The sequence below is a fragment of the Somniosus microcephalus genome, chromosome 23 (assembly GCF_052327205.1).
Source record: "Somniosus microcephalus isolate GS21.2 chromosome 23, FLI_Smic_1.0, whole genome shotgun sequence".
Lineage (NCBI taxonomy): Eukaryota > Metazoa > Chordata > Chondrichthyes > Squaliformes > Somniosidae > Somniosus > Somniosus microcephalus.
The window spans coordinates 68,213,985-68,286,073 of NC_141009.1; the positions used below are offsets into that span (position 1 = coordinate 68,213,985).

Below are 72,089 nucleotides of genomic sequence, written 5' to 3' on the forward strand. Positions count from 1 at the left end.
TAATTAATCCCTTTGTCCTCCTTTGTTGAATCCTAAACTGCTCCCAATCCTCAGGATTATTGCTTTTTCTAGCCAATTTATATGTCCTCTCCTTGGATCTTATGCTATCCCTAATTTCCCTTGTTAGCCACGGTTGAGTCACCTTTTTTGTTTTATTTTTATGCCAAACTGGGATGAACAAATTCTGTAGCTCATCCTTTCGGTCTTTGAATGTTTGCCATTGCCTATCCACCGTCAACCCTTTGAGTGCCATTCCCCAATCAATCCTACCCAACTCGCTCCTCAGACCATCGTAGTTTCCTTTATTTAAATTGAGGACCCTTGTCTCTGAGTCAACTACTTCATTCTCCATCTTAATGAAGAATTCGATCATATTATGATCGCTCTGACCCAAGGGGCCTTGTACAACAAGATTGCTAATTAATCCTTTCTCGTTACATAATACCCAGTCTAAGATGGCCTGATCTCTGGTTGGTTCCTTGACATATTGGTCCAGGAAACCATCCCGTAAACACTCCAGGAATTCCTCCTCCACAGTATTGTTACTAATTTGGTTGGCCCAATCTATATGTAGATTAAAGTCACCCATGATGACTGCTGTGCCCTTATTGCACGCTTCTTTAATTTCCCTTTTAATGCCATCCCCAACCTCCGCATTACTGTTTGGAGGTCTATATACCACTCCCACTAATATTTTTTTCCCCTTAGTATTTCTCAATTCTACCCATACAGATTCCACATCATCAGAGCTAATATCCTTCATTACAATTGTATTAATCCCTTCTTTAACCAGTAATGCTACCCCACCTCCCTTTCCTTTTTGCCTATCTTTCCTGAATATCGAATACCCCTGGATGTTGAGTTCCCAGTCTTGGCCATCCTTGAGCCACGTTTCCGTAATCCCAACCAAATCATATTCATTTACCTCTATTTGCGCAGCCAATTCATCCACCTTATTACAAATGGTCCCCGCATTAAGACACAAAGCCTTCAGGCTTGTTTTTTTAATAGAATATGGAAAATAGCTGAGGCCCAAGCTCTGATCCTTGCAGTACCCCACTAGTTACAGCCTGCCAATCTGAAAATGACCTGTTTATTCCTACTCTCTGTTTTCTGTCCATTAACCAATCCTCAATCCCCTCAATAGTATATTACCCCCAATCCCATGACCCCTAATTTTGTTTAAAAACCTCTTGTGTGGCACCTTATCGAATGCCTTCTGAAAATCCGAATACACCACATCCACTTGTTCCCCCTTATCTATTCTGCTCGTTACAAACTCAAAAAATTCTAACAAATTCATCAAATCCGTGTTGACTCGGCCCAATCCTATTAGTATTTTCTAAGTGCCCTGTTACCACATCCTTAATAATAGATTCCAGCATTTTCCCCACTACTGATGTCAGGCTAACTGGTCTGTAGTTCCCCGTTTTCTCTCTCCCTCCTTTCTTAAATAGTGGGGTTACATTTGCCACCTTCCAATCTGCGGGAATCGTTCTAGAATCCATGGAATTTTGGAAGATGACAACCAATGCATTCACTATCTCTATAGCCACCTCTTTCAAAACCCTAGGATGCAGGCTATCAGGTCCAGGAGATTTATGGCTTTCAGTCCCATTAATTTCTCCAGCACTATTTTTTTACTAATACTAATTTCTTTCAGTTCCTCATTCTCGCTAGAGCCTTGGTTCTCCACTATTTCCGGGAAGTTTTTTGCGTCTTCTTCCACGAAGACAGACACAAAGTATTTGTTTAATTTCTCAGCCATTTCTCAGCCTGTTATAATTTCTCCTGTCTCAGCCTGTAAGGGACCCACATTTACTTTCACTAATCTTTTCCTTTTCACATGCAGGTAGACTATCCTTTATCCGAAAGCCTTGGGACCAGCTGTGTTTCGGTTTTCGGAATTTTTCGGATTTCAGAAGGTTTCCAATGGCAGGGGAGCACAGAACCAGGGGCCACAGTCTAAAAATAGCGGGCAAATCATTTAAAACAGAGATGAGGAAGAATTTCTTCACTCAAAGAGTGGTGAGCCTGTGGAATTCCCTGCCACAGAGGGCTGTGAAGGCTAATTCAATAAATATTTTCAAGAGAGAATTGGATATATTTCTGAAGGCTAAGGGGATTAAGGGTTACGGAGAAAAGGCGGGGACGGGGTACTGAACTGGTAAGATCAGCTAAGATCTCAGACGAAGATCAGCCATGATCTCATTGAATGGCGGAGCAGGCTCGAAGGGCCGAATGGCCTACTCCTGTTCCTATCTCTATGTTTTCTATGTTTCTATGTTTTCCTGACAACAAACCTGACAACAAACACTGTTGCTTAGCAACAGCTTGTAAACACTCGGGCCCTGCCTTGGAAGCGTCTCTGAAGCTGTTGCTAAGCTACAGAGACTCTTTCCACAACCTGATTGTTTAAAAAAATGCTAGGGGAAGAAAAAAAACCGAACAAAACGGCTGCTGATTTCTGCCGTTAGATCGAGGTTTCCGGCTCCCCCTGCTCCGTATCTGAATTCCTTGACTTAGCGGGGGTCTGGGGCTCGACTGCTGCCGCCAGTTATGGGAAAGCCGGATATCGGTTGACTCCTACGCTAAGCTGGTCCGCAAATCAGGTCGGGGGGGTGGGGGAGGGGGGAAGAAAAGACTATCGGACGGGCCGCTGCAGCTATCGGACGGGCCGCTGTATTGTTGGGTTCACTCTCCCGGTACCTCCTTCACACTGCCCGGCTCGGCCTGCAATCTCCTGCCCAGGAGGGAACTCTGTGACCCTCTGCCCTGCTCACAGGGAAAGGCAGAGCTCCCGGACCACTCCTGTCATGTTTGGCGCCACTCGGGTCATGTCGTGTGCACGACTTACGCTCCACGAAAAAACTTTCGGTTTTTAGAGGTTTTCGGTTTTCAGAAGTGCGGATAAAAGATAGTCTACCTGTACTTATAGAAGCCTTTACAGTCTTTTTATGTCTCTCGCTAGTTTACTCTCATACTCTATTTTCCCTTTCTTTATCAATTTCTTGGTTCTCCTTTGCTGAATTCTAAAATCCTCCCAATCCTCAGGCTTACTACTCTTTTTGGCAGCATTATAAGCCTCTTCCTTTGATCTAATACTATCTTTAACTTCTCTTGTTAGTCACGGTTAGACCACATTTCCTGTGGGGTTTTTGTGCCTTAAAGGAATGTATATTTGTTGTAAATTATGTTATAAATTCTTTAAATGTTAGCCATTGCTTCTCTATTGTCATACCTTTTAATGTAGTTTCCCAATCTGCCTTAGCCAACTCGCCCCTCACACCTATGTAAGGGGTTTCTCTTGCTCGTTCTGGTCTCCTGCCAGGCTTCGTGCAATAATTACCCTTGAGTGGTTCGACCCACCCCCCCTACGGTTCTAGACCTTGGACTTAGATGCAGAGAACAGTAGTGCAGAGAAAGGACTCAATAGACCAGGTTGAATAGCACGAAATGGATGCTTTTATTTTTAAACAGTTTGAAGCATTACAAAATACATGTCATAGGCACAGATTAAAGTAGCTACAATCATGCACAAATTTATGAACTTGACTCTATGGAAATGGGGAACACACGGCACATCGTAAAAGGGAAAACACATTACGATTACCCTTAACTCCCTCCCCTATACCTAAACTAAGTTTCGACCTGGGGAACTTGGGATCATGCTCACCACTCTCAAAATCGCGAAAAGGGGGTTCGCAGCCTTTTGGCACCGCTTTCCGTCATCACGTGGATTTGGAAACTTCTGGCGCAGTCGATATTCTCTCTCTCTCGAGGCGGTGGGGTAGACACAGCCTCGATGAGCGCTCGTCAAGGTTGAAGATCAGCTACAAGCAGTTGAAGAACTGCATACAAATGGGAGAATCTGAAGGTCTCTGGCCGAATGGTATGCCGAGGACCTTCCTCGCTCCCGCCTGGCTCGGTGGCTTTCCAGAGGGTTTCTTCTCCTTCGGCCTGGGTCGTCGATGATCTCCCGACCCCAGTACCCGGGCCACCCTCGTCGTCTTCTCGTTGTGGCCGAGCCTTGTCTGGCTGAACACCGACCACGTTGTCTTTTCACCGAAATTGTCCGTCCGAAGCGTCTTTAAAAAGACGAAACGTCTTCATCGATTCCGAGTCTACCGAGGTGGAAGAGGCGCCGATCCTGGCACCGTCCGTCCTTCGTTCGTCCGTTCGTTCCGTCGATCACTCCGATAACGTCGATCGTGTTTCCTCCGAATGTTCCTTGTAGAAGAAGCTGCTTTCCGACCGTCTCTGATGGACTTTCAATCCATAGTTATACTCTTTTGGGACAGTCTTATCTCCCGCCAAATCATAGTCCTGTCTTTGTATTAATTTTTGACGGGCAGAAATCTCTGCAGGGGCGCTTTGTCTTGTAACGGGAGCCGGTGATAACTTAACTGGCCTTCCTGGCTGATAATGTCTTTTACATTGTCATCGCGACTCGGTTCGCATATTGATCGGTCCGGAGATTTTCCTTGATGGCTGTTAAACAGTTTCTCCTTTGTATAATAAATGGGTATAAGTGTTTTTGCATTGTCCGCCCATATCTTGATGGGCCCCATCCTGTACTTAGAATCCATTGAATATGTATGCTGTTTCCCTGAGTTTCGGTTCCCAGATACTGGCTTTCGCGGGCTTACTGTCTTCAATCCACAAGCCTGTCTGGCTTGCAGTAACAGAAATAAAATGGTCCAGAAAACTGATCACGAGGCCCGGCGGCCATTTTGTATGCCCTTTTATCAAAGGTTTTTCTGTGCAAGCTTACTTTGGTCAATAAACAGTCTTATTTTATCCGGTTTTCTTGCGTGATTATTGCTGAAAATTTCGAATCTTACACCTACATAGTTTGCTTTGTTTAGATTTAAGACCCTAGTTTCGGATTTAACTAAATCACTTTCAAACTTAATATAAAATTCTATCATATTATGATCACTCTTCCCTAAAGGCCCCTTTACTACAAGGTTATTAACTAACTCTTTCTCATTGCACAATGCTTGATCTAAAATAACCTGTTCCCTAGTTGGTTCCTCAACATACTGATCTACCTTCCATATATTCCATGAATTCGTCCTCCACACTATTACTGCAAATTTGGTTTGCCCAGTCTGTATGTAGTTTAAAGTCCCTCATGATTACTATATTACCCTTGTTACATGCGCCTCTAATTTCCTGATTTATACTCTGCCCTACATTACAACTACTGTTTGGGGGCCGATAAACAACTCCCACCAATGTTTTCTGCCCCTTGCTGTTTCTTAGCTCCACATTTGATGGGTTTTCCTCATTGACACAGAAGTGGCAGGCAATGACTATCTCCAACAAGCGAGAATCTAACCACCTCCCCTTGACATTCAACGGCATTACTATCGCCGAATCCCCCACCATCAACATCCTGGGGGTCACCATTGACCAGAAACTTAACTGGGCCAGCCACATAAATATTGTGGCAACAAGAGCAGGCCAGAGGCTAGGTATTCTGTGGCAAGTGTCTCACCTCCTGACTCCCCAAACCTTTCCACCATCTACAAGGCTCAAGTAAGGAGTGTGATGGAATACTCTCCACTTGCCTGGATGAGTGCAGCTCCAACAACACTCAAGAAGCTCGACACCATCCAGAACAAAGCAGCCCGTTTGATTGGCACCCCATCCACCACCTTAAACATTCACTCCCTCCACCACCGGCGGACCGTGTCTGCAGTGTGTACCATCTACAAGATGCACTGCAGCAACTCGCCAAGGCTTCTTCGACAGCACCTCCCAAACCCGCAACCTCTTCCACCTAGAAGGACAAGGGCAGCAGGCACATGGGAACACCACCACCTCCAAGTTCCCCTCCAAGGCACACACCATCCTGGGTTAGAAGTATATCGCTGATCCTTCATCGTCGCTGAGTCAAAATCCTGGAACTCCCTCCCCAACAGCACTGCGGGAGCACCTTCACCACACGGACTGCAGCGGTTCAAGAAGGCAGCTCAACACAATCTTCTCAAGGGCAACTCGGGATGGGCAATAAATGCTGGCCTTGCCAGCGACACCCACATCCCATAAGCAAATTAAAAAAAACATGGACTGGTTTCCCTCAGCTTTCCCAAAAAGCTGTTGAGGCTGAAAATTTCAAAACTGACATTGCTAGTTTTTTATTGAGCAATGGTACTAAGAGTTACGGAACCGAAGCGGGTAGATGGAGTTAAGATACAGATCAAACATCATCTACTTGAACAGCGGAACAGGCTCAAGGGGCTGAATGGCCTCATCCTGTTCCAATGATCCTCAAGCCCGAGTAAATCTGCATCTCCACCAAGGCCAATATATCCTCCCTGAGGTGTCATGCTCAGATTGAACACTGTACTCCAGAGAGGGTCTGACCAGAGGTTTATACGGTGGTAGCATTATTCTACCCTCTGAATTACCAACCCTCTACACTCTACACAGACCCCCTCTACACAGACCCCCTCGACACACACCCCCTCTACACACAGACCCCCTCTACACACACCCCCTCTACACACACCCCATCTACACAGACCCCCTCTACACAGACCCCCTCTACACACACCCCCTCTACACACACACCCTCTACACAGACCCCCTCTACACACACCCCCTCTACACAGACCCCCTCTACACAGACTCCCTCTACACAGACCCCCTCTACACACACCCCCTCTACACACACCCCCTCTACACACAGACCCCCTCTACACACACCCCCTCTACACAGACCCCCTCTGCACACACCCCCTCTACACACAGACCCCCTCTACACACAGACCCTCTACACAGACCCCCTCTACACACAGACCCCCTCTACACACACCCCCTCTACACACACCCCCTCTACACAGACCCCCTCTACACACACCCCCTCTACACAGACCCCCTCTACACAGACTCCCTCTACACAGACCCCCTCTACACACAGACCCCCTCAACACACAACCCCTCTACACACACACCCTCTACACACACCCCCTCTACACACACCCCCTCTACACACACCCCCTCTACACACACACCCTCTACACACACCCCCTCTACACAGACCCCCTCTACACACACCCCCTCTACACACACACCCTCTACACAGACCCCCTCTACACACAGATCCACTCTACACACACCCCCTCTACACACACCCCCTCTACACACAGACCCCCTCTGCACACAGACCCCCTCTACACACACCCCCTCTACACACACACCCTCTACACAGACCCCCTCTACACACAGACCCACTCTACACACACACCCTCTACACACACCCCGTCTACACAGACCCCCTCTACACACACCCCCTCTACACAGACCCCCTCTACACAGACTCCCTCTACACAGACCCCCTCTACACACACCCCCTCTACACACACCCCCTCTACACACAGACCCCCTCTACACAGACCCCCTCGACACAGACCCCCTCTGCACACACCCCCTCTACACACAGACCCCCTCTACACACAGACCCTCTACACAGACCCCCTCTACACACAGACCCCCTCTACACACAGACCCCCCTCTACACAGACCCCCTCTACACACACCCCCTCTACACAGACCCCCTCTACACACACCCCCTCTACACACACCCCCTCTACACACACCCCCTCTACACACCCCCCCTCTACACACACGCCCTCTACACACACCCCCTCTACACACACCCCCTCTACACACAGACACCCCTCTACACAGACCCCCTCTACACAGACCCCCTCTACACAGACCCCCTCTACACACACCCCCTCTACACACACCCCCTCAACACACACCCCCTCTACACAGACCCCCTCTACACACACCCCCTCTACACACAGACCCCCTCTACACACACCCCCTCTACACAGACCCCCTCTACACAGACCCCCTCTACACACACCCTCTACACGCACCCCCTCTACACACAGACCCCCTATACACACACCCCCTCTACACAGATCCCCTCTACACACCCCCCCTCTACACAGCCCCTCTACACACAGACCCCCTCTACACACACCCCCTCTACACACACCCCCTCTACACACAGACCCCCTCTACACACACCCCCTCTACACACAGACCCCCTCTACACAGACCCCCTCTACACAGACCCCCTCTACACACAGACCCCCTCTACACAGACCCCCTCTACACAGACCCCTTCTACACACACCCCCTCTACACAGACCCCCTCTACACACACCCCCTCTACACACACCCCCTCTACACAGACCCCCTCTACACACACCCCCTCTACACAGACCCCCTCTACACACAGACCCCCTCTCTACACACACCCCCACTACACACAGACCCCCTCTACACACACCCCCTCTACACAGACCCCCTCTACACACACACCCTCTACACTCTACACAGACCCCCTCTGCACACACCCCCTCTACACAGACCCCCTCTACACACAGACCCCCTCTACACACACCCCCTCGACACAGACCCCCTCTACACACACCCCCTCTACACAGACCCCCTCTACACACACCCCCTCTACACAGACCCCCTCTACACACACCCCCTCTACACACAGACCCCCTCTACACACACCCCCTCTACACAGACCCCCTCTACACAGACCCCCTCTACACACACCCTCTACACGCACCCCCTCTACACACAGACCCCCTATACACACACACCCTCTACACAGACCCCCTCTACACACACCCCCTCTACACAGCCCCTCTACACACAGACCCCCTCTACACACAGACCCCCTCTACACACACCCCCTCTACACACACCCCCTCTACACACAGACCCCCTCTACACACACCCCCTCTACACACACCCCCTCTACACACACCCCCTCTACACACAGACCCCCTCTACACACACCCCCTCTACACAGACCCCCTCTACACACACACCTTCTACACACACCCCCTCTACACACACCCCCTCTACACACACCCCCTCTACACACACCCCCTCTACACACCCCCTCTATACACACCCCCTCTACACACACACCCTCTACACACACACCCTCTACACACACCCCCTCTACACACTCCCCTCTACACACCCCCTCTACACACACCCCCTCTACACACCCCCTCTACACACACCCCCTCTACACACACCCCCTCTACACACACACCCTCTACACACACCCCCTCTACACACCCCCTCTACACACACCCCTCTACACACACCCCCTCTACACACACCCCCTCTACACACACCCCCTCTACACACACTCCCCCTACACACACCCCCTCTACACACACCCCCTCTACACACACCCCTCTACACACACCCCCTCTACACACACCCCCTCTACACACAGACCCCTCTACACACACCCCCTCTACACACAGACCCCCTCTACACACACCCCCTCTACACAGACCCCCTCTACACACACCCCTCTACACTCTACACAGACCCCCTCTACACACCCCCCCTCTACACAGACCCCCTCTACACACAGACCCCCTCTAAACACACCCCCTCGACACAGACCCCCTCTACACACACCCCCTGTACACAGACCCCTCTACACAGACCCCCTCTACACACACCCCCTCCACACAGACCCCCTCTACACACACCCCCTCTACACACAGACCCCCTCTACACACAGACCCCCTCTACACACACCCCCTCTACACAGACCCCCTCTACACAGACCCCCTCTACACACACCCTCTACACGCACCCCCTCTACACACAGACCCCCATACACACACCCCTCTACACAGACCCCCTCTACACACACTCCCTCTACACAGCCCCTCTACACACAGACCCCCTCTACACACAGACCCCCTCTACACACACCCCCTCTACACACACCCCCTCTACACACAGACCCCCTCTACACACAGACCCCCTCTACACACACACCCTCTACACAGCCCCTCTACACACAGACCCCCTCTACACAGACCCCCTCTACACACACCCCCTCTACACACACCCCCTCTACACACAGACCCCCTCTAACACACACCCCCTCTACACACACCCCCTCTACACACACCCCCTCTACACACAGACCCCCTCTACACACACACCTTCTACACACACCCCCTCTACACACACCCCCTCTACACACACCCCCTCTACACACCCCCTCTACACACCCCCTCTACACACACACCCTCTACACACACCCCCTCTACACACACCCCCTCTACACCCCCCCTCTACACACCCCCTCTACACACACCCCCTCTACACACACCCCCTCTACACACACCCCCTCTACACACACCCCCCCTCTACACACACCCCCTCTACACACACCCCCTCTACACACACCCCCTCTACACACACCCCCCCTCTACACACACCCCCTCTACACACACCCCCTCTACACACACCCCCTCTACACACACCCCCTCTACACACAGACCCCCTCTACACACACCCCCCTCTACACACACCCCCTCTACACACACACCCTCTACACAGACCCCCTCTACACCCCCCCTCTACACACCCCCTCTACACACACCCCCTCTACACACACCCCCTCTACACACACCCCCTCTACACACACCCCCCCTCTACACACCCCCCCTCTACACACACCCCCTCTACACACACCCCCACTACACACACCCCCTGTACACACACCCCCTCTACACACACCCCCTCTACACACACCCCCTCTAGACACAGCCCCTCTACACACACCCCCTCTACACACCCCCCCTCTACACACACCCCCTCTACACACACCCCCTCTACACAGACCCCCTCTACACACACCCCCTCTACACACAGACCCCCTCAACACAGACCCCCTCTACACACACCCCCTCTAGACACACCCCCTCTACACACACCCCCTCTACACACACCCCCTCTACACACACCCCCTCTACACAGACCCCCTCTACACACACCCCCTCTACACACAGACCCCCTCAACACAGACCCCCTCTACACACACCCCCTCTACACACACCCCCTCTACACACACACCCTCTACACACACCCCCTCTACACACACCCCCTCTACACACACCCCCTCTACACACACCCCCCTCTACACACACCCCCTCTACACACACCCCTCTAGACACACCCCCTCTACACACACCCCCTCTACACACACCCCCTCTACACACACCCCCTCTACACACACCCCCTCTACACACACCCCCTCTACACACACCCCCTCTACACACACCCCCTCTACACACACCCCCTCTACACACACCCCCTCTACACACACCCCCTCTAGACACACCCCCTCTACACACACCCCTCTACACACACCCCTCTAGACACACCCCCTCTACACACACCCCCTCTAGACACACCCCCTCTACACACCCCCCTCTAGACACACCCCCTCTAGACACACCCCCTCTACACACACCCCCTCTAGACACACCCCCTCTACACACCCCCTCTAGACACACCCCCTCTACACACACCCCCTCTACACACACCCCCTCTACACACACCCCCTCTACACACACCCCCTCTACACACACCCCCTCTACACACACCCCCTCTAGACACACCCCCTCTACACACACCCCTCTACACACACCCCCTCTAGACACACCCCCTCTACACAACCCCCTCTACACACACCCCCTCTACACACACCCCCTCTAGACACACCCCTCTACACACACCCCTCTACACACCCCCTCTACACACCCCCTCTACACACACCCCCTCTAGACACACCCCCTCTACACACACCCCTCTAGACACACCCCCTCTACACACCCCCTCTAGACACACCCCCTCTAGACACACCCCCTCTACACACACCCCCTCTAGACACACCCCCTCTACACACCCCCTCTAGACACACCCCCTCTACACACACCCCCTCTACACACACCCCCTCTACACACACCCCCTCTACACACACCCCCCTCTAGACACACCCCCTCTAGACACACCCCCTCTACACACCCCCTCTAGACACACCCCCTCTAGACACACCCCTCTACACACACCCCCTCTACACAGACCCCCTCTAGACACACCCCCTCTACACAGACCCCCTCTACACACACCCCCTCTAGACACACCCCCTCTACACACCCCCTCTAGACACACCCCCTCTAGACACACCCCCTCTACACACACCCCCTCTAGACACACCCCCTCTACACACCCCCTCTAGACACACCCCCTCTACACACCCCTCTAGACACACCCCCTCTACACACACCCCCTCTACACACACCCCCTCTACACAGACCCCCTCTAGACACACCCCTCTACACAGACCCCCTCTACACAGACCCCCTCTAGACACACCCCCTCTACACAGACCCCCTCTAGACACACCCCCTCTACACACCCCCTCTAGACACACCCCCTCTAGACACACCCCCTCTACACACACCCCCTCTAGACACACCCCCTCTACACACCCCCTCTAGACACACCCCCTCTACACACACCCTCTAGACACACCCCCTCTACACACACCCCCTCTACACACACCCCCTCTACACAGACCCCCTCTAGACACACCCCCCTCTACACAGACCCCCTCTACACACACCCCCTCTACACACACACCCTCTACACGCACCCCCTCTACACACACCCCCTCTACACACACCCCCTCTACACACACACCCTCTACACGCACCCCCTCTACACACACCCCCTCTACACAGACCCCCTCTACACACACACCCTCTACACACCCCCCCTCTACACACATCGCATTACACCGCTGGGTGATCCGTAATATCAGCTTCCCTGCTTTGGAAGAGATCCATTCCTGTTGCTCACTGTATGCACAGGAACAGTATTTAAATGGTAACTGTAGCAGGTCCACCTTACAGCTGAGCCCCATCTCTGGGCCAAATGATAATAAAAGAATTAACTTATAGAACCAAAACAATGTACAAGGACAGGGCCCTGGAATTCCTTGCGGTGGACCAGAACTTTGCACATTCAGCAATCCACATTCTGGAGACTCGAGGCAAATGATTTATTTGATTACGTAGTTTTTATTGATGAATTTGTTTGAGGCATCGTCACAATATTGAGCATGAATATGTGTAAACTCCCTCCCCTCTGCCCGTTGTGTTTAGGATCAGGCCCGTGCGATGTGTGTGATGGGTTGCTTTAAATCATCGCTTCTCATGATTATTTTCAGGATTGTTCTGAACCTTTTCTTCTTTTATTTTCAGCTATACTTTCTTTGGAACAGCCAGCAACTCATCCTCCCCCTGGAAAAGAGAGAAAGATTAGTCACTTCACGGCTCGTTACAGGCCAGTGTCACAGTGCAACAATACATGAAACACAGAGTCGTTTCTCTCTGGCCTGTCCTTCCCGCTGATTCTCAGGGGCGCTCGGTCTCTTTAACGATATTTACCCCACCCCGCAGGAAGGGCACGGACCCTCAGATTTCTGCCTCTATTTCTTCCCTCAAGCACCTGTGGTCTGACTGACTCACTTCAGCCACCAGCACTGCTTTGGTTGGTGACTGTGAGTTCCACTGTGTCCAACCCCATGAAACTGAAGTGGGCCAGGAGATAGAGCTGCTCTCAGCTGTCATGTACCAGGGCTTCAAAGGGTTCAGCTGGGACAGAGATTCAAAGCACACTCCTTCCAGGTGTACCCCGTGCTGCACCCAGTGCTGTAACCAGTGCAGTGCCCAGTGATGTACGCCATGCTGCACCCAGTGCTGTAACCAGTGCAGTGCCCAGTGATGTACCACCGTGCTGCACCCAGTGCTGTAACCAGTGCAGTGCCCAGTGATGTACCCCGGCTGCACCCAGTGCTGTAACCAGTGCAGTGCCCAGTGATGTACCCCGTGCTGCACCCAGTGCTGTAACCAGTGCAGTGCCCAGTGATGTACCCCGTGCTGCACCCAGTGCTGTACCAGTGCAGTGCCCAGTGATGTACCCCGTGCTGCACCCAGTCTGTAACCAGTGCAGTGCCCAGTGATGTACCCCATGCCATACCCAGTGCTGTAACCAGTGCAGTGCCCAGTGATGCACCCAGTGCCATACCCATTTGGGCATAAAAACAAATGAAATTAAAGCTAGTATTAAGTCAAAGGAGGAAGCTTATAAAGTTGCCAGAAAAAAACGGTCAGCCTGAGGATTGGGATATTTTTAGAAATCAGCAAAGGGGGACCAAGAAATTGATAAAGAAAGGGAAAAGGGACTATGAGCACAAACTAGCGAAAAATATAAAAACAAATTGTAAAAGCTTCTATAGGTATGTGAAAAGGAAAAGTCTGGCGAAGGTAAATGTAGGTCCTTTACAGTCAGAGACAGGAGAATTTATAATGGGGAATGAGGAAATGGCAGGGAAATTAAATAAATACTTTGTTTCTGTCTTCACGGAGGAAGACACAAAAAACCTCCCAGAAATACGAGAAAACCAAGGGTGTGGCGAGAATGAGGAACTTAAAGAAATTATTATTTGTAAAAAAACAGTACTAGCAAAAGTAATGGGACTAAAAGTCGATAAATCCCAAGGACCAGATGACCTACATCCTAGGGTTTTGAAAGAGGTGGCCATTGGAATAGTGGACGCATTGGTTGTCATCTTCCAAAATTCTATAGATTCTGGAACGGTTCCTGCAGATTGGAGGATAGCAAATGTAACCCCGCTATTTAAGAAAGGAGGGAGAGAGAAAACGGGGAACTGCAGACCTGTTAGCCTCACATCAGTAGTTGGGAAAATGCTGGAATCTATTATAAAGGATGCAATAACTGGGCACTTAGAAACTAATAGTAAGATTGGGCGGAGTCAACATGGATTTATGAAAGGGAAGTCCTGTTTGACAAACCTATTGGAGTTCTTTGAGGATGTAACTAGTGGAGTAGACAAAGGGGAACCGGTAGATGTGGTGTATCTGGATTTTCAGAAGGCCTTCGATAAGGTCCCACACAAGAGGTTGGTGAACAAAATTAGGGCACATGGAATTGGGGGTAATATACTAGCATGGATTGAGAATTGGTTAACAGACAGAAAACAAAGAGTAGGGATAAACGGGTCTTTTTCAGGATGGCAGGCTGTGACTAGTGCGGTACCGCAAGGATCAGTGCTTGGGCCCCAGCTATTCACAATCTATATCAATGATTTGGATGAGGGGACTAAATGTAACATTTCCAAATTTGCTGATGATACAAAGCTAGGTGGCAGTGCCAGTTGTGAAGAGGATGTGAAGAGGCTTCAAGGGGATCTCGACAGACTCAGTGCGTGGGCAAGAACATGGCAGATGGAATATAATGTGGATAAATGTGAAGTTATCCACTTTGGTAGAAAAAACAGAAAGGCAGAGTATTTCCTAAATGGTGAAAGATTGGGGAATGCAGATGCTCAAAGGGACTTGGGTGTCCTTGTACATGAGTCACTGAAAGTGAATGTGCAGGTGCAGCAAGACATTAGGAAGGCAAATGGTATGTTGGCCTTCATTACATGAGGATTTGAGTACAGGAGTAAAGAAGTCTTACTCCAATTATATAGGGCCTTGGTGAGACCACACCTGGAGTACTGTGTACAATTTTGGTCTCCTTACCTAAGGAAGGATATACTTGCCATAGAGGGAGTGCAACGAAGGTTCACGAGATTGATTCCTGGGTTGGCGGGACTGTCGTACGAGAAGAGATTGAGTAAACTAGGCCTGTATTCTCTTGAATTCAGAAGAATGAGAGGGGATCTCATTGAAGCATACAAAATTATTACAGGGCTTGATAGGGTGGATGCTGGGAGAATGTTTCCCTTGGCTGGGGAGTCTAGGACCAGGGGCCACAGCCTCAGGATAAAGGGTGGGCCATTCAGGACTGAGATGAGAAGAAATTTCTTCACACAGAGGGTGGTGAATCTTTGGAATTCTCTACCCCAGAGGGCTGTGGAGGCTCAGTCATTGGGTATATTCAAAACAGAGATCGATAGATTTCTGACTAGTAAAGGCATCAAGGGATATGGCGAAAGGGCCGGTGAATGGAGTCGAGGCAGAAGATCAGCCATGATCTCATTGAATGGCGGAGCAGGCTCGAAGGGCCGAATGGCCGACTCCTGCTCCTATTTCTTATGTTCTTATACCCAGTGATGCACCCAGTGCCGTACCCAGTGCTGCACGCAGTGCCCTACCCAGTGCTGTAACCAGTGCTGTACCCACCTTCTCTACAAGATGTGTTGGTGAGAGGCCCAAAGACAGACCCTTCCACAGCCCCTGCTCCGAGCATTCTCTGTGCAGAGGGAGGGGGTGGAGAAAACGTATCAATAATCACAGAATGACCATAAACATAATGAAACATTAATTGTCCTGTTAAAGCTTGTCGTGCTTCCTTAATTCAGTTACAAAATATTCACCCAGGAGTTAAAAAGCAGCTGCACTTATAATCAGGGCCCCGACAAACTTCACACAAAAGGTGCAGGAATTCCTGTCAGACTCGAGGGTTAAGGGAACATCCGAAACAAACAAATTCAAACACAAACCAACTATGTGATCTGTTCAGTTACACGTGTAACTGAAATAGTGTTTGTAGCACCGATCCCTGGGACACCCCACTCCGTACATCCCCCCAGCACCGATCCCTGCGACACCCCACTCCGTACATCCCCCCAGCACCGATCCCTGGGACACCCCACTCCGTACATCCCCCCAGCACCGATCCCTGGGACACCCCACTCCGTACATCACCCAGCACCGATCCCTGGGACACCCCACTCCATACATCCCCCCAGCACCGATCCCTGGGACACCCCACTCCGTACGTCCCCCCAGCACTGATCCCTGGGACACCCCACTCAGTACATCCCCCCAGCACCGATCCCTGGGACACCCCACTCCGTACGTCCCCCCAGCACTGATCCCTGGGACACCCCACTCCGTACGTCCCCCCAGCACCGATCCCTGGGACACCCCACTCCATACATCTCCCCCAGCACCGATCCCTGGGACACCCCACTCCGTACATCCCCCCAGCACCGATCCCTGGGACACCCCACTCCGTACGTCCCCCCAGCACCGATCCCTGGGACACCCCACTCCGTACATCTCCCCCAGCACCGATCCCTGGGACACCCCACTCCGTACATCTCCCCAGCACCGATCCCTGGGACACCCCACTCCGTACATCTCCCCAGCACCGATCCCTGGGACACTCCACTCCGTACATCCCCCCAGCACCGATCCCTGGGACACCCCACTCCGTACATCCCCCCAGCACCGATCCCTGGGATACTCCACTCCATACAGCCCCCCAGCACCAATCCCTGGGACACCCCACTCCGTACGTCCCTCCCAGCACTGATCCCTGGGACACCCCACTCCGTGCGTCCCTCCCAGCACTGATCCCTGGGACACCCCACTCCGTACATCATCCAGCACTGATCCCTGGGACACCCCACTCCGTACATCATCCAGCACCGATCCCTGGGACACCCCACTCCGTACATCCCCCCAGCACCGATCCCTGGGACACCCCACTCCGTACATCATCCAGCACCGATCCCTGGGACACCCCACTCCGTACATCATCCAGCACCGATCCCTGGGACACTCCACTCCGTACATCATCCAGCACCGATCCCTGGGACACCCCACTCCGTACATCCCCCCAGCACCGATCCCTGGGACACCCCACTCCATACATCCCCCCAGCACCGATCCCTGGGACACCCCACTCCGTACATCACCCAGCACCAATCCCTGGGACACCCCACTCCGTACGTCCCCCCAGCACCGATCCCTGGGACACCCCACTCCGTACATCCCCCCAGCACCGATCCCTGGGACACCCCACTCCGTACATCCCCCCAGCACCGATCCCTGGGACACTCCGCTCCGTAATGCATTCTGCCATCTCAATCTAATATTTAGGAAGTGAATGAAGGGACGACTCACCTGGAAGTTTGGGGTAGGGTGCCATGTGTCACATAAACCTGTTAGAATGGACACACAATTAGGAGCATGTCTACAAACTCAATCCAACATCAACACTTCATAATGGTCACTGTAACCCAGGGGGCGATGGGAGGGTCTGGGATGATAAAGGCCTGAAATACCTTCCTCATCCTGACTACAGTGTAACAATCGGATCTCGATGATTCCACATCACATAACTAGCAGATCAACTGATTTCAAATGCTTCCTCTTCTCTCTGTCTCTCTTCCTCTTTTTATCTCTCTCCCTCCTTTTATTTATCTTTTCTCTCTCTCTGTTTCAATTTGAAATTGATTATAAATATGTTATGTAGAACAGCAGCACAGTGGGCAGGCTGTGTAGAGCAGGTGAGGTAGCCTCGTGTCTGCTGCTGCATTCTACAATCTGAGTGAGTGAGTAAATCCCATTCTCATCAGAAATCCAATTAATCAATCTGCCCATTTCTGTACCTCTATATATAACAGAGTGTGTAAAAGGCTTCAATCTAATCGAAGAGTTTGGGCTGTCAATATAGAGAGTAACAGATACCCTGGAGTGAGTTACAGGCTAGAATGTAATCGAGGGCTTCAGGTGGTTTACATATAGAATAACAGATACCCGGGAGATAGTTACAGGCTGGGATCTAATCAAGTGCTTCAGTGGGTTTATATAAAGAATAACAGATACCCTGAGTGAGTTACAGGCTGGAATCTAATCGAGAGGTTCGGGGGGTTTATATATAGAATAACAGACTCCCGCGAGTGAGTTACAGGCTGGAATCTAATCGAGGGGTTTATATGAAGAGTAAATGATTCACAGTCGTGAAATACAGGCTGGAATCTAATCAAGGGGTTTGGTTGGTTTGTATATAGAATAACAGACACCTGGGAGTTAGTTACAGGCTGAAATCCAATCAAGGTGTTCCCGGGATTTATGTATAAAATAACAGATATTCGGGAGTTAGTTAAAGGCTGGAACCCAGTTAAGGGGTTCGGGTGGTTTATATATAGAAGAACAGATACCTGGGAGGGAGTTGCAGGCTTGAATCTGCCTGAGGGATTCGGGTAATTAATAAGAAGGAAAGAAAGACTTGCATTTGTATAGCGCCTTTCACAACCACTGTACATCCCAAAGTGCTTTATAGCCAATAAGTACTTTTGAAGTGTAGTCACTGTTGTAATGTGGGAAATATACAGAATAACAGATACCCAGGGATGAGATACCAGCAGGAATCTAATTGAGGGGTTTGGATGGTTTGTATATAGAATAACAGATACCCGGGAGTGAGTTACAACTCGAATCCAATCAAGGAGTTCCGAGGATTTATGTATAAATTGACAGATAACCGGGAGTTAGTTAAAGGCTGGAATACAATGAAGAGATTTGGGTGGAAAAGATAGAATAATAGATACCCGTGAGTGAGATATAGGGTGGAATCTAATTGAGGGGTTCGGGTAGTTAATATATAGATTAACAGATACCTGGGAGTGAGATACCGGCAAGAATCTAATCGAGGGCTTCGGGGGATTTATATATAGAATAAGAGATACACGGGCTTCCGCTCGCTTGTCATTTTAATTCTCCGGACCACTCCTGCTTTGACCTCAGCCTCTTACACTGTTCCAGTGAAGCTCAACACAAACTCAAGGAATAGCACCTCATATTTCGATTAGGCACTTTAGAAACATAGAAAAATAGGAGCAAGAGTCGGCCATTCGGCCCTTCGAGCCTGCTCCGCCATTCAATATGATCATGGCTGATCCTCTATCTCAAAACCATATTCCCGTTCTCTCCCCATACCCCTTGATGCCTTTTGTGTCTAGAAATCTATCTATCTCCTTCTTAAATATATTCAGTGACTTGGCCTCCACAGCCTTCTGTGGTAGAAAATTCCACAGGTTCACCACCTTCTGAGTGAAGAAATTTCTCCTCATCTCAGTCCTAAATGTTCTACGTATCCTGAGACTGTGACCCCTTGTTCTAGACCTCCCAGCCAGGGGAAACATCCTCCCTGCATCCAGTCTGTCTAGCCCTGTCAGAATTTTAAACATTTCAATGAGATCCATGAAATAACACTGGCGAGCAAAATAAAGGAAAATCCTAAAGTGTTTTATAAGTATATTAAGGGCAAGAGGATAACTAGGGAACGAGTAGGGCCCATTAGGGACCAAAGTGGCAAACTGTCTGTAGAGCCAGAAGATGTAGGTGGGGTTTTAAATGAATTTTTTGCATCTGTGTTCACTATGGAGAAGGATGATGTGGGCATAGAAATTGGGCAGGGGGACTGTGATATACTTGAACATATTAGCATCGAGAGGGAGGAGGTATTAGCGGTTTTAGCAGGCTTAAAAGTGGATAAATCCTCAGGCCCGGACGAGATGTATCCCAGGCTGCAGTGTGAGGCAAAGGAGGAGATTGCAGGGGCTCTGACACAAATTTTCAGAACCTCTCTGGCCACAGGGGATGTGCCAGAGGACTGGAGAACAGCTAACGTAGTACCATTATTCAAGAAGGGTAGTAGGGATAAACCAGGGAATTACAGGCCAGTGAGCCTAACATCAGTGGTTGGGAAATTACTGGAAAAAATTCTGAGGGGCAGAATTAGTCTCCACTTGGAGAGGCAAGGATTAATTAGGGATAGCCAGCATGGCTTTGTCAAGGGAAGATCATGCCTGACAAATTTGATTGCATTTTTTGAGGGGGGGGGCTAGGTGCGTGGATGAGGGTAGTGCAGTGGATGTGGTTTACATGGATTTCAGTAAGGCTTTCGATAAAGTCCCGCACAGGAAACTGGTCAAGAAGGTAAGAGCCCATGGGATCCAGGGTGCCTTGGCACATTGGATCCAAAACTGGCTTAGTGGCAGAAGGCAGAGGGTGATGGTCGAAGGTTGTTTTTGTGACTGGAAGCCTGTGTCCAGTGGGGTACCGCCGGAACGGTGCTGGGTCCCTTGCTGTTTGTGGTCTACATTAATGATTTGGATGTGAATGTAAAAGGTATGATCAGTAAGTTCGCAGATGACACGAAAATTGGTGGGGTGGTAAATAGCGAGGAGGGAAGCCTAAGGCTACAGGACGATATAGATGTTTTGGTCAGATGGGCGGAACAGTGGCAAATGGAATTTAACCCTGAAAAGTGTGAGGTGATGCATTTTGGAGGGACTAACAAGGCAAGGGAATACACAATGAGTAGTAAGACCCTAGGAAAGACAGAGGATCAGAGGGACCTTGGTGTGCATGTACATAGATCCCTGAAGGCAGCAGAACAGGTGGATAAGGTGGTTAAAAAGGCATATGGGATACTTGCCTTCATTAGCCGAGGCATAGAATATAAGAGCAGGGAGGATATGATGGAGCTGTACAAAACGCTGGTAAGGCCACAGTTGGAGAACTGTGTGCAGTTCTGGTCGCCTCACTATAGGAAGGATGTGATTGCCTTGGAGAGGGTGCAGAGGAGATTTACCAGGATGTTACCTGGGCTGGAGCGCTTCAGCTGTGAAGAAAGACTGGACAGGCTGGGTTTGTTTTCCTTGGAGCAGAGAAGGCTGAGGGGGGACCTGATTGAAGTGTACAAAATTATGAGGGGCATAGATAGGGTAGATAGAAAGGAACTTTTCCCTAGTAGAGGGGTCAATAACAAGGGGGCATAGATTCAAGGTAAGGGGTAGGAGGTTTAGAGGGGATTTGAGAAAAAACTTTTTCACCCAGAGGGTGGTTGGAATCTGGAACTCACTGCCTGAAAGGGTGGTAGAGGCAGGAACCCTCACAACATTCAAGAAGCATTTGGATGAGCACTTGAAATGCCATAGCATACAAGGCTACGGACCAAATGCTGGAAAATGGGATTAGATTAGACAGGGCTTGATGGCCGGCGCGGACGCGATGGGCCGAAGGGCCTCTTTCTATGCTGTATAACTCTGACTCTATGACTCATTCTTCTAAACTCTAGTGAATGCAGGCCTAGTCGACCCAATCTCTCCTCATACGACAGCCTTCCGGACACAACACTGAGTTAAAAAATTTCCGATCATAACCTCTGCCCCCATTTATTCGGATGGCAGCTGTTGCTGATGATTCTGCCATTGCCATTTACACCTCCTTTAGACCCATCTTTTGTTTCTTTACTTGCCCCAGTACCATCACCTTTCACCTTGCGCCATCCACCGTTTTGCCATTAAATGTCTCCTGCCTTCCACCCTTTTGTCCTTTCCTCCCCTCCTCCTTGTACTCTGTACTTGCTTAACCTGTTCCAGGTGTTGCCTGACCTCCTGAGTATTTCCAGCATTTTCTGTTTTTTATTATTAAGAGATACATGCGAGTGAGTTACAGGCTGGAATCTAATCGAGGGGATCGTTGGGGGGTGGCGGGGTTTATATATCGAGTAACGGGTACCCAGGAGTGAATATACTCTTTGATTCAGCATCCACTGCCCTTTGGGGTAGAGAATTCCAAAGATTCACAACCCTCTGAGTGAAGAAATTTCTCCTCATCTCAGTCTTAAATGACCGACCCCTTATCCTGAGACTATGTCCCCTAGTTCTAGACTCTCCAGCCAGGGGGAAACAACCTCTCAGCATCTACCCTGTCAATCCCCCTCAGAATCTTGTATGTTTCAATGAGATCGCCTCTCACCCTTCTAAACTCCAGAGAGTATCGGCCCATTCTACACGATCGCTCCTCATAGGACAACCCAGGAATCAGTCTAGTGAACCTTCGTTGCACTGCCTCTAAGGCAAGTATATCCTTCCTCAGATAAGGAGACCAGAACTGTGCACAGTACTCCCGGTGTGGTCTCACCAAGGCCCTGTACAATTGTAGCAAGACTTCCTCACTCTTATACTCCAACCCCCTTACAATAAAGGCCAACATGCCATTTGCCTTCCTAATTGCTTGCTGTATCCCCACGCTAACTCTCTGTGTTTCCTGTACGAGGACACCCAAATCTCTCTGAACACCAACATTTAATAGTTTCTCCCCATTGAAAAATATTCTGTTTCTCTATTCTTCCGACCAAAGTGAATAACCTCACATTTCCCCACATTATACTCCATCTGCCACCTTATTGCCCACTCACTTAACCTGTCTCTATCCCTTTGCAGGTTCTTTGTGTTCTCCTCACAGCTTACTTTCCCACCTAGCTTTGTATCGTCAGCCAACTTGGATACATTGCACTCAGTCCCTTCATCTAAGTCATTAATATAAATTGTATCTAGCTGAGGCCCAAACACTGATTCTTGCAGCACCCCACTAGTTACAGCCTGCCAATCGGAAAATGACCCATTTATCCCAACTCTCTGTTTTCTGTCTGTTAATCAGTCCTCCATCCATGCTAATATATTACCCCAACCCCATCCTGCATAACAACCTTTTATGTGGCACCTTTTAGAATGGCTGTTGGAAATCTAAATATACTACATCCACTGGTTCCCCTTTATCTACCTTGCTAGTTACATCCTCAAAAAACTCCAATAAATTTGTTAAACATGATTTCCCTTTCATAAAACCATGTTGACTCTGCCTAATCATATTATGGTTTTCTAAAGGCCCTGTTACCACTTCCATAATAATGGATTTCAGCATTTTCCCAACAACTGATATCAGGCTAACTGGTCTGTTGTTCCCTGTTTTCGCTCTCCTTTCTTGAATAGCAGGGTTACATTTGCTACCCTCCAATCTGCTTGGACCGTTCTAGAATCTAGGGAATTTTGGAAGATCACAACCAATGCATCCACTATCTCTGCAGTCGTAGAAACATAGAAGATAGGAGCAGGAGTAGGCCATTCGGCCCCTCGAGCCTGCTCCGCTATTTAATGAGATCATGGCTGATCATCCAAATTCAGTGCCCTGTCCCTGCCTTCTCCCCATATCCCTTGATCCCTTTAGCCTTAAGAAATATATCTAACTCCTTCTTGAATATATTTAATGAATTGGCCTCAACTGCCTTCTGTGGTAGAGAATTCCATAGGTTCACCACTCTATGGGTGAAGAAATTCCTCCTCATCTCAGTCCTAAATGGCTTACCCCTTATCCTTAGACTGTGACCCCTGATTCTGGACTCCCCCGCCATCTGGAACATCCTTCTTGCATCTCGTCTGTCTAGTCCTGTTAGAATTTTATAAGTTTCAATGAGATCCCCTCTCATTCTTCTACACTCCAGCGAGTATAAGCCCAATTGACCCAATCTCTCCTCAAACGTCATTCCTGCCATCCCAGGTATCAGTCTGGTGAATCTTCGCTGCACTCCCTCCATGGCAAGAACATCCTTCCTTAGATAAGGTGACCAAAACTGCACACAATACTCAAGGTGTGGTCTCACCAAGGCCCTGTACAACTGCAGCAAGACATCCTTACTCCTGTACTCGAATCCTCTCGCTATGAAGGCCAACATACCATTTGACTTCTTAACCACCTGCTGCACCTGCATGTTTACCTTCAGCGACTGGTGCACAAGGCCACCCAGGTCTTGTTGCACTTCCCCTTCTCCCGATCTATTGCCATTCAGATAATAATCTGCCTTCCTGTTTTTGCCACCAAAGTGGATAACCTCGCATTTATCCACATTATACTGCATCTGCCATGCATCTGCCCAATCACCCAACCTGTCCAAATCATACTGGAGTTTCTCTGCATCCTCCTCACTGCACACACACCCACCCAGCTTTGGGTCGTCTGCAAACTTGGAGATATTACATCTAGTTCACTCGTCTAAATCATTAATATATATTGTGAATAGCTGAGGTCCTAGCACCGATCCCTGCGGTACCCCATTAGTCACTGCCTGCCACTCGGAAAAAGACCCGTTTATTCCAACTCTTTATTTCCTGTCTGCCAACCAGTTCTCTATCCAAGTCAGTACCTTGCCCCCAATCCCATGTGCTTTAACTTTGCACGCTAATCTCTTATGCGGGACCTTATCGAAAGCCTTCTGAAAGTCCAAATACACCCCATCCACAGTCACCTCTTTTAGAACTCTAGGCTATAGGCCATCAGGTCCAGGGGATTTGTCGGCCTTTAGTCCCATTAGTTGCTCAAGTACTTTTTCTCTACTGATCTCTACTCTACTGGCATTTTTATTTCTCAGTGGAATGTATATTTGTTGAGAATTTTGAAATATTTCTTTAAATGTTTTTCGCTGCTTATCTACCGCCATATCTTTTAATCTAATTTCACAATCTGCCTTAGCCAACTAGCCCCTCATAACTATGTCATTGGCATTATTTAAGTTTAAGACTCTAGTTTCAGACTTAAGTATGTCACTCTTAAACTCAATGTGAAATTCTATGATATGATCACTCTTCCATAAAGGATCCTTTAATAAATATTATTAATTAACCCTGTTCCATTACACAATACAAGATCTAACATAACCTGTTCCCTGCTTGGTTCCACAATGTATTCTAGAAAACTGTCTCAAATGCATTCCATGAGCTTGTCCTCCAGACTACCTTTGCCAATTTGATTTGCCCAATCTGTATGAAGATTAAAGTCCCCCACGATTATTGCATTACCTTTGTTACAAGCTCCTATTATTTTTTGATAAATCCTCTGTCCAACGGCATAGCTACTGTTAGGGGGCCGGTATACTACACCCACCAGTGTTTTTTGCCCCTTGTTATTCCTTATCTCCACCCATACTGATTCTACTTCCTGATCTTCTGAGCCAATATCCTTTCTCACTACTGTCCCTATGCCATCCATTATTATCGGGGCTACGTCCCCCCCTACCTCCTTTTCCATTCTGTCTGTCTTTTTGGAATGTCAAGTACCCTGGAATATTTAGTTCCCAACATTGGTCACCTTGCAACCACATCTCTGTAATGGCTATTAGATCAAACCCATTTATCTCTATTTGTGCCACTATCTTGTTATGAATGCTTCATGCATTCAGATAAAGAGCCTTTAATTTTAACTTTTTACCTGCTTTCACCTTATTAGCTGATACACTTTTACTGTAAAACTCTCTGTCCCTTCCTGTCACAATCTGCTTCTCTTTACTCAAATCGCTACACTGCTCTATTGCCAAGACTTTTCTGTTTAGATTTCTAAATTTCCCCTCACTGACCCCTCCCCCCCCTTTTTAGTTTAAAGCCCTATCTACAGCCCTAATTATGCGATTCGCCACGACACTGGCCCCAGCCCGGTTTAAGTGGCGCTCGCCCCAATGGAAGGAACAGCTCCCTCTTTCCCGAGTACTGGCGCCAGTGCCCTGAGAATCAAAACCCCTTCCTCCCACAACACTCTTTGAGCCATGCATTTAACTCTCTGCTTGTCCCAATGCCAATTTGTGCGTGGCTCAGGTAACAATCCAGAGATTATTACTTTTGAGGTTCTGCATTTTAATTTGGATCCTAGCCCATCAAACTCTCTCAGCAGAATCTCATTCCTAGTTCTACCTATGTTGTTGGTTTCTACATGGACCATGACAACTGGATCCTCCCCACTCCCACTCCAAACTCTTCTCCAACTGCAAGGAAATATACTTAAACCTAGCACCGGGCAGGCAACACAATCTTCGGAACTCCCGGTCGTGGCTGCACAGAATAGAATTTATCCCCCTGACTATACTGTCCCCTCCCACAACTACATTCCCTTTCACTCCCCCCACTTCAATGCCCTCCTGTACCACGGTGCCGTGGTCAGTTTGCTCATCCACCCTGCAGACTTTGCCCTCATTCACACAGGCAGCAAGAACCTCGTACCTGTTGGATAAGGGCAAAGGACAAGGCTCCTCCAGGGTCCCCTTACCTGCCTGAGTCGCAGTCACACCTTCCTGTCCCTGACCACTAACCAGACTTGTGCCACTACCTAACCTAAAGGGTGTGACTGCCTCGTGGATCAAAGTGTTCTGGTAACTCTCCCCCTCCCTGATGCCCCGCAATGTCAGCACCTCGGACTCCAGCTCAAAAACTCTGAGCTGAAGTTTCTCAAGATGCAGGCACTTGCTGCAAACGTGATCATCTGGGATCGCGATTCTCTCCACAAACTCCCACATGGTGCAGTTGACTCGAATCCAATCAAGGAGTTCCCGGGATTTACGTATAAAATAACAGATAATCGGGAGTTGGTTAAAGGCTGGAATCTAATCGAGGGGTTTGTGTGGTCAATATATAGAATTAAGTATTGGGGGTGATTCCTGCAGTCTTCCACTACATCAGGCGGGAATGCAGTGGAAGTTGCTGTGAATTTGGCCATATCCCAGATACTCGTGGCCTGGGCTGCGTTACTGTATTGTGGTGGGGCCTTGTTTCACACATAGCCTTTGCCTGCCCCAAACACAGCTCCCTGTTCAGAGGAGGCCTGGTCTGGGGGAGGGCATTCCCAGCATGGGTGTTTCCTTGGACCCAGCCTGGGATCCAGCAGCTCACCCAGTAGTCAATTGAAAGGAGGCTCAGTGGGTACCTGGTCGGCGGAGGGACTAATAAAGACTCCAGGCCCGGCCCTTGGTCTGGGGTCAGGCCCGGATCTCGGCTTGGGGTCAGGCCCATGTCTCGGCCTGGGGTCAGGCCTGGGTCTAGCTCTGGGGTCAGGCCAGGGTCGCGGTCTGGGGGCAGGCCCGGGTCTCGGGCTGGGGTCAGGCCCGGGTCTCGCTCTGGGGTCATGCCCGGGTCTCGCTCTGGGGTCAGGCCCGGGTCTCGGCCTGGGGTCAGGCCAGGGTCGTGGTCTAGGGTCAGGCCCGGGTCTCGGCCTGGGGTCAGGCCTGGGTCTCGGTCTGGGGACAGGCCCGGGTCTCGGCCTGGGGTCAGGCCCGGGTCTCGGTCTGGGGTCAGGCCCGGGTCTCGGGCTGGGGTCAGGCCCGGGTCTCGGTTGGGGGTCAGGCCCGGGTCTCGGCCTGGGGTCAGGCCCGGGTCTCGGCCTGGGGTCAGGCCCGGGTCTCGGCCTGGGGTCAGGCCCGGGTCTCGGTCTGGGGTCAGGCCCGGGTCTCGGTCTGGGGTCAGGCCCGGGTCTCGGCCTGGGGTCAGGCCCGGGTCTCGCTCTGGGGTCAGGCCTGGGTCTCGCTCTGGGGTCAGGTCCGGGTCTCGGGCACGGGTCAGGGCCAGGTCTCGGTGGGGGTCAGGCCCGGGTCTCGATCTGGGGTCAGGCCCGGTTCTCGGTCTGGGATCAGGCCCGGGTCTCGGTCTGGGGTCAGGCCCGGGTCTCGCTCTGGGGTCAGGCCCGGGTCTCGGTTTGGGGTCAGGCCCGGGTCTCGGTCTGAGGTCAGGCCCGGTTCGCGGTCTGGGGTCAGGCCCGGGTCTCGGTCTGGGGTCAGGCCCGGGTCTCGGAATGGGGTCAGGCCCGGGTCTCACTCTGGGGTCAGGCCTGGGTCTCGGCCTGGGGTCAGGCCCGGGTCTCACTCTGGGGTCAGGCCCGGGTCTCGGTCTGGGGTCAGGCCCGGGTCTGGGTCTGGGATCAGGCCAGGGTCGTGGTCTGGGGTCAGATCCGGTTCTTGCTCTGTGGTCAGGCCCGGGTCTCGGCCTGGGGTCAGGCCTGGGTCTTGGTCTGGGTCAGGGCTGGATCTCGGTGGGGGTCAGGCCCGGGTATCACTCTGGGGTCAGGCCTGGGTCTCGGTCTGGGGTCAGGCCTGGGTCTCGGTCGGGGTCAGGCCTGGGTCTAGCTCTGGGGCCAGGCCAGGGTCGCGGTCTGGGGTCAGGCCCGGGTCTCGGTCTGGGGTCAGGCCCGGGTCTCGGTCTGGGGTCAGGCCCGGGTCTCGCTCTGGGGTCAGGCCAGGGTCACGGTCTGGGGTCAGGCCCGGGTCTCGATCTGGGGTCAGGCCCGGGTCTCGGTCTGGGGTCAGGCCCGGGTCTCGCTCTGGGGTCGGGCCAGGGTCGCGGTCTGGGGTCAGGCCCGGGTCTCGATCTGTGGTCAGGTACGGGTCTCGGTCTGGGGTCAGGCCAGGGTTGTGGTCTGGGGTCAGGCCCGGGTCTAGGCCTGGGGTCAGGCCCGTGTCTCGGTCTGGGGTCAGGCCCGGGTGTCGGCCTGGGGTCAGGCCCGGGTCTCGGCCTGGGGTCAGGCCCGGGTCTCGGCCTGGGGTCAGGCCAGGGTTGTGGTCTGGGGTCAGCCCCGGGTCTTAGCCTGGGGTCAGGCCCGGGAAGTGAACCCCTGAAGCAGAAGCGGGAAGAGTTCAGGGATTGCTCCCCTTTATAAGGGCTCTGTATCCAAGCACTGCCAGGCCTGGGGATGTTGGGGCCTGTTGAAGCAGTGGGTCTCCGCCACAATACCAATCCCTCTGCTACATGTGCCCATTGACGGACAGTGGGAAGATTTAAAAGAGGGAACCCCCACTCGAGCCCAGCAAGGTTGGCAGGGTGGGCAGAAGCTCCTGGGTGGTCCCATGCTTGTTCTTATGTTGGGATCAACGGCCCAGACATTCGGACTCCACATCTTCAGCTTGCCCCTGTGAGCAATTTGCAAAATCCTGTCTGAAGGGAAATGTTAGCTCTCGTTCCTCAGGCTCCACATCTTCTACAGAAACCTAATGTCCTTCTGTTGTATCTCCACATGAACTTATCTTTACCATAACCTTCGACCTGTCTAAACTCTACGCTGCAACCCTTCACCTTCCACCATCCCCAAACCCTTTGTCTGTGTCTTTCTCTGATTGAGAACATTGTTGGACCCTTAGGGGCTCGTGGTGTGCGTACCTGTTTCGGACAGAAATGCGACCGTGGTCGCTGGGATTCCTTGTTCCAATGTAAACTCTTTAAACTGTTCAATGATTTCCTTCCTCAGCTTCCGTGTCCTTCCTGTGAGATGAGCATTTAGTTATAGTACAGAAATAAACCTTAGAAAGTGGTGTGTGAAAGAGGTGATGCAGAATCTCTTACCGTACAGGACCACTGACGACAGCTTGATACCCGCCATCCGGCTATCGTAGATTACAATAGCATATTCGTGGTAGTTGATGCGAACCACTCGAATATCAACCTCGCCAGGGTAGCCTGCAAAACAAACACATTGGCTGTTCAATCACTCCTCTCTGCCCAGGAACTCCCCATTCTGCTGAGGGTGAGGATACGTCAGGCAGAAAGGGGGGTGCCCGAGTCAAGACTCAAGTGAAATACCGGTCAATTTGACCCTCCCTTTGTGTTGGGAGGGTCTCAGGTCTGACAGAGAGCCACCTCCCCCCATGGACAAGGCAAAGATTGAGGGAAACGGCATCAGGAGTCAATGGGCATTCAACATCACAACTCACCCTGTGACTGATACAAATCTACACAGCAAGATGGGCAATACACCACACAACACAGGGGTAACTGCAAACAGTCACTGCAAACACTGACTGATTACAACCCATTCAAGGGATGGTCTACCCCTCCCACAACAGATCAAATATCCCCCACTGCACTAGCTCATCCTCAACTTTGGCCCCAGGTACAGCACGGGTTGGGTACAGAGTAAAGCTCCCTCTACACTGTTCCATCAAACACTCCCAGGGCAGGTACAGCACAGGTTAGATACAGAGTAAAGCTCCCTCTACACTGTTCCATCAAACACTCCCAGGGCAGGTACAGCACGGGTTAGATACAGAGTAAAGCTTCCTCTACACTGTCCCATCAAACACTCCCAGGGCAGGTACAGCACGGGTTAGATATAGAGTAAAGCTCCCTCTACACTGTCCCATCAAACACTCCCAGGGCAGGTGCAGCACGGGTTAGATACAGAGAAAAGCTCCCTCTACACTGCCCCATCAAACACTCCCAGGGCAGGTACAGCACGGGTTAGATACAGAGTAAAGCACACTCTGCACTGTCCCATCAAACACTCCCAGGGCTGGTGCAGCACGGGTTAGATACAGAGTAAAACTCCCTCTACATTGTCTCATCAAACACTCCCAGGTCAGGTACAGCACGGGTTAGATACAGAGTAAAGCTCCCTCTACACTGTCCTATCAAACATTCCCAGGGCAGGTACAGTATGGGTTAGACACAGAGTAAAGCTCCCTCTGCACTGTCCCATCAAACGCTCCCAGGGCAGGTACAGCACAGGTTAGATACAGAGTAAAGCTCCCTCTACATATCAAAGTTTGCAGATGATACTAAGATGGGAGGGAAAGTAGTGAGTGAGGAGGACATAAAAAACCTGCAAGGGGACATAGACAGGCTAAGTAAGTGGGCAGAGATTTGGCAGATGGAATACAATACTGGAAAGTGTGAGGTTATGCACTTTGGCAGGAAAAATCATAGAGCAAGTTATTATCTTAATGGCAAGAAACTGGAAAGTACTGAAGTACAAAGGGATCTGGGGGTCCTGGTGTACGAAACTCAAAAGGTTAGTATGCAGGTGCAGCAAGTGATTAAGAAGGCCAATGGAATGTTGGCTTTCATTGCTAGGGGGATAGAATATAAAAATAGGGAGGTATTGCTTCAGTTGTACAAGGTATTGGTGAGACCGCACCTGGAATACTGCGTACAGTTTTGGTGTCCATACTTAAGAAAGGACATACTTGCTCTCGAGTCAGTACAAAGAAGGTTCACTCGGTTAATCCCGGGGATGAGGGGATGGACATATGAGGAGAGGTTGAGTAGATTGGGACTCTACTCATTGGAGTTCAGAAGAATGAGAGGCGATCTTATTGAAACATATAAGATTGTGAAGGGATTGGATCGGGTGGATGCGGGGAGGATGTTCCCGATGATGGGTGAAACTAGAACTAGGGGGCATAGTCTTAGAATAAGGGGCTGCTCTTTCAAAACTGAGATGAGGAGGAACTACTTCACTCAGAGGGTGGTAGGTCCGTGGAATATGCTGCCCCAAAAAGCTGTAGAAGCTACATCATTACATAAATTTAAAACAGAAATAGACAGTTTCCTAGAAGTAAAGGGAATTAAGGGTTACGGGGACCGGGCAGGAATTTGGACATGAGTCTAGGTTCGGATCGGTCATGGCCCTGTGGGTAGCGGAGCAGGCCCAGGGGCCGTGTAGCCTGATCCTGCTCCTATTTCGTGTGTCTAATTCTGTTAGATTCAGGAGATGGTTCTGTGATAGTAGATTGGCGGTTAGGATCAGATCAGCCATGATCTTATTGAATGGCGGAGCAGGCTCGAGGGGCCGATTGGCCTACTCCTGCTCCTATTTCTTATGTTCTTATGTACACTGTCCCATCAAACACTCTCAGGGCAGGTACAGCAGGGGTTAGATACAGAGTAAAGCTCCCTCTACACTGTCCCATCAAACACTCTCAGGGCAGGTACAGCAGGGGTTAGATACAGAGTAAAGCTCCCTCTACACTGTCCCATCAAACACTCCCAGGGCAGGTACAGCAGGGGTTAGATACAGAGTAAAGCTCCCTCTACACTGTCCCATCAAACACTCCCAGGGCAGATAGAGCACGGGTTAGATACAGAGTAAAGCTCCCTCTACACTGTCCCATCAAACAGCTGTTGAGGCTACAATTCTGAAGCTGGAGCTTGCTTCAGACGCTGTATCTAACCTGTGTTGTACTGCCCTGGGAGTGTTTGCTGGGTTGGTGTAGCGGGAGCTTTACTCTGCATCTAACCCGTGCTGTACCTGTCCTGGGAGTGTATGATGTGACAATGAAGAAGGAGCTTTACTCCGTATATAACCTGCACTGTACCTGCCCTGGGAGTGTTTAATGGGATAGTGTTGGGGGAGCTTTACTTCGTACCTAAACCATGCTGTACCTGTCCTGGGGGTGCTTGATGGGGCAGTGTAAACATAGAAACATAGAAGATAGGAGCAGAAGTAGGCCATTCGGCCCCTCGAGCCTGCTCCGCCATTCAATCCGATCATGGCTGATCAGCCAAATTCAGTACCCTGTCCCTGCTTTCTCCCCATATCCCTTGATCCCCTTAGCCTTAAGAAATATATCTAACTCCTTCTTGAATATATTTAATGAATTGGCCTCAAATGTCTTCTGTGGTGGAGAATTCCACAGTTTCACCACTCTCTGGGTGAAGAAATTCCTCCTCATCTCAGTCCTAAATGGCTTACCCCTTATCCTTAGACTGTGACCCCTGGTTCTGGACTCCCCCGCCATCAGGAATAGCCTTCCTGCATCTAGTCTGTCTAGTCCTGTTAGAATTTTATAATTTTCAATGAGATCCCCTCTCATTCTTCTAAACTCTAGCGAATATAAGCCTAATCGACCCAATCTCTCTTCATACGTCATTCCTGTCATCCCAGGTATCAGTCTGCTAAATCTTCGCTGCACTCCCTCCATGGCAAGAACATCCTTCCTCAGATAAGGCGACCAAAACTGCACACAATACTCAAGGTGTGGTCTCACGAAGGCCCTGTACAACTGCAGCAAGACATCCTTGCTCGTGTACTCGAATCCTCTCGCTATGAAGGCCAGCATACCATTTGCCTTCTTAACCGCCTGCTGCACCTGCATGCTTACCTTCAGTGACTGGTGCACAAGGACACCAATGTCTCGTTGCACTTCCCCTTCTCCCAATCTATTGCCATTCAGATAATAATCTGCCTTTCTGTTTTTGCCACCAAAGTGAATAACCTTGCATTTATCCACATTATACTGCATCTGCCATGCATCTGCCCAATCGCCCAACATTCACCACTTTACACACTGTAAGGGCTATTCGACCATGGGAGACAGTGCAGCGAAGATCAGGGCTTCACACTGTACTCAGAGCCCGTCCTTTCTCTTGCAGGGAAGCTGGCGCACAATAGGAGGCAGCAGTAACGGACCGGGGGAGGCCGTCCTGACCTTAAAGAGCTCAGCGATCTGGAGCAGCGAGTGGAACGGGTTATGGCAGGCCGGATGATTGGCCCCGTTGCCACTGGAGATGCCGACCCCGTTCTGGACAGCAATGGTAAGGTCATCACCTTTTTGACCTCTCTCCTTCCACTTGTGCTCACACCAGCATCCTTTGCCACTATTGAACCAATACAGTGCATTGCAGCACTCATACCTCCCTCACTGCTGCCCTGTCCTCAAGCTAAAGCAACTCTTGTACCTCCCTGCTTTCAGATGCTGATTCGCCAGGTGAGGAGGCAGGCCCTGAAGCTGCCACTGTGAGTGATTCTGAAGGCGAGCAGGAAGAGGAAGCCGGACCATCAGTGCCACCCTCAGCCGAGGCATCCCATGGCCATAATGGGGACACGTCTTCCCTGGAGGGGAGCAGGGGGGAAGGGTCTGAGGAGGATGAAGCTCCGGGGCCCAGCGGGCTGCAGCAACGCGGGGGGGTAGGGAAGCTCGGCGGCCTTCTCCCCGGAGGGAGAGTCTGGCCTCCAGTCCTGCTACAGTGAGCGCAGAGGAGGTGCGGCTCCTCACTGAAATGGGCGCCCAGGCGGAGCACAGGTACACTGAGCTCATGGCTGCAGTGGCAAGGATGCCTGACTCCATAGAGTCACTGTCAAGGAGTGTACAGGAATTCGGGGCAGCACAGGCAAGGAGTCTGCAGGACTTCGGTGCAGCACAGGCAAGGAGTGTGCAGGACTTCGGTGCAGCACAGGCGGCTTCCACGCAAGTGCTTAGTCGTGCCATGCAGTCAGTGGGAGGTCTGATGCAGACACAGATTAGGGCCACACGAGTACTTACTGCTGCCACCCTCGCTGGATCGGGCAGGATTTTGCCGGGGCCCTCGCCGCGCCGCAGCAGGCCAGCAGTCTGTGCTTCAGCAGATTGCTCTGCATGTTGCAGTGCTGCCCCGTGCGAGTGCCAGTGTGTCGTCTGACCAGGGAGTGCCTGTGCTCTGTCAGGATGGCAGCGTTCCTGCTGCCAACACTGTCGCTCCTCCACTGCAGCTGCCACCACCCGTAGGAGAGACTGCTGCTGCCCATGCAGAGTTGGAGCAGTCAGCAGCCGGGTCCTCCAGGCCCAGAGCTGGTCAAGGCCGTCCCCCAAGGGCATCTGCTGACTCAATTTCTGACACTCAGCAGCCTTCCCCCAGCCTTGCTGCAGCCACTGGGGTCCCATTGCGGAGGAGCTGCAGGGCGGGAAGGGGCCAATCTCGGAAGCGAAGCAGATCACCCTCACAGGCTAAAAAGTAGGAGGATGGCAAAATGCTGTGAATTTTTTTAGTGAAGGCCGAGGATCATGGTCATTTTTGGTTAACTCTTTTGTTCATTGTCTCCAGGTTGTGAGAGCCAGTTATGTGTCTGACTGTTTTTTTGGGGGTTTCTCTGTATTTGTTTGTCATGCAGGAAGGGCACAGAGTTTGATAAATAAATAATTGTCTTTATTCAGATTGTGAATGTTTGCTCTTTGAACTATTTGTTGCCTTGACCGGCTCAGGGTTTGCGGAACGGTTCCATTCATGTTCTTTCAATGGCACAAGCCATTCCCTCAGAGGGGGCCTAGAACCGACTTGCAATAAGCCGCTGACGGATGGCCCTTGCACTTTGTACCTCCCTCCCGTCTTGGTGCTCTTCCTCCTCCTCCGCCTCCTCCTCTGGTGGTGCTCCAATGTCTGCTGGCAGTGGATGAGTCCTGAGGATAGCCAGGTTATGCAGCATGCAGCACACTACAACGAAATGGGAGACTCGCTCAGGTGAGTACTGAAGGGCTCCCCCGGAATGGTCCAGACAGCGGAACCATTTATTTAGCACGCCGATTGTGTGCTCAATGATGTTCCTGGTCGCTTGATTGCTCTCATTGTATCATTCTTCAGCAGGGGTGCTGAGCGCACGGAGTGGGGTCATCAGCCAGGTGCACAAAGGATAGCCCTTGTCCCCGAGAAGCCAGCCTCCTGGGTGAGCCGGGGCTTCGAAAAGGTCTGCCACAGAAGTCTGGCGCAGGATGAAGGCATCGTGGCTGCTGCCTGAAAAGCTAGTATCAGCTGTCTGTGGTCACACACCAACTGCACGTTCAATGAATGGAACCCCTTCCGGTTGCGGCAATCCTCGGCATTCTCTAGAGGCGCCCGCAAAGCTACATGCATGCAGTTAATGGCGCCCTGGACCATGGGGAAGCCGCTATTTTTGCAAATCCCATTGCGCGCTCTTGCTGCTTGTCCAGGGTGATGGGGAAGGAAATGTACTGACGTCTCCTTTTGAAGAGGGCATTCGTGACTTGGCGGATGCAGCAATGCACCGCAAACTGGGAGACATTGGCAATGTCCCCAGTAGCGGATTGGAAGGAGCCGGTGGCATAGAAGTTGAGGGCCACTGTCACCTTCACTGCCACCGACAGAGACATCCTGCTCCTCAGCTGAGGCTGCAGATCTGTCTGAAGCAGGTGGCAGAGCTCAGTGACCACCTCCCTTCTGAATCGAAGCCTCCGAAAACACTGCTCCTCAGACATGTTGAGGTAGAACTGCTGGCGGTATACCCTGGGAGGGTAAGGCCTCCTGTGCCGACGCCTGTTGGCCCTCCTCCGTCTGGCCATGATTGGCACTCTCTCTCGGCGTCTCTGAGCCCTCTCAATGCAATGGAGAAACCCAACATTTCCACCCATTGCAGCCCCCATAATGTGTGGCCACTCAAGACTATGGCTCTGACAAATCAATCCAACTGCAAAGTTCTGGGCCGAAGCCAGAAGTACCTGTGCGAGCGCTGACTCAATGCAGAAAGCTCTCTCCCTTTGTCTCTCTGCAAATCTCTCTCTCTCTCACAGAAGGAGTGGTCCAGAAATGGCTACCACTAAGAAGCCAGGAAGAGCCCCCTTTAAATAGCGCCCCCCCCCAGCCCCACAGCGACTGGGAACTGTTCCAGTCAACCAGTCGCTGGGAGCGCCAGGCGGAAAGGAGGGGGGCGCCACTGAAGTTCCGGTTCAGGGCGCACCAAGGGCGTTGCACCATGAAATGACGTAAGGATCTGCGCGCGCAGCTGATCGGGCGTTGCGGTTTTGCACCGCTGCTAAATGTCCGCTCAATTTTGTGAGAGCCGCAGGTCTCGCCGCGCCCGGGCGCTACCCGCTTCGTGCCCCAGTTATCGCCCTCTTAAGGCGCTAACGGCTGGCACTAACAACTGAATTTCTCCCCCAAAGCCTCCAGGCTTGTTTTTTTAACACTCTTAGACCTTTTAGAATTATTGTTTACTGCGGCCATGTTTGATTTACACCCTTGATTTCTCTGACTTCCACTTTTGCTTTTCTCCTTCCTGTCTTTTGCTTCTATCCTTGCTTCCCTTTCCTCTGTCTCCCTGCACAGGTTCCCAACCCCCTGCCATTTTAGTTTAAACCCTCCCCAACAGCACTAGCAAACATTCCCCCTAGAACATTGGTCCCGGTCCTGCCCAGGTGCAAACCGTCCAGTTTATACTGGTCCCACCTCCCCCAGAACCAGTTCCAATGTCCCAGGAATTTGAATCCTTCCCCTTTGCACCATTCTTCTAGCCACGTATTCATCTGAACTATCCTTCTATTTCTACTCTGACTAGCACGTGGCACTGGTAGCAATCCTGAGATTACTACCTTGAGGTCCCATTTTTTAATTTACCTCCTAACTCCCTATATTCAGCTTTTAGGACCTCATCCCATTTTATACCTATATCGTTGGTACCTATATGCACCACGACAACTGGCTGTTCACCCTCCCCCTCCAGAATGCCCTGCAGCCACTCCGAGACATCCTTGACCCTTGCACCAGGGAGGCAACATACCATCCTGGAGTATTGTTTGTGGCCGCAGAATCGCCCATCTATTCCCCTTACAATAGAATCCTCTATTACTATAGCTCTACCCCTCTTTTTCCTCCCGTCCTGTGCAGCAGAGCCACCCCTGGTGCCAGGAAGTTGGCTGCTGCTGCCTTCTTCTGATAAGCCACCCCCCCCAACAGTACTCAAAGTGGTGTATCTGTTTGAGAGGGGGATGTCCACAGGGGACCCGTGCACTACCTGCCTGCGCCTACTACTCTGCCTGGCGGTCACCCATTCCCTTCCTGCCTGTGCAGCCTTTACCTGCGGTGTGACCAACTGATTAAACGTGATATCCATGTTTAATCAGTTAACAAGGGCCCTTGTTTCCTAGCACTCCCCGCAACACAACAGAGACCTTAGAAACTATAACCACAAAATTAAGACCTTCTGAACTTTATAAATTATGGCCCAGAAATTCAGTTGGGCGCCGTTTGGGGCGCCAAGCTCGCCTGGGCGCTGGAATTACCGCTGCGAGCGGAGCCACTTGCACCATCCCGATATTCAGTTTCTGCGCCCCAAACGGAAGCGGGCCGCTACTCGAGGCTTCCCGCGCCCTGCTTGGGGCGCTCACCCTGAATATCGGCGCGCTAAGGGCCGCAGCGCCACACGCTGCGGCACGGCACGCTGCGGTACTGCAGGCCTTCCTCCCACTGTTAAGGGGGAGGTGCCTGCAACAGCGCGATCCCCGCTCGTGAGTGCCGGCAAATGAGCCCGGCACCAAGGAGAAGTGCCGGGCTCTCGGGAAACAGCCGGCAATGCCGCGGGGGGGGGGGGGTTTAGGAGGCCGGGGACGGAGGTGCTGGCAGGCGGCCGCCCCGCACCTCCACCTTAACTAGCGCCACTACCGCCACAGGTAGTCCCTGTGAACCGGTCGCGATTTGCGACCGGCGTTAAAGAGGCGGGCGCGACCAAATATGGTGATCGGGGCAGGAGCGGGGCGCTGCGCACACCGATGACGTCATCGGTGGCGGCGCAATGCTACAGGCTAACGCCGCCATTAGCGCCCCGCTAAATATCGCGGGAGGTGTGGCCAGTGGCGCTAAAGCCACTGAGTGCCCTCTTTGGGCGCTAACTGGTGGCGCAGCCCACTGAATTTCTAGGCCTATGAACCTTAACTGTCAAACTATAGAGTAGTATAAATACTCACCCAATCAGCTGCTTCCTCCTGCCCGCGTCACGTTTTCAATCATGACCTGGCTCTGGAACGCCGCCGCTGGTCTGCGAGATTAGTAAGCCTCTAAGGGGGCTTTACTCTGTATCTAACCCGTGCTGTACCTGCCCTGGGAGTGTATTATGGGACAGTGTAGAAGGACCTTTACTCCGTGTATAACCTGCACTGTACCTGCCCTGGGAGTGTTTGATGGGACAGTGTAGCAGGAGCTTTACTCCGTACCTAACCCATGCTGTACTTGTCCTGGGAGTGATTGATGGGGCAGTGTAGAGGGATCTTTACTCTGCAACTAACCCGTGCTGTACCTGCACTGGGAGTGTTTGATGGGTCGGTGTAGAGGGAGCTTTGCTCTGTATCTAACCCATGCTGTATCTGCCTTGGGAGTGCTTGATGGGGCAGTGTAGAGGGAGCTTTACTCTGTATCTGACCCGTGCTATACCTGCCCTGGGCGTGTTTGATGTGACAGTGTAGAGGGAGCTTTACTCCGTACCTAACCTATGCTGTACCTGTCCTGGGAGTGCTTGATGGGACAGCGTAGAGGGAGCTTTACTCTGTATCTAACCTGTGCTGAACCTGCCCTGGGAGTGTTTGATGGGACGGTGTAGAGGGAGCTTTACTCTGTATCTAACCCATGCTGTACCTGCCCTGGGAGTGTTTGATGGGACAGATTAGAGGAAGCTTTACTCTGTATCTAACCTGTGCTGTACCTGCCCTGGGAGTGTTTGATGGGATAGTGTAGAGGGAGCTTTACTCTGTATCTAACCCGTGCTATACCTGCCCTGGGAGTGTTTGATGAGACAGTGTAGAGGGAGCTTTACTCTGTACCTAACACGTGCTGTGCCTGCTCTGGGAGTGTTTGATGGGACAGCGTAGAGGGAGCTTTACTCTGTATCTAACCTGTGCTGGACCTGCCCTGGGAGTGTTTGATGGGACGGTGTAGAGGGAGCTTTACTCTGTATCTAACCCGTGCTGTATCTGCCCTGGGAGTATTTGATGGGACAGTGTAGAGGAAGCTTTACTCTGTATCTAACCCGTGCCATAACTGCCCTGGGAGTGTTTGATGGGACGGTGTAGAGGGAGCTTTACTCTGTATCTAACCCATGCTGTACCTGCCCTGGGAGTGTTTGATGGGACAGATTAGAGGAAGCTTTACTCTGTATCTAACCCGTGCTGTACCTGCCCTGGGAGTGTTTGATGGGACAGGGTAGAGGAAGCTTTACTCTGTACCTAATGGAGGAGTATTGAAGCTTTTTGTTGTCACAGGTTGATGAGATGTGTACCTTGGAGCTAATCAAAAAGTTGATATCCCTGTTCCCATTGATTCCCAGATTTCTCCAGTTACTAAGAGCAGTGGGTCTAGATATTCAGGTTGAGGATTTATCCACCAATGAGGCAACAGCGCTAAGAACAGCTCCGTCCAATCACGGCCACAAATTTCAAACAGGGCGAACATTGATATGAAATAGCAGGACTGAGTTTCCTGGGCTTCGAGAGCTGTATTGATAATTATTGTTGGTCGCTCCTGATTGATCCTGGAGTGTATCTGGCCTTATAGATCTACATGTTGACATGGGAAATATCCATTTCTCAAAAAAAGTAAAGAAAACAAATCAACAACAACTTATATAGCACCTTTAACAGAACAAAACATTCCAAGGTGCTTAACAAGAGCGTTATCAATAAAAAAACATTTGACACCCAGCCACAGAAGGAGCTATCAAGATAGATCACCAAAAGCTTGGTCAAAAAGGTAGGTTTGAAGGAGCATCTTAAAGGTAGTGAGGCAGAGAGGTTTAGGGAGGTAATTCCAGAGCTAAGGGCCCAGGCAGCTGACGGCACAGCTGTCAACGGTAGAGCGATTAAAATCGGGGATGCTCAAGAGGCCAGAATTGGAGGAGTGAAGAAATCTCGGAGTGTGTAGGAGTGGAGGAGGTTAAAGACTTAAGGAGGGATGAGACCATGGAGGGAGGTGAAATTAAGGATGAGAATTTTAAAATTGAGGCGTTGTCAAACCGGGAGTCAATATAGGTCAGCAAGCATGGGGGGTGTTGGGTGAACGAGACTTGGTGCGAGTTAAGGTACGGGCAGCAGAGTTTTGGATGAACACAATTTTACCTGAGGTGGTAGATGGGAGTCCAGCCAGGAGAGTGTTGGAATAGTCAAATAAACAAATGAAATGTGAAGTGCTGACCGTTCGGGAAGCAGTTTTGCGTTTATTTTTATGGAGTGTTTCGCCTTACCTGGAGGGGGGATAAATTTGAAGCGTCCTGGAATCCCCAGAAACTCGATTTTATGTGTCATGTTGAAACATGTTCGATTGCTAAGAATAAAATAAAACAGGGAGGTAGAGATTATTATGAATTCTCCCGATAGTTCGGGCGCAAAACGGGCGGGATGATGAGGACTGTGACAGCCCACATTCGATCTGCATAGGTGTTAGGCCCCAGAGATCCCCTAAAACAGGTGTTAGGCCCCAGAGATCCCCTAAAACAGGTGTTAGGCCCCAGAGATCCCCTAAAACAGGTGTTAGGCACCAGAGATCCACTAAAACAGGTGTTAGGCCCCAGTGATTCCCTAAAACAGGTGTTAGGCCCCAGTGATTCCCTAAAACAGGTGTTAGGCCCCGAAGATCCCCTAAAAGAGGTGTTAGGCCCCAGAGATCCCCTAAAACAGGTGTTAGGCCCCAGAGATCCCCTAAAACAGGTGTTAGGCCCCGGAGATCCCCTAAAACAGGTGTTAGGCCCCAGAGATCCCCTAAAACAGGTGTTAGGCCCCAGAGATCCCCTAAAACAGGTGTTTGTAATGATATCAGCAAATAGTGATGATACTTGTCTGTGTTTGATTACTTATGCCTTACAGCATATTTGTCTGTGTTTTTGATTACTTGTGCCTGACCAGCAGAGGTCATGTGAGAGACAAGCAGTCCAGAGGAGTTTTACTTTCAGTTTCATTCTAGATGCATCACAGCTTAGTGTGTTCTGTAAAAAGCTGTAGAAAGTCTTGAACAAGACTTTAGATTAAACAACATTCTCTTTCAGAAATGAGTCTTTATTGAACCCAAAAAGAAATCAAAACATGATGTCAGAAGTGGCTGAAAGAGAAAAAATCTGAAGTTAGCAACTTGATGGGACAGTGAAAGCAGTTGTGGCAAGTAAGCGAAATCAGCTCTCCACATATTAGCAAGCCAGAAGAGAACATCGTTGCTTACCATTAGAGAATAGCTAACGAGTGAAAAAATGGAAGGTTTACTCCCACCGGCGACGCTTCAATTGACAGGTAATGTGGCTGAAAATTGGAGAAGGTTCAAACAACGTTTAGAGTTGTATTTAGCGGCAATCGGAGCTGACGAGAAAAGTGATAAACAAAAATCGTCCGTGTTCTTACATGTCGTGGGTGATGCAGCGCTGGAGGTATATAATAATTTCATATTTGCTGTTGATGGAGACAAAATGAAGCTAGATAAAATAATGGAACAGTTTGAGGCCTACTGCATACCTAAACGCAACGTGACCTTTGAGAGGCACAAATTTTTCACATGTGTACAGAAAATTGGCGAGACTATTGATCAGTATGTGACTGAACTGAGAAACCGGAGCAAATAGTGTGAATTTGGGGGACTCACAGACTCGCTGATAAAAGACAGACTGGTGTGTGGTATTCCAGATAATGGTCTAAGGGAAAGACTGCTAAGAGAGCAAGATCTAGACCTGGGAAAAGCCATAGCACTGTGTAGGGCTACAGAGACTGTGAAGTTGCAGGCAAAGGAGCTGTTCAGTGACAGTAGCTGCAACGTGGATGCAGTGAGAAAGAACGGATACAAACCGTTTAACAAAGAGAGCGCCAATGTGAAAAAAGAGACGTGGCCAGCAAACGAAAATGAAAGGGACAATCGGAAGTCATGTAATCGATGCGGTACACAGCAGCCACCAAGAAAGTGTCCAGCATATGGTAAAACATGCAATAGATGCAACAAAAACAACCATTATGCCCGTTGCTGCAAGAACCAAGCGCAACAAAGCAAGGTCCATACAGTAGATGAAAGCGAGATAGAGGAATTCAATGTAGATGTTGTGTCTGAAAACAAAAAAGAAGAAAGAGACTGGATGTTGACACTAAAAGTGAACGACATACACATTCCATTTAAATTGGATACTGGAGCACAAGTTAATGTGATATCAGAGACCGATTTTAAGAGAATTAGACCCAGACCAAAGTTACATGGAATACAAGTGAAAGTGACCGGATACTCAGGTACTGATATACCAGTGAAAGGAAAATGCATTGTCAAAGGAACACACAAGGACAGAGAGCACACGCTAGCATTAATCGTGGTGCCAAAGGATGTGCAAGCCATACTAGGGTTAAAAGCCTGTGAGAGACTGAACCTGGTAAAGAGAGTCCTCGTTGTGGAAAGCGAAGGAGAGACAGTCTATGATGAACTCATGAAAGAGTACAAAGACCTATTTAAGTGTCTAGGCTGCATTCCAGGAGAACACACGATCAGAGTAGATAAAAGTATGACACCGGTCATGCATCCATGCAGAAAAGTTCCGTTTGCTCTTCAAAAGCAACTGAAGGCAGAGTTGGACAGGATGGAAAGCCTGAACGTGATTCAGAAGATAGATGAGCCAACTGAGTGGGTGAGTTCCCTCGTCATAGTGGACAAAAAGAATGGAAAGCTCAGAATTTGCCTGGATCCAAGAGATCTAAACAGAGCAATAAAGAGAGAGCACTTCAAGCTTCCTACACGTGAGGAAATCATGGCACAGTTTGCAAATGCAAAATATTTCAGCAAGTTAGATGCGTCCTCAGGATTTTGGCAGATGAAGCTGGACGAAGCAAGTTCAAGACTGTGCACGTTCAACACTCCATTTGGCAGATACAGATTCCTAAGGTTACCATTTGGCATTGCCTCAGCTCCTGAAGTGTATCACAAGACTATCCATATGATCTATGAGCACCTGGAGGGAGTTGATACATCAATGGATGACATCATAGTATGGGGAACCACGAGAACTGAGCATGACGAGAGACTGAAAAAAGTGCTGGAAGCAACAAGGAAAACAAACCTGAAGCTGAATAGAGAGAAATGCCACCTCGGGGTGACAGAACTGACATTCGTGGGAGATATCCTTAGCAGTGAGGGCATCAGACCAGATCCCAGAAAGGTGTCCGCCATTGAGAATATGCCAAGGCCACAATGCAAAAAGGACGTGCAGAGGTTTAATGGAATGATCAACTACATGGGTAAATTCATATCCAACCTCTCAGAAAAAATAGCGCCACTGAGAAGACTAACTGAAAAGAACATAGAATGGGAATGGAATCATGAGCATGAGAAGTCATGGAGCGATCTAAAGAAACTGCTCACAGAGGAACCAGTTCTGAGGTTTTATGACCCAGCGAGACCCATCAAGATATCATCAGATGCATCACAGAGTGGGCTCGGTGCCGTTCTTCTGCAACAATATGACTACTGGCAACCTATTGCATATGCATCGCGCTCAATGACAGACGCGGAGACGCGATATGCTCAAATAGAAAAGGAGCTGCTCAGCATCACATACGCCTGTGAAAGATTTCACCAGTTTGTGGCAGGACAAGCAATCAGTGTAGAGACTGACCATAAGCCCTTGATTGCATTGTTCCAAAAGCCACTGAATAGCTGTCCGCTTAGAATACAAAGAATGATGATCAGGCTGCAACGCTATACACTGAATGTTGCGTACACACCGGGTAAGCTGATGTATACAGCAGACACGTTGTCCAGAGCTGTTGACCCAATTGAGCCCGCAAACACCACAATGGATGAAAAAGTGAACGCCTACGTGGACATGATCACAAGTGCACTGCCCATAGCAGATGCAAAAATGGAGCTCATAAAGACTGAGACAAACAAAGATGAAACAATGAGACGACTGAGAAAAAGCATCTTGGATGGATGGCCCAACATGAAGCAAGACTGCTCACCTGATATAGCAGAGTACTGGAACTGCAGGGCGGAACTATCAGTGGTCAAAGACATCATCTACAAAGGAAGTAAAATAGTTATCCCAAAGAGTCTGAGAAGAGAGATGCTAAAAAAGATCCATGGAGGACATCTGGGAATCGAAAAGTGTAAGAAAAGAGCACGAGAGGTGATGTACTGGCCACAAATCAACCAAGATGTGACAAATGAGGTGTCAAACTGCACAATATGCCTGAAATATCGAGCAAGCAATCCGGTAGAACCACTAAAGCCACACCCAGCACCAGACAGACCTTACCAGAAGGTAGGCGCTGACCTATTCGTATGTCAAGGGAAGGACTATCTTGTCGTCACAGACTATTACTCCCTGTATCCAGAGGTTTGTAGACTGTACACCACCACTGCAGAAGCTGTGATAAGAAGTATGAAAGCCATATTCTCCAGACATGGCGTGGCAAGCGAGGTCTTCACAGACAACGGACCCCAGTTTAACAATGCAAATTTCCGACACTTTGCCAAAGAGTGGGACTTTGTCCACACAACGTCAAGTCCTCACTATCCACAGTCCAATGGACTAGTGGAAAAATCAGTCCAGACAGTGAAAAGACTGATGTACAAGGCAAAAGACAATGGAACTGACTTCTACCAAAGCATGCTTGTATACCGCACAACGCCGCTCGAGTGTGGTATGTCACCAGCCCAACTCCTGATGGGACGTCGGCTAAGGTCAAACCTACCCATCCCGGAGAACCTCCTGAAAACAAAAGAGGGGGAGAAAGTGAGGAAGTTCAAAGAACAACAGAAAGAAAAGCAAAAGTACTACTATGACAGAGGAACACAAAACCGACTTGAACTCCACACTGGTGACCAAGAAAGACAAAACAAACACACGGACTCAGAAGGGAACTGTCCTGAGTGAAGTTCAACCAAGATCATACACCATTCAGACAGATGAAGGTGCTGTTCTGAGAAGAAATCGTCGAGATCTTCTCATGGGACCAGCCACAGCAGGTCAAGAGACTGATACTGGTGAACAACCTGATCACACAGCTGAGAACCAATCATCTGAGGCAACAACTCAGATTCAAGGACAATCAATCAGATAATCCTCAAGACACGTGAAGCCTCCTGAGAGACTCATTGAGCAAATTTAAGGACTATTGTTAAAGAAGGAAGTAATGTTATCTTATTATTTCTTCAAGTTCTAGTGTATTGACATATTTCATGTGAACACACAAAGCAAGGGTAAAAAACCTTGATCATGATAATGATAATGTAAGTTCATTAAATGTTGTTGGTTAAAAGTAAAATACTTTTGTTTTAAGAAAGGGAGATGTAATGATATCAGCAAATAGTGATGATATTTGTCTGTGTTTGATTACTTATGCCTTACAGCATATTTGTCTGTGTTTTTGATTACTTGTGCCTGACCAGCAGAGGTCATGTGAGAGACAAGCAGTCCAGATGAATTTTACTTTCAGTTTCATTCTAGATGCATCACAGCTTAGTGTGTTCTGTAAAAAGCTGTAGAAAGTCTTGAACAAGACTTTAGATTAAACAACATTCTCTTTCAGAAATGAGTCTTTATTGAACCCAAAAAGAAATCAAAACAGTGTTAGGCCCCGGAGATCCCCTAAAGCACGTGTAAGGCCCCGGAGATCCCCTAAAACAGGTGTTGGGCCCCAGAGATCCACTAAAACAGGTGTTAGGCCCCAGGGATCCCCTAAAACAGGTGTTAGGCCCCAGGGATCCCCTAAAACAGGTGTTAGGCCCCAGAGATCCCCTAAAACAGGTGTTAGGCCCCGGGGATCCCCTAAAACAGATGTTAGGCCCCAGAGATCCACTAAAACAGGTGTTAGGCCCCGGGGATCCCCTAAAACAGGTGTTAGGCCCCGGAGATCCCCTAAAATAGGTGTTAGGCCCCGGAGATCCCCTAAAACAGATGTTAGGCCCCAGAGATTCACTAAAATAGGTGTTAGGCCCCGGGGATCCCCTAAAACAGGTGTTAGGCCCCGGAGATCCCCTAAAACAAGTGTTAGGCATTGGGGATCCCCTAAAACAGGTGTTAGGCCCCAGAGATCCCCTAAAACAGGTGTTAGGCCCCGGAGATCCCCTAAAACAGGTGTTAGGCCCCAGAGATCCCCTAAAACAAGTGTTAGGCCCCGGGGATCCCCTAAAACAGGTGTTAGGCCCTGGGGATCCCCTAAAACAGGTGTTAGACCCCAGAGATCCCCTAAAACAAGTGTTAGGCCCGGGGATCCCCTAAAACAGGTGTTAGGTCCCGAAGATCCCCTAAAGCAGGTGTTAGGCCCTGGGGATCCCCATATACAGGTTTTAGGCCCCGGAGATGCCCTAAAACATCTGTTAGGCCCTGGAGATCCCCTACAACAAGTGTTAGGCCCTGGGGATCCCCATAAACAGGTGTTAGGCCCCGGGGATCCCCTAAAACAGCTGTTAGGCCCCGGGGATCCCCTAAAACAGGTGTTAGGCCCCGGAGATCCCCTAAAACAGGTGTTAGGTCCCGGAGATCCCCTAAAACAGGTGTTAGGCCTGGGGATCCCTTAAAACAGGTGTTAGGCCCCGGGGATCCCCTAAAACAGGTGTTAGGCCCAGGAGATCCCCTAAAACAGGTGTTAGGCCCTGGGCATCCCCTAAAACAGGTGTTAGACCCTGGGGATCCCCTAAAACAGGTGTTAGACCCTGTGGATCCCCTAAAACAGATGTTAGGCCCTGGGGCTCCCTTAAAACAGGTGTTAGGCCCCGGGGATCCCCTAAAACAGGTGTTAGGCCCAGGAGATCCCCTAAAACAGGTGTTAGGCCCTGGGGATCCCCTAAAACAGGTGTTAGACCCTGGGGATCCCTGAAAACAAGTGTTAGACCCTGGGGATCCCCTAAAACAGTTGTTAGAACCTGTGGATCCCCTAAAACAGGTGTTAGGCCCTGGGGATCCCTTAAAACAGGTGTTGGGCCCTGGGGATCCCCTAAAACAGGTGTTAGGCACCAGGGATCCCATAAAACAGGTGTTGGGCCTCGGGGATCCCCTAAAACAGGTGTTGGGCCCCGGGGATCCCCTAAAACAGGTATTAGGCCCCGGAGATCCCCTTAAACAGGTGTTAGGCCCCGGAGATCCCTAAAACAGGTGTTAGGCTCCGGGGATCCCCTAAAACAGGAGTTAGGTCCCGGAGATCCCCTAAAACAGGTGTTAGGCTCCGGGGATCCCCTAAAACAGGAGTTAGGTCCCGGAGATCCCCTAAAACAGGTGTTAGGCCCTGGAGATCCCTTATAACAGGTGTTAGGCCGCGGGGATCCCCTAAAACAGGTGTTAGGCCCCGGAGATCCCCTAAAACAGGTGTTAGGCTCTGGGGATCCCCTAAAACAGGTGTTAGGCCCTGGGGATTCCCTAAAACAGGTGTTAGGACCTGCGGACCCCCTAAAACAGGTGTTAGGCCCCGGGGATCCCCTAAAGCAGGTGTTAGGCCCCGGAGATCCCGATAAACAGGTGTTAGGCCCCGGAGATCTCCTAAAACAGGTGTTAGGCCCTGGAGATCCCCTAAAACAGGTGTTAGGCCCCGGAGATCCCCTATAAGAGTTGTTAGACCCTGGGGATCCCCTAAAACAGTTGTTAGACCCTGTGGATCCCCTAAAACAGGTGTTAGGCCCTGGGGATCCCTTAAAACAGGTGTTGGGCCCTGGGGATCCCCTAAAACAGGTGTTAGGCACCAGGGATCCCATAAAACAGGTGTTGGGCCTCGGGGATCCCTTAAAACAGGTGTTGGGCCCCGGGGATCCCCTAAAACAGGTATTAGGCCCCGGAGATCCCTAAAACAGGTGTTAGGCTCCGGGGATCCCCTAAAACAGGAGTTAGGTCCCGGAGATCCCCTAAAACAGGTGTTAGGCTCCGGGGGTCCCCTAAAACAGGAGTTAGGTCCCGGAGATCCCCTAAAACAGGTGTTAGGCCCTGGAGATCCCTTATAACAGGTGTTAGGCCGCGGGGATCCCCTAAAACAGGTGTTAGGCCCCGGAGATCCCCTAAAACAGGTGTTAGGCTCTGGGGATCCCCTAAAACAGGTGTTAGGCCCTGGGGATCCCCTAAAACAGGTGTTAGGACCTGCGGACCCCCTATAACAGGTTTTAGGCCCCGGGGATCCCCTACAACAGGTGTTAGGCCCCGGAGATCCCTTAAAACAGGTGTTAGTGCCCTGGGGATCTCCTGAAACAGGTGTTAGGCCCCGGAGATCCCCTAAAACAGGTGTTAGGCCCCGGAGATCCCCTAAAACAGGTGTTAGGCCCCGGGGATCCCCTAAAACAGGTGTTAGGTCCCAGAGATCCCCATTAACAGGTGTTAGGCCCCGGAGATCCCCTAAAACAGGTGTTAGGCCCCGGGGATCCCCTAAAACAAGTGTTAGGCCCCGGAGATCCCCTAAAACAGGTATTAGGCCCCGGGGATCCCCTAAAACAGGTGTTAGGCCCCGGGGATCCCCTAAAACAGGTGTTAGGCCCCGGAGATCCCCTAAAACAGGTGTTAGGCCCCGGAGATCCCGTAAAACATGTGTTAGGCCCCAGAGATCCCCTAAAACAGGTGTTAAGCCCTGGAGATCCCCTAAAACAGGTGTTAGGCCCCGGAGATCCCCTAAAACAGGTGTTAGGCCCCGGAGATCTCCTGGAACAGGTGTTAGGCACCGGGGATCCCCTGAAAAAGTTGTTAGGCCCCGGAGAGCCCCTAAAACAGGTATTAGGCCCCGGGGATCCCCTAAAACGGGTGTTAGGCCCCGGACATCCCCTAATACAGGTGTTAGGCCCCGGAGATCCCCTAAAACAGGTGTTAGGCCCCGGAGATCCCGTAAAACAGGTGTTAGGCCCTGGGGATCCCCCAAAACAGGTGTTAGGCCCCGGAGATCCCCTAAAACAGGTGTTAGGCCCCGGAGATCCCCTGAAACAGGTGTTAGGCCCTGGGGATCCCCTAAAACAGGAGTTAGGCCCTGGAGAACCCCTAAAACAGATTTTAGGCCTTGGGGATCCACTAAAACAGGTGTTAGGCCCCGGGGATCCCCTAAAACAGGTGTTAGGCCCTGGGTGTCCCCTAAAACAGGCGTTAAGCCCTGGGGACCTCCTAAAACAGGTGTTGGGGTTCTTCAATATGTTAGTAAGCGGCCTCTGCTAGACTGTGCTGCCCTGAGTGAGCTGTTGGTCAGTGTTTTCAGGCCTGAATGTGGCCTAGCCAGTGAAAAGGTAAGTAGATTTTATTTTCCACCTTGATGTTGAGGCAGGAGGAGGTAGTCCCGGCCCCATAAGACTCATGGCAGGCCACAAACAATTTCTACCCCAGTATTTGAAAAGTTAGAAACAAAAGAGAAATAGCTCCATCCACCATCAACACTGTTAGTCCCCCCTGGGATTGGACTGAGGTTCCAGACCATTGGGCCAGAACTTCGGGTCCCCACGGGTGAGTACGCGCTGGGTACTCATGCGTAGGCCCAACGAAAGTGCCGGTTTCGTGCATGCACTGCGCATGCACGGGAAACCGGAACTTCCATTCCCTTAAAGGAAGGGGTTCACAGGTCGAACGCGAGTGCCGGAGAGGCAGCGCGCACGCCTGGAACTTCCGGTTTTTCCAGGTTTCTCCGGGACGGTAAGTTTTCAGCAGCTACGCTTTTAAAAAGCAGTCGTAAGGCCTGCTTTTAACAAGGTAAGTGGTGAATTAAGTAAAATAAAAACACTTTTTCCACAGGTTTATTATTTTTAAATACTTTAAAGTAAGTTATGTTTATTTTTTAGCCTCGTTCAAAACTAATTAATTTTTTCAAAAATTTAAATTATTGATTAAAATAATTATTTTATGTAATTTATAGTTATTTTAAAAATGTGATTAAAAAAAATGTATTTGAAGTTTTAGTTATGTTTTGGGGCTGAACTCTATTCAGCTCTTCCTGTCAAATCTATGAATACAGAGTCCCTGCTACGATTGGCTCTCCATGGCCCACGTGATCCCATTGGACGCTGCGAACTAACTGCGCCCCTGGGATACACAAGCACTGCGCGCCAGCAGTTGGAGGAGGCCCAGGATCGGAATTCCACGCGGGCCCACAGCTCAATGGCCGGCGCACTAGGTAAGTGCAGGTCGGGGGCTTGCACCCGCGGGAAGCCCCCGACCCGAATTTCTGGGCCATTATGTCTTCAATTCCAGAATCTGCCAGCATAATCCCTCAGAACCTGATTTTATACTGATTAACTCTTGCGCCGGGATTAATGCCTGCTCACATGTCACTAAACGATTTCTCAGGTTTATTTTCAGGTGCTGTTGCTCAAGGCGAGGACTCTTGCTGTTCCTCTGATGCCGTTTGACCTCTGGGGTCTCTCCTCCTGACCTTGCACAGTGAGGGATGATGGGATATTTGACAAGTAGGGAGGGCATGAGATGCACACCCGATGACCCCACAATGATACTTTCCACTGGTCACTGAGTAGGGATCAGGAGCAGGTTGCTGGGCTCAACTTTCCCGTCTATAACAAGAGCCACTGAGGCTACTTCTAGCAGCCCCTGGTTCCAGTCCACAGAGCACAGTATCATACTGGACATCGCTCTCCATTGGAACAGTGGGGAAATCACCTTACCAAATATAATAGCTCACTGCCGCAATCAAGATGTGAGTAAGGAGATCTCACCTCTGAAATAAATATTGGGCATTCAATTTATTCGCTTCCTCAGCTGCTTGTAGTGTATATTGGGTCACTTTCATGGGGTCCAACAGCGTCGTAAACCAGAGACCATCACCAGCGGATCCGATCGAGAACCACAGTCCAAGAATCTGAGAGATAACACAGGCTTAAAAAGAAAACAGGACACCTGGACACGGTGAACCAAAATCACAGACTGAGTCACTGGCCAACATTAGAGCTCAGCATCCCAGAGTACTGGCGTTAACTACAGTCCCCAATCCCAACATCCCAGAGTTGCTGCATTAACCACTGTCCCCAATCCTAGGATCCCAGAGTTGCTGCATTAACCACTGTCCCCAATCCCAGGATCCCAGATTTGCTGCATTAACCACAGTCCCCAATCCCAGGATCCCAGAGTTGCTCCATTAACCACAGTCCCCAATCCCAGGATCCCAGAGTTGCTCCATTAACCACTGTCCACAATCCCAGGATCCCAGTGTTGCTGCATTAACCACAGTCCCCAATCCCAGGATCCCAGAGTTGCTGCATTAACCACAGTCTCCAATCCCGGGATCCCAGAGTTGCTGCATTTACCACAGTCCCCAATGCCAGGATCCCAGAGTTGCTGCATTAACCACAATCCCTAATCCCCTCTGGAGATCTTCCCTCCACGGCTGCCAACCTCATAGTTCCCAACCCCGCACAGCCCGCTTCTACCTCTTTCCCAAGATCCACAAACAGGACTGTCCTGGAGACCCATCGTTTCAGCCTGTTCTTGCCCCACGGAACTTATCTCTTCCTATCTCAACTCTATTTTTCCTCCCCTTGTCCAGTCTCTTCCCACCTACATCTGCGACTCTTCCGACGCCCTCTGTCACTTTAACAGTTTCCAGTTTCCTGGCCCCAACCGTCTCCTTTTCACTATGGACGTCCAATCCCTCTACACCTCCATCCCCCACCAGGATGGCCTGAGGGCGCTCCGCTTCTTCCTTGAACGGAGGCCCGACCATTCCCCATCCACCACCACCCTCCTCCGCCTGGCTGAACTTGTTCTCACATTGAACAACTTCTCCTTTGTCTCCACTCACTTCCTCCAAATTAAAGGTGTTGCTATGGGAACCCGCATGGGCCCTAGCTATGCCTGCCTTTTCATGGGATATGTGGAACATTTTTTGTTCCAGTCCTACTCAGGTCCCCTTCCTCACCTCTTTTCCCGGTACATTGATGACTGTATCGGTGCCGTTTCCTGCTCTCGCCCTGAACTAGAAAATGTCATTCACTTTGCTTCCAATTTCCACCCTTCCCTCACCTTCACATGATCCATCTCCGACTCTTCCCTTCCCTTCCTCGACTTCTCTGTCTCCATCTCTGGGGATAGGCTATTGACAAACATTCACTACAAGCCCACTGACTCCCACAGCTACCTGGACTACACTTCCTCCCACCCCGCTTCCTGTAAGGACTCTATTCCATTCTCCCAGTTTCTCCGTCTCCACCACATCTGCTCTGACGATGCCACCTTCCATACCAGTGCTTCCGACATGTCTTCCTTTTTCCTCAACCGAGGATTCCCCTCTACTGTGGTTGACACAGCCCTTGACCGTGTCCGTTCTATTTCCCGCACTTCTGCTCTCACCCCTTCCCCTCCCTCCCAGAACCACGATAGGGTTCCCCTTGTCCTCACCTTTCACCCCACCAGCCTCCACATTCAACGGATCATCCTCCACCATTTCCGCCACCTCCAACGTGATCCCACCACCAAACACATCTTCCCCTCAGCTCCCCTTTCAGCATTCCGAAGGGACCGCTCCCTCCGCGACAACCTGGTCCACTCCTCTATCACCCCCAACACCCCTTCCCCTTCACCCGGCACCTTCCCGTGCAAGCGCAGGAGATGCAACACCTGCCCTTTTACCTCCCCCCTTCCCACTGTCCAGGGCCGCAAACAGAGGGTGGTGAATCTTCGGAATTCTCTACCCCAGAGGGCTGTGGAGGCTCAGTCATTGGGTATATTCAAAACAGAAGTCGATAGATTTCTGACTAGTAAGGGCATCAAGGGATATGGCGATAGGGCCGGTGAATGGAGTCGAGGCAGAAGATCAGCCATGATCTCATTGAATGGCGGAGCAGCCTCGAGGGGCCGAATGGCCGACTCCTGCTCCTATTTCTTATGTTCTTATGTTAAACACTCCTTCAGGTGAAGCAGCGATTTACTTGTACTTCTCGCAATCTAGTATACTGTATTCGCTGCTCACGATGCGGTCTCCTCTACATTGGGGAGACCAAATGCAGATTGGGTGACCGCTTTGCGGAACACCTCCGTTCAGTCCATAAGGGGGACCCCGAGCTTCCAGCCGCCTTTCACTTTAATTCTCCGCTTCACTCCCACTCAGACCTCACCTTCCTCGGCCTCTTACACTGTTCCAATGAAGCTCAACGTAAGCTCGAGGAACAGCAACTCATCTTTCGATTGGGCACTTTACAGCCTTCTGGACTCAACATTGAGTTCAACAATTTCAGATAATAACCTCTGTAATGATATCAGCAAATAGAGATGGTATTTGCCTGTTCGATTATGATGCCTTACCAGCATGATTGCATGTATTGATTGCTTGTGCCTGACCAGCAGAGGGCATGTGACCGAGACAAGCAAGGCAGTTTAGTTTAGTTTCAGTTTCATTCTAGATGCATCACAAGCATCGTGTCTCCTGTAAAGCTGTATAAAGAGTTGAACAAGCTTTAGATTAAAAGTCATTCTCTTTCATAAATGTCTCGTGATTGAACCCACAAAGAAATCAATACAACCTCGGCCACTCTTTCTTTCCATTTTTTTCTCTCTCTCTCACAGGGCAGCTGTCTTTCATTCTGCCATCGCCATTTACACCTCATTTAGAGCCACCTTTTGTTCCTTAACTTGTCCTATTGCCATCTCCTTTTGCCTTGCACCATCATTCCTTTTGTCTCTTAACCTCTCCTGCCTTCCACCCTATCACAGACCTTCCCTTTTGTTCTTTCCTCCCCTCCCTCCTTTCCCAGCCCCTACACTTGCTTAACACTTACAACAGTGTTGCTGCATTAACCACAGACCCCAATCCCGGGATCCCAGAGTTGCTGCATTAACCACAGTCCCCAATCCCGGGATCCCAGAGTTGCTGCATTAACCACAGTCCCCAATCCCGGGATCCCAGAGTTGCTGCATTAACCACATTCCCCAATCCTGGGATCCCAGAGTTGCTGCATTAACCACACTCCCCAATCCTGGGATCCCAGAGTTGCTGCATTAACCACATTCCCCAATCCTGGGATCCCAGAGTTGCTGCATTAACCACATTCCCCAATCCCAGGATCCCAGAGTTGCAGCATTAACTACATTCCCCAATCCCAGGATTCCAGAGTTGCTGCATTAACCACAGTCCCCAATCCCAGGATCCCAGAGTTGCTGCTTTAAATCTGACATTGATTACCTGATTCAAATCAAAGTTTTCCTGAACATTCTCGGTCTGTTTCACTGGGACAGCAGCTCCGATCCCCAGCAAGAGTGCAATGAGCATCAGCACAGGACCGCACCTCATTTTCTCTGGTCAGCTCTGGTCTGTTCCAAAGTAACAGAATAAACTGACAATGTGCAGCAACAGGGAGCTGTCTGCCTTCGGATGTCCCAAAACCCAGGTTATTTAGAGCAACAGTTCGTCAAACATCCGGTGTTGATGTTATTTGTTAATCATTAATCACAGCTCGATGGAGCTATTGAGAAATCAGCAAGAACCCAGAGGGCTGATCAGGCAGTCTGAATTGAGACAGATCAGACAGGGAATGGGTAACGAGCAGGATAGTAGGATTAGATTAGGTGGAAAGCACCCATGTGTTCGTTATTACTTGGTATCATAGGTACGAACTGACAGTTTCAAATGCAGAATATTCCTTTGTTTAGGAAAGTTTGCGAGGTGTTTGGATTCATTGGGGTTCTGGTGTAAAAGGGGCCAGGGTGCCACACTGCTGTCTAGAAAGAATTCTTCACTTCCCTCTGAAAATAACTAGCCGTTGATTATTGGGGAATGTCATCCTGAATATTACAACAACTTGCATTTATTTAGCACCGTTAATATAGTACAACATCCCAAGGTGCTTCACAGCAGCGTTATCAGAAAGTGATTTGACACGAACACACATAAGGAGATTTTAGGGCAAGTGTTTTTGAAGCAGTGTCTTAAAGGAGGATGAGAGAAGTCGAGAGGAGGAGAGCTTTAGGGAGGGAATTCCAGAGCTTAGGGCCTAGACCGCTGAAGGCAGGGCCGCCAATGGAGAAGCGATGAAAAATGGGGTGCGCAAGAGATCAGAATTGGAGGAGCGCAGAGATTTTGGAGGGTCGTGGGGGTGGAGGAGATTACAGAGATAGGGAGGGGCGAGGAGGCCATGGAGGGATTTGAAAACAAGGATGAAGATTTTAGAATTGATGCATTGCTTAATCGAGAACCACTGTAGGTCAACGAGCGGGCGGGGGGGGGAGGGATGGGTGCACTGAACTTTGTGCGAATTAGGACATACGCAGTAGAGTATGGGATCACCTCATGTTTACGGGAGGCCAGCCTCAAGTGCATTGGAATAGTCAATGCTAGAGTAAACAAAGGCGTGGATAAGGATTTCAAATCAGTCCCTTATTATCAGTGAGCTGTAATTCAGTCCCTATATTATCAGAGCATTAAATCAGACCCTATATTATCAGAGCTGTAAATCAGTCCTTATAATATCAGAGCTGTAAATCAGTCCTTATAATATCAGAGCTTTAAATCAGTCCCTATATTATCAGTGAGCTGTAAATCAGTCCCTATATTATCAGAGCTGTAAATCAGTCCCTATATTATCAGCGCTGTAAATCAGTCCCTATATTATCAGCGCTGTAAATCACTACCTATATTATCAGTGAGCTGTAAATCAGTCCCCATATTATCAGAGCAGTAAATCAGTCCCTAAAATACCAGAGCTATAAATCAGTCCCTGTATTGTGGAGATGCCGGTGTTGGACTGGGGTGGACAAATGTACGAAGTCACACAACACCACGTTATAGTCCAACAGTTTTATTTGAAATCACAAGCTTTCGGAGCGCTGCTCCTTCGTCAGGTGAAGTGGAGAGATGCATAAAGACACAGCTTATATAGTCAGAGAATAATGTCAGATGATTACAGGTAATCTTTCTAACTGCTATTTATCACACCTCGGCAGAGAGGTAATCTCAGCAAACAAAGGTGTGAATGGTGTCGAAACAGGTCAGTCAGGAAAACATTACATCAAAGAACAATGAGGTGGGGCTACAAGGGGTCAAATGTTGCAGATGGTGGGGTCTGTATGAAAAACAAAAAACAGACAAAAAAACATTTTTTTTTGCTGGAAATCACAGCAGGTCCGGCCGCATCTGTGTAGAGAGAACAAGCCAACGACGACTCGAGTCTGGATGACCCTACATCAGGTGGGGTTACATGTAGCATGACATGAACCCAAGATCCCGGTTGAGGCCGTCCTCATGAGTGTGGAAATTGGCTATCAGTTTCTGCTCTACGATTTTGCGTTGTCGTGTGTCTCGAATGCCGCCTTGGAGAATGCTTACCTGAAGATCGGAGGCTGAATGTCCTTGACTGCTGAAGTGTTCCCCGACTGGGAGGGAAAACTCCTGCCTGGCGATTGTTGTGCGGTGTCCGTTCATCCGTTTTCGCAGTGTCTGCATGGTCTCGCCAATGTACCATGCTCCAGGGCATCCTTTCCTGCAACGTATGAGGTAGACAACTTTGGCCGAGTCACATGAGTATGTACCATGTACCTGGTGGGTGGTGTCCTCACGTGTGATGATGGTATCTGTGTTGATGATCTGGCATGTCTTGCAGAGGTTGCCGTGGCAGGGTTGTGTGGTGTCGTGGTCGCTGTTCTCCTGAAAGCTGGGTAATTTGCTGCGAACAATGGTCTGTTTGAGGTTAGGCGGCTGTTTGAAGGCGAGTAGTGGAGGCGTGGGGATGGCCTTAGCGAGGTGTTCGTCGTCATCGAAGACAGTTCCGACGAGCCACAGCAAAAAATCGCATAGACCTCCTCAGAAGACAAACACGGGACACAACCAACAGAGTACCCTTCGTCATGCAGTGCTTCCCCGGAGCGGAGAAACTACGCCATGTTCTTCGCAGCCTTCAACATGTCCCTGTATTATCAGAGCTGTAAATCAGTCCCTATATTAACAGAGCTGTAAATCAGTCCCTACATTACCAGTGATGTAAATCAGTCCCTATATTATCAGAGCTGTAAATCAGTCCCTATATTATCAGAGCTGTAAATCAGTCCCTATATTTTCAGAGCTGTAAATCAGTCCCTAAATTATCAGAGCTGTAAATCAATCCCTATATTATCAGAGGTGTAAATCGGTCCATATATTATCAGTGCTGTAAATCAGTCCATATATTATCAGTGCTGTAAATCAGTCCCTATATTATCAGAGCTGCAAATCAGTCCCTATACTATCAATGCACTGTAAGTCAGTCCCTATATAATCAGGGCTGTAAATCAGTCTCGATATTATCAGAGCTGTAAATCAGTCCCTATATTATCAGAGCTGTAAATTAGTCCCTATATTATCAGAGCTGTAACTCAGTCCCCATATTATCAGAGTTGTAAATCATTCCCTATATTATCAGTGAGCTGTAAATCAGTCCCTGTATTATCAGAGCTGTAAATCTGTCCCTATATTATCAGAGCTGTAAATCAGCCATTATATTATCAGTGAGCTGTAAATCAGTCCCCATATTATCAGAGCTGTAAATCAGTCACTATATTATCAGTGAGCTGTAAATTAGTCCCTATATTTTCAGAGCTGTACATCAGTCCCTATATTATCAGTGAGCTGTAAATCAGTCAGTATATTATCAGAGCTGTAAATCAGTCCCTAAATTATCAGAGCTGTAAATCAATCCCTATATTATCAGAGCTGTAAATCAGTCCCTATATTATCAGTGCTGTAAATCAGTCCCTGTGTTGTCAGAGCTGTAAATCAGTCCCTATATTATCAGTGAGCTGTAAATCAGTCCCTATATTATCAGCGCTGAAAATCAGTCCCTATTGTGGTGTATGTACCTTTAAGAGGAACAATGTTTTTTTGAGGCCCCTGTGTACTTTAGTACCGGTAGTGACCACTCGGGTATATAAGCCTGTATAGTGTCTTGTATAGTTCAGTTCACCTCCAGACTTTGTTCAGTAAACACTTGTTAAATCAACTCCTGCTTTTCGGGTCTTCATTAACACACGGATACAACAGTGGCGACGAGTTAGAAATGAACTTACCTGCAATTCGGCAGCACCTCAAGGAGATCGATTCCTCAGACGAAGGTCGAATAAAAAAAAACTGTGATTTCACCAGCTAAACAGGCTGGTGGCAGGCACTGCACTAATCCTTCCTGGGCGGTGGGCTGCGGCTTCATTGGGTAGCTCTGCAGCGGGGCCGGTCAGCAATTCGTAAGGCAGAAGCAAACAGAGACAGAGGGTGGAGCACTCAGGACACGGCCGGCGCTGCAAAGCAGGTCGGCGTTCGGACCAAGCAAAGGGAGGGGAAAGTCCCAGAGAGTCCGACGGAGTGACGGAGAAACTGTTTAAAAATATATATGTAATTTAAAAAACCGCGGAGAACAGCGTTGGCAGCAGCGGCAGTGGCGGAAAGCGCGGGAGGCGCCATCTTGACTCGACAGGGAAGAAGAGAAAGCGCGGGAGGTGCCATTTTTGATTTTCAGGATACCTAAGTCTGGCAATATTACTGCTTTCGATAGTGATATAAAGGATTGGACCACATATGTGGAAAGAGTGGAGGTATATTGCAAGGCGAATGAAGTAGCGGATGATAAAAAGGCATCGGTACTTCTAAATCTGATGGGCGCAAGGACATACGGGCTGTTACAAAACTTGATCACTCCAGCCAAACCGATGGACAAGAATTTTAAGGAGATTGTTGATACCCTACAGGAGCACTTAAACCCAACACCGCTGCTGATAGCGGAACGATTCAAATTCTTCAGGAGGAATCAGCACAAGAATGAAAGTAACGCTGATTACCTCACCGAATTACGAAAGCTGTCTAAGCACTGCCAATTCGGGACAGGACTGGCAGATTCTCTACGAGACAAATTCGTCTGTGGTCTCCTAAGCGAAGGAACACAGAAAAGGCTACTTTCTGAGAAAGATTTGACACTGGACAAGGCTTTCAGTGTGGCTGTATCATACGAAGCAGCAGCAAGAGGAGCTGCAGAGATACAGCAAAAACCACAGGACTTCGTCACCCATGAAATGACACAGGGTTTCGAGAGATGTTATCGCTGCGGCAGATCCACCCATGACCAGAGGGACTGCTGGTTCAAGGACAAAGCATGCAGGCGATGCGGAAAGATGGGACACATTGCACGTGTATGCTGATCTGGAAAAAAATCTGCTGACAGTAAAAAGATCAATAAGGAAAAGTACAGGAAGGTACAAATGATGACGGACAGTAGCTCCAAAGACCAGAAGAGCGATAGCGACTCCGGAAACAAGAGACTAAGCTGTCTCAAATTACATAATGTAATTGCCAAAGAAGATTACCAGACCATTTGGGTTACCCTCACAATAGCGGGGTCCCCAGTTAAAATGGAGCTAGATACAGGATCAGCTCTGACCGTCATAAGTCGACGGGATTACGAGCGGCTATTTCCGCATATACCTTTGAAAGACACATCCATTATCTTGAAGACATATATGGGGCAGAAAGTATACCCCAGAGGGAAAATAAGGGTGCCTGTTGTATACAACGGCAAGGAAATACAGAAGTTGTATTTATACGTTCTGCAAGATGGTGGTCCACCGCTGTTGGGACGTGAATGGATCAGGAAGATATGTTTAGACTGGCACTCCATTCAGGCACTGACGGTGACCAGTAAGAAAAAAAATGATGATGACGTCATACCTGAACGATTAAAAGACATCTTGGCCAACGCCAAAGAAGTGTTTCAACAGGAACTAGGAACCTTGAAAGGCGTCACCGCCTCAATAAAAGTGGAAGATGCGGCAATTCCCAAGTTTTTTAAGGCAAGGCTGGTGCCATACGCAATTCGTCCAGCAGTCGAAGCAGAGCTGGAGAATTTGGAAAAGGCAGGCGTGTTATCCAAGGTAGATTGGAGTGAGTGGGCAACACCCATCGTCCCGGTCATGAAGAAAACGTTGAATAATGAAAGATCTGAAGAACAGAGAAAAATTCGCATCTGTGGGGACTTCAAGGTGACTGTAAACCCAGTCCTTCACACGGTACAGTATCCTCTTCCAAGGATAGAAGATATTTTCGCCTCACTATCTGGAGGGAAACGTTTCACCAAAATTGACTTGGCACAGGCATATCTACAGATGGAGGTTGAGGAGGCCTCTAAAACGTATCTCACGATAAACACACACAAAGGCCTGTACCAGTACAATCGACTGGTTTTCGGAGTAGCATCAGCTCCAGCTATCTGGCAAAGAGCTATGGAGCAAGTCCTGCAAGGGATTCCGGGGACTCAATGCTACCTAGACGACATCCTTGTAACAGGAGAAAACGACAACGAGCACCTTGCCAATTTGGAGCAGGTGCTCACTAGGCTGAGAGAACGGGGCCTACGAGCAAATCGCCCCAAGTGCAAATTTTTCCAGAAACAAATATATTGTGGCCATATAATTAACGAAGAAGGGTTGCATAAGTCACCTGAAAAAATTGAAGCAGTCATAAAAGCCCCAGCACCTGAAAATGTCTCACAATTAAGGTCGTTCCTGGGATTGATAAATTACTATCATAAATTTTTACCGAACTTGTCAACTGTTCTGCACCCTCTTAACGCACTGCTACAAACGGGAGTAATTTGGAATTGGAGCGAAGACTGTAAACGTGCCTTCCATAAATGCAAAGGCTTGATCACGTCCAAGGAAGTGTTGGCTCATTACAACCCATCACTGCCAATCAGACTGGCGTGCGATGCATCCCCTTACGGCATAGGAGCGGTATTATCGCATCGATTCCCTGATGGCTCGGAGCGGCCAATAGCTTTTGCGTCACGCTCATTGCACTCAGCTGAGCGTAACTATGCCCAGGTCGACAGGGAAGCACTCAGCCTGGTGTGGGGAGTAAAGAAATTCAACCATTACCTACACGGACAAAAATTTACCTTGTTGACTGGCCATCAACCCCTCGTCTCCATATTCAACCCTAAAAAGGGCGTTCCCATTATGACAGCGCAAAGGCTACAGAGGTGGTCCCTTTTCCTAGGGGCACACCAATATGAAATAGAATACAAAGGATCAAAACAGCATGGGAATGCTGACGGTTTATCGCGCCTACCATTGCCAACAGTAGACGAGGCACCTACAGTGGACCCAGTGGAGATGTTCCACTCAACCATAGTGGAATGTCTACCAGTAACAAATTCTACCATTGAAAAGGAAACGAGAAATGACCCGACTCTCTCACGAGTCTACGATTTAACAGTGAAGGGATGGCCAGCACATGGCGAACCACTGTTGCCAGCATTCTCGCAAAGAAGAGAACAGCTGTCAGTGTGCCGAGGAACCTTGATGTGTGGATCCAGAGTGGTGATTCCACCCAAACTCCAGGATAAAGTGCTAAAGGAGCTTCACGAGGGGCATCTGGGTGGAGTGAAAATGAAGAACCTAGCCAGAGCATTTGTGTGGTGGCCAGGTATCGATGGAGACATCGAAGAAATGACCAAGAGCTGTCTAGGATGCCAGGAGGTCCAAAACGCCCCACCACAAGCCCCTCTACATCCATGGGAGTGGCCCTCATCTCCATGGCAAAGGGTACATATCGACTTTGCTGGTCCATTTATGGACTCAATGTTCTTAATCGCGGTTGATGCACACTCCAAGTGGCTGGAGGTAATAAAGATGTCCTCCACCACCACGGAAAAAACCATCAGAGTATTAAGGACCATATTTGCCAGGAATGGGCTGCCTGAACAGATCTGATCTGATAATGGACCGCAATTTGTGTCCGAAGAATTCAGGAAGTTCTTAAAAACAATGGGGTTAAGCACTACACGTCCGCCCCAGACCATCCCGCCACCAATGGATTAGCTGAAAGGTTTGTCCAGACCTTCAAGAAGGCCATAAAGGCCATGGGTAATGAAGACATAAATTTACAACATAAGGTAGATAACTTCTTGTTTGCGTACAGGAATGCAACACATGTGGTTACAAACCAAACTCCCGCCATGATGTTTTTCAATAGAAGAATAAGATGCCGGCTGGATTTGATCAAGACAAACATCAGAAGGGACGTAGAGAACCGGCAATTTCAAGGCATGAATGAAAGGCCAACTAGAACCTTCCAGATAGGTCAACAAGTTTTGGCCCGGGACTACCATACCGAGAAATGGCAGCCTGGAACTATTTGCACACGACTAGGACTGCTGATGTATACCGTGGACATTGGAGAAAGTATAATAAGGCGCCATGCTGACCAGATCATAGAGTCATCCGAAAAGGGACAACCTACACCACGGGCTGGATTTTGCTACGGGGGCGGGTTGGAGGTGGGAAACCCACATTCGGGCTTGTTGTCCCGCCTCCATGGAGATGTGGCCAACCCACTGGATTTTCCTCTGATTGACCTTGTTGAGCCCGCCCTGTGGGCTCAGCAGGCCAATTAAGGGCCACCCGGCAACAGGTGACGTCAGAGATTGACATTTCATCTGTCAAAAGCTTTTGGCAGATGAAATATCAGTGTTTAACAGCTGTTTGAAGCTGTCAAGCACTGAAAAACTGCTAATTCAGCCTCAGTCCTTTCTCAGGATAACTTTAAAATCATTTTGCTGCAGAAACCAAGAAGCTGATTTTTTTTTTTAAATCGGAGCTTCTGTGGTTCTTGCAGCCGACTCCCGACACCGGAATGCAGGACTCCTGTAAAGGTAAGTAAAAGTAAGTTAAACTTATTTAAACACTTTAAACACTTGCAAAACACTTACCTTTGCACTCCTGCACCCCTCACTCACCTGAACACTGGGCATCTCGACCCCTCCAAGACCTCAGACCCACGTCCCGCCTCGAAAACTTTTCGTGGTTTGGAGCTGTCGGGAAGCCCACAAACCAGCAATAAAAATCGCGAATAGGCAAAAAACTATCTGTTAACTACCTGTTAACAGGCAGTTTAATTGCCTTTAATCCCTTCCCGCCTCTGGGAGTCGGGTTCCAGCACTTGTCGGCAACCCGACTCCTATGAAACTGACATGGAGGCGGGTTGGAGGCGGGATGGGGTCGGGACCCCCGGATCTCCGATTTTTATCGCCCGCACGCCTCCAACCCGACTCCAGGGGCTTAGGAAAATCCAGCCCCACAACTCTATACGCCTAATGATGAAGCAAAGATACCCATAGTATCTACCTCCGATCCGGTGATACTGGAACCAGATGAACCCGACACTGGCATTCAAGCCGAATCGACCTTGCCAAAAGAACCTACTACACCACCGAAACCTACTACACCACCGAGGCGTTATCCGGACTGAGTCAGGAAGCCTCCAGAGAGACTGAATTTGTAATTGATTAACTTCAGCAAATGTGTAGATTATTGTTCTGGTAAAAATGTTAATTAATGATTACTTAAAATATTATGCATTATTTATCTAAAAGGGGAGGAATTGTGGTGTATGTACCTTTAAGAGGAACTATGTTTTTTTGAGGCCCCTGTGTACTGTAGTACCGGTAGTGACCACTCAGGTATATAAGCCTGTATAGCGTCTTGTATAGTTCAGTTCACCTCCAGACTTTGTTCAGTAAACACTTGTTAAATCAAGTCCTGTTTTCCGGGTCTTCATTAACACACGGATACAACACATATATTATCAGAGATGTAAATCAGTTCCTATATTACCAGAGCTGTAAATCAGTTCCTATATTACCAGAGCCGTAAATCAGTCCCTATATCATCAGTGAGCTGTAAATCAGTCCCTATATTATCAGAGATGTAAATCAGTCCCTATATTATCGGATCTGTAAATCAGTCCCTATATTTTCAGAGATGTAAATCAGTCCCTATATTATCGGATCTGTAAATCAGTCCCTATAATATCAGAGCTGTAAACCAGTCCCTATATTATTGGATCTGTAAATCAGTCTCTATATTTTCAGAGCTATAAATCAGTCCCGATATTATCAGTGAGCTGTAAATCAGTCCCTATATTATCAGAGCTGTAAATCAGTCCCTATATTATCAGAGCTGTAAATCAGTCCCTATATTATCAGAGCTGTAAATCAGTCCCTATATTATCAGAGCTGTAAATCAGTCCCTATATTATCAGAGCTGTGAATCAGTCCCTTTTTTATCAGAGATTTAAATCAGTCCCGATATTGTCAGAGCTGTAAATCAGTCCCTATATTATCAGTGAGCTGTAAATCAGTCCCTATATTATCAGAGTTGTAAATCAGTCCCTATATTTTCAGAGCTGTAAATCATCACTATATTGTCAGCGCTGTAAATCAGTCCATATATTATCAGAGCTGTAAATCAGTCCCTATATTATCAGTGAGCTGTAAATCAATCCCTATATTTTCAGAGCTGTAAATCATCACTATATTGTCAGCGCTGTAAATCAGTCCATATATTATCAGAGCTGTAAATCTGTCGCTATATTATCAGAGCTGTAAATTAGTCCATATATTATCAGAGCTGTAAATCCGTCCCTATATTATTAGAGCTGTAAATCAGTCCCTATATTATCAGAGCTGTAAATCAGTCCCTATATTATTAGAGCTGTAAATCAGTCCCTATATTATCAGAGCTGTAAATCAGTCCCTATATTATCAGTGAGCTCTAAATCTGTCCCTATATTATCAGAGCTGTAAATAAGTCGTTGTATTATCAGAGAGCTGTTAATCATTCCCTATATTATCAGAGCTGTAAATCAGTCTCTATATTATAAGAGGTGTAAATCAGTCACTATATTATCAGAGCTGTAAATCAGTCTCAATATTATCAGAGCTGTAAATCAGTCACTATATTATCAGAGCTGTAAATCAGTCTCAATATTATCAGAGCTGTAAATCAGTCACTATATTATCAGAGATGTAAATCAGTCACTATATTATCAGAGCTGTAAATCAGTCCCCATATTATCAGAGCTGTAAATCAGTCCCTATATTATCACAGCAGTAAATCAGTCCCTATATTATCAGAGCTGTAAATCATTCCCTATATTATCAGAGGTGTAATTCAGTCTCTATATTATCAGAGCTGTAAATCAGTCACTATATTATCAGAGCTGTAAATCAGTCCCTATATTATCAGAGCTGTAATTCAGTTCCTATATTATCAGAGCTGTAAATCAGTCACTATATTATCAGAGCTGTAAATCAGTTCCTATATTATCAGAGCTGTAATTCAGTTCCTATATTATCAGAGCTGTAATTCAGTTCCTATACTATCACAGCAGTAAATCAGTCCCTATATTATCAGAGCAGTAACTCAGTCCCTATATTATCAGAGGTGTAATTCAGTCCCTATATTATCAGAGCTGTAAATCAGTCCCTATATTATCAGTGAGCTGTAAATCTGTCCCTATATTATCAGAGCTGTAAATAAGTCGTTGTATTATCAGAGAGCTGTTAATCATTCCCTATATTATCAGAGATGTAAATCAGTCACTACTTTATCGGAGCTGTAATCAGTCCCTATATTAACAGTGAGCTGTAAATCAGTCGCTATATTATCAGAGCTGTAACTCAGTCCGTATATTATCAGAGCTGTAATTCAGTTCCTATATTCTCACAGCAGTAAATCAGTCCCTATATTATCAGTGCGGTAAATCAGTCTCTATATTATCAGAGCTGTAAATCAGTCCCTATATTTTCAGAGCTGTAAATCATCACTATATTGTCAGCGCTGTAAATCAGTCCATATATTATCAGAGCTGTAAATCAGTCCCTATATTATCAGTGAGCTGTAAATCAATCCCTATATTTTCAGAGTTGTAAATCATCACTATATTGTCAGCGCTGTAAATCAGTCCCTATATTATCAGAGCTGTAAATTAGTCCATATATTATCAGAGCTGTAAATCCGTCCCTATATTATTAGAGCTGTAAATCAGTCCCTATATTATCAGAGCTGTAAATCAGTCCCTATATTATTAGAGCTGTAAATCAGTCCCTATATTATCAGAGCTGTAAATCAGTCCCTATATTATCAGTGAGCTCTAAATCTGTCCCTATATTATCAGAGCTGTAAATAAGTCGTTGTATTATCAGAGAGCTGTTAATCATTCCCTATATTATCAGAGCTGTAAATCAGTCACTATATTATAAGAGGTGTAAATCAGTCACTATATTATCAGAGCTGTAAATCAGTCCCTATATTATCAGAGATGTAAATCAGTCTCAATATTATCAGAGCTGTAAATCAGTCTCAATATTATCAGAGCTGTAAATCAGTCCCCATATTATCAGAGCTGTAAATCAGTCCCTATATTATCAGAGCTGTAAATCAGTCCCCATATTATCACAGCAGTAAATCAGTCCCTATATTATCAGAGTTGTAATTCAGTTCCTATATTATCAGAGCTGTAAATCAGTCCCTATATTATCAGAGTTGTAAATCAGTCCCTATATTATCAGAGTTGTAATTCAGTTCCTATATTATCAGAGGTGTAATTCAGTTCCTATATTATCAGAGGTGTAAATCAGTTCCTATATTATCAGAGGTGTAATTCAGTTCCTATATTATCAGAGGTGTAATTCAGTTCCTATATTATCAGAGGTGTAAATCAGTCCCTATATTATCAGAGGTGTAAATCAGTTCCTATATTATCAGAGGTGTAATTCAGTTCCTATATTATCAGAGGTGTAATTCAGTTCCTGTACTATCACAGCAGTAAATCAGTCCCCATATTATCAGAGCTGTAAATCAGTCCCTATACTATCACAGCAGTAAATCAGTCCCTATATTATCAGAGCTGTAAATCAGTCCCTATATTATCAGAGGTGTAATTCAGTCTCTATATTATCAGAGCTGTAAATCAGTCTCTATATTATCAGAGCTGTAAATCAGTCACTATATTATCAGAGCTGTAAATCAGTCTCTATATTATCAGAGCTGTAAATCAGTCACTATATTATCAGAGCTGTAAATCAGTCCCTATATTATCAGAGATGTAAATCAGTCACTATATTATCACAGCAGTAAATCAGTCCCTATATTATCAGAGCAGTAACTCAGTCCCTATATTATCAGAGGTGTAATTCAGTCCCTATATTATCAGAGCTGTAAATCAGTCCCTATATTATCAGTGAGCTGTAAATCTGTCCCTATATTATCAGAGCTGTAAATAAGTCGTTGTATTATCAGAGAGCTGTTAATCATTCCCTATATTATCAGAGATGTAAATCAGTCACTACTTTATCGGAGCTGTAATCAGTCCCTATATTAACAGTGAGCTGTAAATCAGTCGCTATATTATCAGAGCTGTAACTCAGTCCGTATATTATCAGAGCTGTAATTCAGTTCCTATATTCTCACAGCAGTAAATCAGTCCCTATATTATCAGTGCGGTAAATCAGTCTCTATATTATCAGAGCTGTAAATCAGTCACTATATTATGAGAGCTGTAAATCAATCACTCTATTATCAGAGTTGTAATTCAGTTCCTATACTAACATAGCAGTAACTCAATCGCTATATTATCAGAGCTATAAATCAGCCTCAATATTATCAGAGCAGTAACTCAGTCCCTATATTATCAGAGCTGTAATTCAGTTCCTATATTATCAGAGGTGTTAATCAGTCCCTATATTATCAGAGCTGTAAGTCAGTCCCTGTATTATAAGTGAGTTGTAAATCAGTCCCTATATTATCAGAGCTGCACATCAGTCCCTATATTTCAGGGAGCTGCAAATTATTCGCTATATTATCAGAGCTGTAATCAGTCCCTATACTATCAGAGCTATCAATCAGTCTCTATATTGTCAGAGCTGTAAATCAGTCCCTATATTGTCAGAGCTGTAAATCAGTCCTGATATTATCAGAGCTGTAAATCAGTCACTATTTTATCAGAGCTGTAAATCAGTCCCTATATTAACAGTGAGCTGTAAATCAGTCCCTATATTATCAGAGCTGCAAATCAGTCCCTATATTATCAGAGCTGTAAATCAGTCCCTATATTATCAGAGCTGTAAATCAGTCTCTATATTATCAGAGCTGTAAATCAGTCCCTATATTATCAGAGCTGTAAATCAGTCCCTATATTATCAGAGCTGTAAATCAGTCTCTATATTATCAGAGCTGTAAATCAGTCCCTATATTATCAGAGCTGTAAATCAGTCTCTATATTATCAGAGCTGTAAATCAATCCCTATATTATCAAAGCTGTAAATCAGTCCCTATATTATCAGAGATTTAAATCAGTCCCTATATTTTCAGAGCTGGACTCAGTGGCCTAGAAATTCATTGTAGCCACTTTTGGGGCGGTAAAGTCGGGCGGCCGCTAAAGTTTGCGCCCGCCGCCAAATCGAGGCCACTTCTCCGATATTCATTAGCTTCGCCCTAAGAGTTTGCTCGAGCACTAAAACTGGCACTGGACGCCTCTCTTTAGGCGCTAAGCCGGAGATGCTGAGCGAGAGCGCCGAGGCCGGGCGCAGCGCAGGTGCAGCCATCTCGTGATTGACAGCAGACACCCTGGCGCCGGCCAGCTCTTAAGGGGGAAGGGTCGACTTTGTCTGCTGCCACGCCCTGGATAGTGGAGCCCTCCAGCTAGGCCTGAACACTGCTGCTGGACCCAAATAGCGCCTGAAGCCATGCAGAAGGCCCGTGAACGAGCGCAGCGCTTCTCAGAGCGTGATCTGAGTGTGCTGGTTGGTGGTGTGGAGAAGAGGCACCATATTTTGTACCCGGACAATGGCAGGAAGGCGCCGGTCCGCGTCTACCGGAGAGCCTGGAGGCATGTCGCCAGCAAGGTGTCAGCCAACAGCGAGGTCCCCAGGACCGGTGTCCAATGCCGCAAAAAGTTTAATGACCTCACGCGGATTGTCAGGGTGAGTACCCTTTCCAGTGACCTCCTCATCCTTGCATGTGCACCTCACATTATGGGCAAAGGGACCTGAAAGCCCTAATGGCCAGCCCTCATCCAGCAGCTATGGGACAGGCATGAACATCAATTGCACATTCTGCACTTAACACACTGGCCAAGCTATTCCACCATGGGAGGCAGTGCACACAAGATCAGGGCGACACACTGGCCAGGCTATTGCACCATTGGAGGCAGTGCACACAAGATCAGGGCGACACACTGGCCGGGCTATTCCACCATGGGAGGCAGTGCACACAAGATCAGTGCGACACGCTGGCCAGGCTATTCCACCATGGGAGGCAGTGCACACAAGATCAGGGCTACACACTGTACTTAGAGGCTGTCCTTTCTCTTGCAGGCCAAGCTGGCCAATAATAGGAAGAGCCGGACTGCGACTGGGGGAGGCCGACCCCAGATCCAGCCGCTCACCGAGCTGCAACGTCGCGTGGAGCGCATCATGGGTGGCCGGGTGATTGGGCCCGTTGCATGTGGAGATGCCGACCCTGTTCTGGGCACCAATGGTAAGGACATCAACATTTGGACCTCTCTCGTCCCACTTGCGCATCAGATCTACATCCTTTGCCACTGTCCGACCAATGCGCTGAATGCCACCACTCATGCATCCCTCGCTGACGCCCTCTCCTCACTCTAAAGCTACTCTTGTGCCTTCCTGCTTTCAGATGGTGAGGAGGAGGTCCCTGAAGTTGCCAGTGACAGCCCCTCAGAAGAGGAGGAGGAGGAGGAGCAAGAGGAAGGCGGCCCATCAGGGGAACCCTCAGCCGTGGCAACCCATGCGAATGTAGGGGACACGTCTTCCCTGGAGGGGAGCGTGGCGGAAGTGTCGGAGGGGAGGGGAGCTCATGGGACCTGCGGCCTGCAGAAACACGGGAGGGGGGTGCCAGCTCGGCGGCCTTCTCCCCAGAGGGGGGAAGGGTCGGAGGGGAGTCCAATTGCTGGGCCCAGCGGCATCCAGCAACGCAGGAAGGATCGGCCAGCTCGGCGGCCTTCTCCCCAGAGGGAGAGTCCGGCCTCCAGTCCGGAGATGGTCTTCGCCGAGGAGATGGAACGCCTCGAGGACTTGTCCGTGGACTCGGAGCGCCGGCACACGGCGCTCATGGGGGTAGTGGCACGGTTGCCTGAGGCCATCGAGTCCCTTTCTCGGAGTGTCACCGACGTCGGGGCCTCACAGGCCATCAGTTTGGCGGAATTCGGGGCAGAGCAGGCAGCGAGTCGGGCGGCATTCGGGGCAGCTCAGGCAGCGAGTGGGCAGCTGATCAGTGGTGCCGTGCAGTCACTGAGTGCTCTGATGAGGTCACTGAACAGGTCAACACGGGCACTCACTGCTGCCACACTCGCTGTGTTAGCCAGGCATCGCCAGGGCACCCGGCGCGCTGCAGCAGCACAGCGGTCTGTCCCTCGGCAGATTGGTGCGCATGCTGCAGTGCTGGCCCGGGCGAGTGCCAGTGTCTCAGGCGACCAGCGAGCGCCTGCCATCCACCAGCTTGCCCCCATTCCTCCAGCCGCCACTGCCAGTCCCCCAATGGAGCTGCCAGGAGCTGCTGCAGCGACTGATGCTGGCCAGCCACAGCTGCAGCATTCAACAGCCGCCCGCTCGACGGCCAGACCTCGACTAGGCCGACCCCCAAGGGCATCTGCCGTCACGACATGTGCCCCTCTGGAGCCTGCCCCCAGCCTTGCAGCAGCCAATGGCCTTACTTTGAGGAGGAGCAGCAGGGCGGGCAGGGGCCACACAAAGATGGCCAAGGCATCGCCCTAGCGGGCCAAAAAGTCGAATGTGTGGCCAGTTGTGTTTGTTTTTTGAGGCCGAGAATTGGATGTTTGTTTTTTGAAGGCCGAGGATGCGATGGTTGTTTTTTACAAAGGCCGAGGATGACGGCTGTGATAATAATAATAACTTCCGGGAAGTTATGTCATCACTTCCTGTGAACTGTGAACTATGAACTATGAACTGTGTACATACCTCACTCCCTGTCATATGTCACTTCCTGTTGGACTGGTATAAATACTGGCCTGTTCAGTATTGTAAGAGGCTTCTACCAGAGGCATGGTAAAGACCTCTCTTGTATATAGTGTGTTTATAAGTTACTTAAAGCTTACTTTAAAGTTACTTGATGGTAAGACTCCTTTTTCTTACATCAATTTAAGTAACTTAGTATTTACACTCACAAATACTAGACCTTCGGACAAACTCGGAGTTAAGGATCCAGGGAACCACCCATCATGGAGAGAATCCTTAGACCTATTCGTCTGGACTTGGACCCGAATACACCAGCAGCTGGCAGGGTATGGAAGCATTGGTACCGTACTTTTGAGAATTTTCTGGATGAATGTAAAGCGGATGCTCCTACTAGATTGAGGATACTTATCAACTATGTGACCCCAAAAGTGTTCGAATATGTTGATGAATGGGATAATTACGATGAGGTGATTCGGGCACTTAAGAAACTGTATGCCAAGACCCCAAATGAGGTCTATGCTAGACATCTACTGGCCACAGCCCAACAAGGGCCAGGGGAATGAATTGACGAATTCCTGCAAGAACTTCGCAGGCTCAGCGTAGATTGTAACTTTCAGGCAGCCTCAGCTGAGCTGTACCGCAAAGAAATGATTCGTGATGCTTTCATCTGCGGGATTGCCTCTCCATTTATACGCCAGCGTCTACTAGAAAGTAAAACACGTGAGCTACAAAAAGCTTTTGACCTAGCTTGTTCTCTGGATTTGGCAAAGAGAAATGCAGACCTCTATCAGCTGCCCAGATCTCGATCTGCTGCTGTAGCTGCAAACAGACAATTCAAGCGGTCTCAGGTGAACCC

At 49.1% G+C, this 72,089-nt stretch overlaps 1 protein-coding gene across 2 annotated transcripts; it reads right to left on the minus strand.

Annotated features, from left to right (window-relative positions):
- Nucleotides 1-12,936: 12,936 nt before the first annotated feature.
- LOC147101937 (lipocalin-like) lies at nucleotides 12,937-54,837 on the minus strand. 2 transcript variants are annotated; one of them, XM_085965953.1, is made up of 8 exons: nucleotides 54,631-54,837; nucleotides 51,173-51,315; nucleotides 40,782-40,861; nucleotides 29,636-29,749; nucleotides 29,453-29,554; nucleotides 17,820-17,857; nucleotides 16,089-16,158; nucleotides 12,937-13,178 (listed from the first exon to the last, which is right to left on the minus strand). In XM_085965953.1, the coding sequence occupies exons 1-8, from the start codon at nucleotides 54,736-54,738 to the stop codon at nucleotides 13,168-13,170; spliced, it is 666 nt and encodes a 221-aa protein (XP_085822079.1). In that variant the 5' UTR covers nucleotides 54,739-54,837; the 3' UTR covers nucleotides 12,937-13,167. The 2 variants fall into 2 exon arrangements, with proteins under 2 accessions (XP_085822079.1, XP_085822080.1); XM_085965954.1 differs by lacking the exon at nucleotides 16,089-16,158.
- Nucleotides 54,838-72,089: the final 17,252 nt, after the last annotated feature.

What these genes read in the sequence shown, in the direction of transcription:
- LOC147101937 (XM_085965953.1), bottom strand. Translation starts at nt 54,738, where the DNA reads ATGAGGTGCGGTCCTGTGCTGATGCTCATTGCACTCTTGCTGGGGATC. An exon ending in AAAACTTTGATTTGAATCAG is followed by an intron (nt 51,316 to 54,630) that starts GTAATCAATGTC and finishes GTTATCTCTCAG; the next exon opens with ATTCTTGGACTGTGGTTCTC. An exon ending in GTCGTCAGTGGTCCTGTACG is followed by an intron (nt 29,555 to 29,635) that starts GTAAGAGATTCT and finishes CTCATCTCACAG; the next exon opens with GAAGGACACGGAAGCTGAGG.